The sequence below is a fragment of the Trachurus trachurus genome (assembly GCF_905171665.1).
Source record: "Trachurus trachurus genome assembly, chromosome: 17".
In the NCBI taxonomy this organism is placed as follows: domain Eukaryota; kingdom Metazoa; phylum Chordata; class Actinopteri; order Carangiformes; family Carangidae; genus Trachurus; species Trachurus trachurus.
The window spans coordinates 105,105-177,193 of NC_139900.1; the positions used below are offsets into that span (position 1 = coordinate 105,105).

Below are 72,089 nucleotides of genomic sequence, written 5' to 3' on the forward strand. Positions count from 1 at the left end.
GCTCCTTTAATAATAAAAAATAATAATAATACAAATAAATAGCCGACATAAATAAATAAATAAATAAATAGGATAAATAAATAAAGGTGTGTGTGCACATAATTATAACAGAACAACCTGCTAATTAACAGTGTATCAATATGCCCTCCCTGTGTGTGTGTTTGTGTGTGTGTCTATCTCTCCCCCTGTGTGTGTGTGTGTGTGTATGTGTGTGTGTGTGTGTGTGTGTCTCAGTGTGTGTGTGTGTGTGTGTGTGTGTGTGTGTGTGTGTGTGTCTCAGTGTGTGTGTGTGTGTCCCTGTCAGACAGAACAACATGGCGGCAGCAGCAGCAGCGGCAGCAGCTTCTGCTCCAGTCCGAGTCTGAGCTCCGGAGCTCCGGATCAGGCAGGATGAACCTCTGCGCCCAGTTCCTACGGTGAGGCGCTCGAACCGGGGGCCCTGGTGGTCATTTACCGGTCCAGCTGGGGGCCGGTGTTCACTGAGTCCGGCGGGAGAACAGTTTGGTCCGGCTGCTAACAGCTAACAGCTAGCAGCTAACAGCTAAAGCTAAGGGACCAGCCCTGTGTGTAGCGCTAGCGGCTAACAGCTAGCGGTTAGCCTCGCATATCAACAAACAATCGATGTGTGTGTGCGCGCCTCTTCACACACACAGACACACTCGTTTACCCTCGGTGTGTGTGTCTGGTCGGTGTCTGTGTGGACAAATGTCTCGGTTAATGTCGTTAAAGTTAAATAAAATGTGTGTTTTTACCGCCACATAGAGACAGTAGTTAGCGTTAGCCTGCTAGCCGCTAGCCTCTTCCTGCGTATATAACGTTAGCTTTAGCGTTAGCTTTAGCTTCAACGTTAACGGCGCGTTTACGGTTTAAAACGTGATGTTGAGTGAACGAGCAGCGGGTTGAGGCAGCGGGGTAGGCCGGGGAAGGAGCCTCGGAGGGCGGCTACAGCTGCTGGGAACTACCGCTGTCTGTCGGTGGAGGCTAACCTATGTTAGTGTGTGTTGTTGTGTGTTGGTGTTGGTGTGTGTAGCTGTCGGTGCAGGCTACACCACGGTGTGTTGTTGTGTTTGTGTTAGTGTGTGTAGCTATTATACCAGGTAGTACCACCACACCTGAGATGATGCGTTCAGGTGCAGCCGCAGCGTCATCACCGCGATGAGGAAGTGTGTGTGTGTGTGTAGCTTTAGTTTTAGTTTTTGTCATCAAAATCTTACATTAAATCTGTACCATCAGATTGTCATCTATATCAAATAACATGTGTAAGATAACTCCGATGTACAGCAGTTAGAAAATAAAATAAAATAAAATAAAAAGAATAAAATAAGAGGGTAAGACAAGTGAAAATGACAAAAAGACCCTGTTACGCTACATAAGACCCTTTATGTGTGTGTGTGTGTGTGTGTGTGTGTGTGTGCGCGTATGCTATTTTACAGATATGAAATTCCAAGATATTTTTAATTTGCTTTTTGAATGTTAGTTTGTGTGTGAGTTTAGTTATCGGCCGTGGTAAAGGAGCAGTTCCATGTTTTCATTGATCTGTATTCTATTGTGTGCTTCAGAAAGTTGGTGTTTGGTTTAGGAAGCGTGAAGCGGCCTTGTGTTGCCTCTCTGGTGGCGTATGTACTGTGTATGAATCATGATTGTGTTTTAACTGAGTGTATATATAGGATATAAAGGTGTTTTAAACTGTAATGTTTTCCATAGTGAGAGAAGTGATGCAGCATTGACTCTGTCCTACAGGAATGGTGTTGATGCTGTTACTGTATGGTACATGGTGTGTGTCTGTGTGTGTCTAACCTCTCTCTCTCTCTGTGTTTGTGTGTCTGAGCAGACAGGCAGAGGCCCTGAAGGCTGACATGACAGGTAGGTGTGACCCCCCGCTGTGTGTGTCTGTGTCTCTCTGTGTGTGTCTGTGTGTGTGTGTTACCTGTGTATCCAGTGGGATATGAGGAAACATCTGTCTTCAGGCTCCATCGTTGTGTTGAAGTCAGTTCTTCTCTACGAGACACTAGACACAGACAGAGTAAAGTTCATCAGGTGTCACGTTGCTGCTTCACCTTCTTCTAGCTCAGTCTGGGATGTGAGAACCGACTGTAAAGGACAATTCCGGGCAAATTCACCTCGGGGCCTGCAGCAGCTTCTTAATGTGTGTTCTTTGTATGGAGAACAACATGACATAAAATATAATGATGTAAAGAGTGTGATCATGATCTCCAGAACAAATGAGGATAAACATGTGATTTTCCCTGACTTGAAGCTGTCAGGTCAAGTTTTAAACACCTGTAGTCAGGTGAAATATCTTGGTCATGTGATCACAGACACACTGACTGATGACGAGGACATTCTGCGTCAGTCTCGCATGTTATATGTGCAAGCAAATGTGTTAAGACGGAAATGTGGCTGTTGCTCTGATGATGTGAAGCTGACTCTGTTTAAAGGTTATTGCACACAAACCGCTGTACACTGCACATCTGTGGTCAAAAAAAAAAAACGAGTTTTCGGAGACTACAAGTGGCATATAATGACTCCTGGAGAATCTTGTTAAAACGGCCCAGATGAACCAGCGCCACTGAAATGTTTGTGACTGCTCGAGTCAACACTCTCCAACCAGGGGTTTTCAAAGTGTCCCCGCGTCGCCACGGCAGCGATGAATGGGAGCGGATTGAAGTTCTGCTGCTTAGGCTGTTTCCATCCCTCAAAGCCACAGGCAGCGTCAGATGGAGACTCAAACATGCAGCCAGAAGTTTATTTACTTCAACAAGCCGACATGTTTGTAAAACTAGATCTAATTCAAAGTCTGGCGGAGTCGAGACCCAAGTTGACGCTCGGTGGGTCTCGTTCATGAAACGTGAGCAGCACGGATTTGTGTGTAAACCCTGAGCAGCGCAAATTTACGTGGATTTCTGCATTCATCAATCTTTTAGTAGTGCTGATTTTTTCGTAGCTACTCACAAAATCTACACCTGCTCCGGACTGTGTGTAGCGCTTGTGTAAATGTAGGAATGCAAATAAATACTGCTTGTCACTGCTGTAAATTACAATTTTAATCTGTGTTACTCTCTCATGTTCAAAATACGCCGACGCCTTTGAAACACGTAGTTTAAACATGACAAACAATTAGAAATATTTGGAGAGATCGGACACGCACGAACACGTCAAGGCTCCATCTCCATCAAACCAGAAAAACTTTTATTCCGTAAATTTGAATTGAATCTGCAGTAAAGTTTTAGTAGCATGAGATTTTATGTGCAAATCTACACACAGATTTACTAACGTTTCATGAGTGAGACTCGGTGTGTTCAGGTGCAGTGGGAAGCTCCCGTTGTGTCAGAAACACAGGAAGATCAACTCTGGACTTGAAGCTTGAAGTAAATAAACTTCTGGGTGCGTCGATGTTTTGTTGATTTGTCGACTAAAAGTCTCTAGTGCTGATTCTCTCCGTGTGAGGAGGAGAAACGCTGCTGTTTCTACACTGACTTCACAGCAGCTGCCACAACAACAACAACAACAACATTTCAAAGGAGGTTAAATCGAAAGCAACTGGACTTAGTTATAATAACTAAGTCCAGTTGCTTTCGATTTAACCTCCTTTGAAATACTATGACCTGGACAAATGAGAATATGCACCGACCACACCAACAACAACAACAGTTTTAAAGCTGCTGCTGTTGTTGTTGTGTCTCTCAGTACACACATAATAACAGGTGCAGGTATTGATCTGTGTTGCCGCGGCAACAGATGCTGCAGGACTGAGTGACCCTGGATCAGGTGGACGGTGTCGGTTTAGTAGAGGACACACACACACACACACACACACACACACACACACACACACACTGGGTGAAGGCATTAACAGTAGATATTAAGTAGATGAATGAAAAGCTGCAACACGTTAGAGTTGAGTTTATTTAGTTTTATTTAGTTATTTTATTTTATTTCTACTGCTTCTTGTTCTGTGTGATTTATTCTTCTGTTTTACTGCAGATTAAAACATTTTATATGAGATGAACGACTTCATTCATGATGATGATGATGAGCATCAGTTGTCGACGTTTAAAAGAGAAAGCTGAAGAACAGCTGGTCAAACAGGCTGAATGATTTATACATTTACATCCACTTTTATCTAAAGTCTGAGACGTTTGTCATCAGCTCTGATCCAAGAACAAACCAACTGTTTACAACGTGTTGTCGTCCAATAACTTGTTATAAAGTCGCTTACTGATGCTGCTGATGATGATGTGCGTAGCCGTGGCAACAGATGCTGCAGGGCTGATGTGCGTAGCCGTGGCAACAGATGCTGCAGGGCAGAGTTCACCCTGAAGAGACAAACAGCAGCAGCCCAGATGTTTTTAGACCAGAACCAACAACAGCATCATCAGCATCACAGATAATAACAACACACAATATTAAACATTAGTTATTAAACATTAGTTGTTAAACACTAGTTATTAAACACTCGTTATTAAACATTAGTTGTTAAACATTAGTTATTAAACACTCGTTATTAAACACTAGTTATTAAACATTAGTTGTTAAACTTTAGTTGTTAAACATTAGTTATTAAACTTTAGTTGTTAAACATTAGTTATTAAACATTAGTTGTTAAACTTTAGTTGTTAAACATTAGTTATTAAACAATAGTTATTAAACATTAGTTATTAAACTTTAGTTGTTAAACATTAGTTATTAAACATTAGTTGTTAAACTTTAGTTGTTAAACATTAGTTATTAAACATTAGTTATTAAACATTAGTTATTAAACATTAGTTATTAAACATTAGTTGTTAAACATTAGTTCAGCTTTAAATACTGAATTGACTGTTCATTGGTCACTGTGGATCGACCCCCTCATCCAACAACTTTGCAGGATTTGGTTTCTCTGAGTGTTTTATTCTAAAATCTGCAGTTTTTTAAATCTAATTACTCAGAAAACAGTCAGCCAATCAGAAAAAAGGCTCGGAGCTTCCTCTCTTCTGATTGGCTGACACTGGCCTGTTGTTACTAGAGCTCCATAGAGAAGCTAAAGGAGAGAAGATGGAGAACTAACACTGAAATCAAATCTTCTTATAATGTCAAATATTGGACGTCTGTGGATTCAGAAGCTTTTTAAACTGAATCTTCTGTTTGAGCTAAACTCAAACTGTTTGTGTTTTTACATCTTCCTGCTGGTTTCTTGTTGTTTACAGCGGTGTCTGCTAGGCTAATGCCCCTTCTGCTCCCTGGTTGTTTTGGTGCTTTCTGGTGGCGTCAGAGCTGCTCTAGCTTTAGCCAATCAGTGCCGGGTAGTGATGGCCAGATGAAGCCTCATGAAGCATTCGAAGCTTTCCATCAAATTGGTTCACTCAAGGGCACAAAGCTTCTTGGGGCTTCAGTTGCTCTACTAGGCCATCTACTGGGCAAAAAGAACTAAACAGGAAAAAAAATATTACAATGATATAGTGGTCTGTAGTGTAGCTATATATATATTTAGTTAAATATATATTAAAAAAAGGAAGAAAAAAAAAACAATCGATCACGGACTTCATGATCGATTTTCCATGGCAACGAACGAAGCTTCGAAGCTTCGATTTTTTTGGGTCGGCCCTAGTATAGATCCAGATGTTTTCTCTGTGTGTGTGTGTATAGATCCAGATGTTTTCTCTGTGTCTATAGACTCTACTCTAGGAGCAGCCGAGGTGTAGACTATAGCTCCAGATGTTTTCTCTCTCTCTGTGTGTGTATAGATCCAGATGTTTTCTCTGTGTCTATAGACTCTACTCTAGGAGCAGCCGAGGTGTAGACTATAGATCCAGATGTTTTCTCTCTGTGTGTGTGTATAGACTCTACATTAGGAGCAGCCGAGGTGTAGACTGTAGATCCAGATGTTTTCTCTCTCTGTGTGTGTGTATAGATCCAGATGTTTTCTCTGTGTGTGTGTGTATAGATCCAGATGTTTTCTCTGTGTCTATAGACTCTACTCTAGGAGCAGCGGAGGTGTAGACTGTAGATCCAGATGTTTTCTCTGTGTGTGTCTATAGACTCTACTCTAGGAGCAGCGGAGGTGTGGACTATAGATCCAGATGTTTTCTCTGTGTATAGATCCAGATGTTTTCTCTCTCTCTGTGTAGACTCTACTCTAGGAGCAGCGGAGGTGTGGACGTCTCGTCAGGCGCTGCAAGACGTTTACCAGAAGATGTTGGTCACCGACCTGGAGTACGCTCTGGACAAGAAGGTGGAGCAAGACCTGTAAGGACACACGCCTCTACACACACATCTACACACCTCACACACACACACACACACACACACACACACATCTACACACATCTACACACACATCACTCTAGGGCTGTCACTTTTTATTCGACATTTGAATATCCGTTTGAACGTGGGGTGAAGAGTTCATATTGGAGCGGTACTGAGCTGCTCAGCAGAGATTCTCTATCTACCCTCTCTGGCTGCAGTGGCTGCAGAGCGCCGTGGAACGTCACCGGACGTGGAGGCGCTGAGAAGCAGAGCCATTTTCCTTTCTGCGCCCATATTAACCCTCTCTCTGTGTTCGGGTCGAACCATGCGTTAGGGTTAACTGTCTCTCTCTGTCTCTAGGTGGAACCATGCGTTCAAGAACCAGATCACGACGCTGCAGAGCCAGGCCAAGAACCGAGCCAACCCCAACCGCAGCGAGGTGCAGGCCAACCTGTCGCTGTTCCTCGAGGCCGCCAGCGGCTTCTACACACAGGTGAGAAACAGCTGCTACTCTATCTACACTACTACACTATCTACACTACATCACTACTTTTAGCTGGCCACTAGGGGTCACCCTTTTCCACATAGGCAGTTATTGGGGTACCATTCTTCTTCTACTCCAGGTGAATGTTACTTCCGGTGTTATTCGGATGCCACCTCGCTGTGTATGAATGTATGCCTGCTCGTGTGTTGCAGATAAATGTCTGTTTGCTCTATAAAGTTTGCATGATCCTTTTTCTTTGTGTGTACAAGTTACCACATATTTTTGGCGACGAGGTGAACCGGTTTGTGGCCGTGTCGACGGGAACGCCTCCGTTTTGTTTTGTTATTAGCATAGCTAGGCTAAAGTGTGCTAGCTAGCGTGCTAGGCGGCTGTCTGCAAGCGGCAAGACCGAGGACGGACAGCGCCGGACGGAGGAGACACGGCAGGACGAGAGGCTCCAGCGGCCGCTGCGGTGGAACCGTCGGCGGAGCAGCGCGAGGAGGGGCAAGAGGCGCCGGTGGATCGGAGTTCAAGCTCGGATGGCTACGTACGGGACTGTCGGTGAATTTGTGGAGGGAAACGAGGACTGGACGGAGTACGAAGAGAGGTTGGGACACTTTTTCTCTGCTAATGAGATACGGATGAGGCTAAACAGCGCTCTATTCTCCTGAGTGCGTGTGGAGCAAAGACTTATAAGCTGATAAGGAACTTGGCCACGCCGAGGAAACCAGGGGAAATCCCGTATGATGAACTGGTCGCACTCGTGGGAAACCACCACAATCCCAAACCCTCTGTGATAGTCCAGAGGTTCAAGTTCCATAGCCATTTCAGGAAGCAAGGTCAGTCTGTATCCACCATTGTTGCTGAGTTACGACAGCTGTCAGAGCATTGTGACTTTGGGACAGTGTTGGATGATATGCTCAGGGACAGACTGGTGTGCGGTATCAATAATGATGCCATTCAGCGCCGCCTGCTGGGGGAAACCCCACCACTGACGTTCAAGAAGGCTCTGGAGATTTCCCATGGTATGGAGATGGCTGCTAATAATGCTAAAGATATCCAAAAAGGAAATGGAGCAGCACAGATAGCAGCAGTGCACCAAGTCAAGAAAGACACTGGTAAGCAGGCAAAGCGTGTGGAATGTTTCCGGTGTGGTGGGGCACACTATGCTAATGACTGTAAATTTAAAGATGCTGTCTGCCATACATGTAACAAAAAAGGACATTTGGCTAAAAAGTGTAGAGGGTCAAAAGGGAGGGGGAAGCCGGGGCTGGGGGAAATGAATCAGTCTCAGGCAGCCACACACCACCTTGACGAAGAGGCTGAATGCTCCTATAACATGTTTGGGGTGGGAACGGACGATGAACCACCTGAGCCCTATTATGCTACCGTCACTGTCAGAGGGAAGGACATTAAGTTTGAGATTGATTCAGGGGCTACTGCATCCGTCATCAGTGAGGACACCTACAGACGGACGTGGGGGTCTAACCTGCCTCCCCTCAGTCCATCAAAGCTCAAACTCAGGACTTATACAGGCCAGCCCATTCCTCATTTGGGGGTGCTGTATGTGGACATTTCAGCAGGCGGTCAGAAGGCAAACGCCAGGCTGGTGGTTGCTAAGGGCAGCGGCCCCAGTCTGTTGGGCCGTGACTGGCTTCGCAAAATCCGTCTGAACTGGCATGAGATGAGATAAAATATGCATGTACAACAGAGGACATTCTGCAGCGGTACAAGGAAGTGTTCAGGGAGGAGCTGGGAACACTTAAAGGGGTTACAGTAAAGCTCTAGTGAACCCTGAGGCTGCGCCTAGATTTTTCAAACCCAGGTCAGTCCCCTACGCCATGAAAGGCAAAGTTGAAGAAGAGCTAGAACGTTTTCAGAAGCTGGGCATAATAGAGCCTATTCAGTTTTCAAGGTGGGCAGCACCCATTGTGCCAGTTCTGAAAGGGGACAAAACTGCACGGATATGCAGGGACTATAAACTCACCGTTAATCAAGTCTCTAAGCTGGAGGAGTACCCGTTGCCACGCATAGAGGACTAGTTAGCAACCCTATCAGGGGGTAAGCTTTTCACAAAGTTGGACATGAGCCAGGCTTATCAGCAGTTGTCGCTTGACGAGGAGTCAAAGGAGTATGTCACCATCAACACGCACAAGGGACTGTTAAAATACAATCGCCTGGTGTTTGGAGTGGCGTCCAGCCCTGCCATTTTCCAACGAACAATGGACACACTGCTGCAGGGGATTCCGCATGTAGCGGTGTACCTGGATGATATTTTGATCACAGGGGCCACAGAGGCGGAGCATCTGGCTAACCTGGAGCAGGTGTTGAGGATGCTCTCGGAAGCAGGACTGCGGTTAAAGCGCAGCAAGTGTGTGTTCCTGGCATCAAGCGTGACCTACCTGGGGCACAGGATCACAGCTGAGGGACTCCGCCCAGTGGAGGATAAGGTGAGAGCTATTAAAGAGGCTCCAAGTCCTAAGTGTGTCGCTGAACTCAGATCATTTTTGGGCTTAGTAAATTATTATGGGAAGTTTCTACCCGACCTGTCAAGAGTCTTAGCCCCACTGTACAAGCTTCTTCATAATGACACTAAGTGGCAGTGGTGTAAGGAGCAGGAGGAGGCTTTTAAGGAAGTGAAAGAACTCCTCCACTCAACAACACTCCTGGTTCACTATGGCTGTCTTTACACTGCACGGTTCAAGTGGCCCAATTCCGATTTTTTACTCTCAAGTGGCTCAGATCGGATCTGTAACATGAATGTGTAAACGGGACAAATGCGCATGGAATCGGATATTGTCAGATCAGATTCAGGCCCCCGTTATATGTGGAAATAAATCAGATACAAATCGGATCTCTGCCAATGCGTCTGCAGTCTAAACAGACAGATCAGATCTTTCCTGGCAATGCGTGTCATACGTCATCAATGATAATATTAATTCACGTGCTCACGCGTCTCGCTGAACCTCTGTAGCCCGTGATTGACACGTGGGGCTGACCTGGACTACCGTGGCCAGCTGTGGTCAGCTGTGGTCACTGTCACAGGCGTTACATTGTTTCATTTTTGTGGTGTCCGCGCGTCTGTTTTTTTCCCCCCTCACTAGTTCTTGTTTTCATATAGGCCTACAGTAACATTCATTTCGATGCAGATCGATACGAGGGCAAGCGAGGGAGTGTGAAAAAAGAGAGCGCGCGAGATAAACACCAGATTTCAGGTTTTCCCACCGGCAAAAACTGAACCGAGCTGATCAATCAAGAGAGGAAAAGGGTAGTTGACAAACTAAGGTGAAACAGTATTTTTTTTTACAAAGTACAAATTATTAATGACATTAAATGAAATTCTAATGTTCAAAGTATGAATTTTCTTGAACTGTTAGTGTTCAGCAGATATTTTTTATTTTTTCCACTTTTTCATAAGCTTTTTTCACATGCCCGGACATAAATTGTCCTGCGGTGTGACATCACATTACAGTAAAATTTACAAAAATAATAATAATATTTTCAAATATAGATTACTTTAATTGAAAGTTTAAGGATCCCTTTCTGCAAACTATCATTGATAATCTACACAGGTAACTTATTCATAGCTGTTTTTCAGTTCCATCTTTAATTGTAGCCTTTTGTATTGCTCACACTGGTGAAACTTTCTTACAAAATGTTAATATTATGATAAAAATGCTCTTTTTTCTTACAGTTAAATTATGCATTGTTTAAAAACAAACACATGTGGATTGGATTAACGAAATCTTCATAAAAGCCTTTTAATTTTATTTTAAGTGGTGTCACACCGCATGACATGATGTCACACCACAGGACAAGATGAGACACTATACAATTATTAGTAGAAATTTATTAGGTGCTACTAGAACAATTACATTCATTTATGTAAATCATCTGACAAAATACAAAAATATAGTTTCAATCTTGGCTCTAACTATATGAATTTTAACACAAAACTTAATATTTGTGAACAAGACACGTTAACATTTTGGAGACATCACATCAGATTCGTAACTAAACAAGACACACTGTAATTAATGACAATTATTTTAACTCATAAAGTCTAGGATAGTCAAGACTAAGAATTTTAACAACATTTTAAGCACATTTTCAAAACAACTTATAATTTGAACAGGTTGGACACATTTACTTTCTCCTTCTTTCCCTAAGTAGCTCCACACGCCTGACCTCATCCTGGTTCAGCCTTTCACAGTACCTCCTGTCCTTCTCTGCTCATTCCTAAAACAACAAAAAACAGTTCAAAACTATTCTCAGTGACCAATTACTTTTCATACACAACAAACAATGATAAAACAGGGGAACAAAGGGACCGCAGATAAAAATTAGCTCAAAGCTAATTCAATGCATTAAATGGCAAAATGTATGCTAAATATTGTACATGGTACCTTAACAAAATACCATATAATAATAAAATGTTACAAAACAGCCTACATTTTAAAAATAACAGGCTTTTAACTCATAACACAGTTGACTAAAGTGTGTCACACCGCAGGACAATACCGTCACACCACAGGACATTTACACAATTGTGGCCATTTTGAATCGTTACTATACATTGCTGAGTGTTAGCATCTTGCTAGCTGAATAAATATAGTGTTTCTAACCTTATTAGGTGATTTTTGAAAATAAATGTCTTAATTTTCTCAAAGTAGAGCTGTCACACCGCAGGACTAACAAAAGTGGACACGTTAATCATTTGACACAAAGTATGAAATTTGTTAAATTAATGAGAGATTAACACTCACCTTTTAATCCTCAAATGACAGTGCAATATCTGAGGCACTTCCTGGTTCCTCTTGACAAAAGAACACCTATAGTTGTCTATAAAAAATGCCTGTTTAAAAACCCTGATCTTTCATGTCACACCGCAGGACAGCATTTTCATTACAAAAATGAACTTACTGTGATTATTAATATAGGAGTCTTGTGCATTTAAAACCTTTCTATTAGTCAAGTAAATATGTATAAATTAATGCCAAAGGTGTTAATGAACAATTATTTTGATGATTGTATTTATTTTATACATGTTAATTTTTTCATATCTAATTTATTACGGTCACACCGCAGGACTTTTTCCATGGTTATCGTAAAATAAAGACAAGATAAAACATATCCTTAATCAAAAAGGAAAACAGTTACATTAAACATCCTATTGTGCATTATTGACATGAATTATGTGGAGGAAGAATACATTTTAATGGTTATTTTTACTTGATTACGGAAAAATCATGCGTCATGTCAACTACCCAAAAACAAACAATGTAGCCTACACAAATGTGTCCAAGAGGCTTTGTCCCGTCCTCACTACGTGAGCGACGGAGGATCGAACGGTGGCACAACGTTACTGTTACTGTCAGCTGCTCATCTCACAGCAGCTCCGCTCCACGCAGCCACACTGACTTTATTTTGTAACGTTCACTTTGTAAGTGACGTGTTGGATATAAACTCTGAACACCAGACTCACCTTTGTTTAAAAATATTATGGAATCATAACGTGACAATCTCCTGTAGCCTATTAAAAAAGAAAAAATCACTAGTTTATTTCCAGCGGGTTGTTTCATGCAAGCAGCAGGTGTAAATGCAAATTATCAGATATGGGTCACTTCTGGTAGAACATGTAAATGGACAGTCAAAAAAATCGGATATAGGCAACGAATCGGAATTGGGCATCAAGGCCTGCAGTGTAAAGACAGCCTATGACCCTGATAAAGAGATAATCCTTTCATATGACGCCTCACCCTACGGGGTCGGGGCCGTCCTGTCACATGTGATGGAGGACGGATCAGAGAAACCGGTTGGTTTTGCTTCACGTACCCTGACAGCAGCGGAGAAGGGCTATTCGCAGCTAGACAAAGAAGGTCTGGCCATCATTTTTGCTGTTAAACGCTTTCATCAGTATCTCTATGGCCGTGCTTTCAAAATCCACACAGACCATAAACCACTGATGAGTCTGTTCAGCGAGACCAGATGCATCCCGCCGCTAGCTTCAGCCAGGATACAGCGCTGGGCGCTCACACTGTCAGCCTACCAGTATTCAATAGTGTTCAGAGCAGGTAAAGATAATGCCAACGCTGATGCCCTGAGCCGGCTGCCTTTGCCTGAAACACCTGTCACTACCTATGTGCCTCCAGAGACTGTGTTTTCGATAGAGAGGCTCGCAGAGACACCGATAAGAGCGTCCCAGATCAGACAGTGGACAGAGAGGGACCCTGCCCTGTCACGAGTCAAACTTTTCCTTTTACAAGGCTGGCCCACTGTGGTGGAAGGAGAGGAGCTGAGGCCGTATGCTAAACGCAAAACAGAGCTGAGTCTGCAGGATGGGTGCATCTTCTGGGGGGCAAGGGTCGTTGTGCCCCCATCAGGCCGTACACAGATTGTTGAAGAATTACATGAGACTCATCCATGTGTATCTCGGATGAAAAGCCTGGCAAGATCCTATGTTTGGTGGCCAAGACTGGATCAGGATCTGGAGAACAAGGTGAAAACATGCACGCAGTGTCAGACCAATCAGAACATGCCTCCACCTGCTCCTTTGCACCCATGGGAGTGGCCTGACCGCCCGTGGTCAAGGTTACATTTGGACTTTGCTGGGCCGTTTAAGGGACAAATGTTTCTCATAATGGTGGATGCACATTCTAAATGGATTGAGGCCCACATCATGAGCAATATCACAGCGCCCACAACCATTGACAAGCTCCGGCAAGTGTTTGCTGTCCATGGGTTGCCGGACACACTGGTCACTGATAATGGCCCGACATTCACAAGTGAGCTGTTCAGTGAATTCATGCACCAGAATGGCATACAACATGTTCGGACAGCTCCTTTTCACCCAGCCTCGAATGGCTTGGCGGAGAGGGCTGTGCAGACCGTGAAGGAGGGCTTGAAGAGGATGGCAGGAGATTCACTCAGCACTCAGCTTTCACGGTTCCTGTTCAAGTATCGCCTCACACCACAGACCACAACGGGACGCACGCCAGCGGAGCTGCTGATGGGGCGTCGGCCTAAGGCAAGACTGGACCTGCTGCGTCCAGACATGAAAGTTAAAGTGGTGGAGAAGCAGGAAAAACAGAAAGAAAGACATGATCGACGTGCACGAGACAGACAGTTACAACCAAATGACTGTGTTTATGCAAGAAACTTCAGCAGTAGCATCAACCAGCAGTGGCTACCTGGGGTTATTCTCAAATGGAGATGGTCGTACATTCCGCAGACATCAAGTCCATGTGCGCCTGCGGCATGACTCAGGGACTGAGACAGAGATGTCCATGGATTATCCAGTGGGACCACTGGCTGTGGAAGTGGGTCTTCCAGAGAGAGAGACCCAAGGAGATGTTGCTGTGGCCCTCAGAGGGACAGGACACTGTAATACTGAGGCCCAGACAACAGGCAGTCCCCTCGCACCAGTCACACCTGAAGCACCCACAGCAGTGGTGCCTTCTGGGTCCCCAGAGGTGATGCGGAGGTCGCAGCGTGTGAGAAAACCTCCTGAGAGACTTGCTCTGTGATGGAGCATGTTAAGTTTGAATGTTATATTGCCTGTTAACTTTGTTATATTTACAGGTGTTGAGTATGGTGGAAATAGCACTTTAAGTCACGGTTATGATGTTTTCCATGTTATGTACTTAAAGGGGGAAATTAGAACTTAAAGGGACAACGAGGAGTTTCTATTCGGTTATAAAAAAGTCTCACGTTAATGTGGATGAATCTCCGCTACCCACACTTGTTAATGGGCCCATTTTCGATAAATATATCGCTCTGTCTCTATCGTTATTTTGTTATTATTAGTGGTGGCGGAAGTGCTGGTCGAGCCGACCAGCATTTCCTTCGTTGCGAATCATGAGAATAACGCAGCCGCATCGCCGTTTATGGTCGGAACTACGGTGGTATGTGAACCTCTTTGAACCTCTGACTTTAATTATTGATGAATGAAAACATGAGTCCGTCTTGCGCCCGGTCAAAGAAATGTACGGTGCGCGCGGAGGCTCATAAATGTAGTGTGAAAACGCTTCGCTTTTCCAAAACTCCTCGTTGTCCCTTTAAGGAGGGAGAAGTGTTGTGAACAAACTAAAATGAGTTAGCTGGCCACTAGGGGTCACCCTTTTCCACATAGGCAGTAATTGGGGTACTATTCTTCTTCTACTCCAGGTCAATGTTACTTCCGGTGTTATTCGGATGCCACCTCGCTGTGTATGAATGCATGCCTGCTCGTGTGTTGCAGATAAAGTCCGTTTGCTCTATAAAGTTTGCGTGATCCTTTTTCTTTGTGTGTACAAGTTACCACAACTACACTATTAGCTATCACTCAGGCCGCCAGTAGCTTCTACACACAGGTCAGAAACATCTTCTACTCTATCATCACTACTACACTATCTACACCACTACACTATCTACACTACATCACTATCTACACTACATCACTACACTATCTACACTATCAGCTATCACTCAGGCCGCCAGCGGCTTCTACACACAGGTAAGAAACATCTTCTACTCTATCATCACTACACTATCAGCTATCACTCAGGCCGCCAGCGGCTTCTACACACAGGTAAGAAACATCTTCTACTCTATCATCACTACTACACTATCTACACTACATCACTATCTACACTACACTATCTACACTACATCACTACACTATCTACACTACACTATCTACACTACATCACTATCTACACTACATCACTATCTACACTACATCACTACACTATCTACACTACACTATCTACACTATCAGCTATCACTCAGGCCGTCAGCGGCTTTTACACACAGGTCAGAAACATCTTCTACTCTATCATCACTACTACACTATCTACACTACTACACTATCTACACTACATCACTATCTACACTACACTATCTACACTACATCACTACACTATCAGCTATCTCTCAGGCCGCCAGCGGCTTCTACACACAGGTCAGAAACATCTTCTACACTATCTACACTACACTATCATCACTACACTATCAGCTATCACTCAGGCCGCCAGTGGCTTCTACACACAGGTAGAGACAGCTGCTACACACCTTCTACATACCTTCTACACACCCTCTACACACCTTCTACACACCTTCTACACGCCCTCTACACACCTTCTACACGCCTTCTACACACCTTCTACAGGCCCTCTACACACCTTCTACACGCCCTCTACACACCCTCTACACGCCCTCTACACACCCTCTACACACCTTCTACTTGCCCTCTACACACCCTCTACACACCTTCTACACACCCTCTACACACCTTCTACACGCCTTCTACACACCCTCTACACACCTTCTACAGGCCCTCTACACACCCTCTACACACCTTCTACACGCCCTGGGTCTCATTCATGAAACGTGAGCAGCACGGATTTGAGTGTAAACCCTGAGCAGCGCAAATTTACGTGGATTTCCGCATTCATCAATCTTTTAGTAGTGCTGATTTTTTCGTGGCTACTCACAAAATCTACACCTGCTCCGGACTGTGTGTAGCGCTTGTGTACATTTAGGAATGCAAATAAATACTGCTTGTCACTGTTGAAAATTACAATTTTAATCCGTATTACTCTCTCTCATGTTCAAAATACGCCAACGCCTTTGAAACACGTAATTTTAACATGACAAACAATTAGAAATATTTGGAGAGAGAGACGTTTTAGGGATCGGACACGCACAAACACGTCAAGGCTCCATTTTATGATGATAATAATCTGATATAAAACCGGAAAAAACTTTTTTGTGTTGCTACACGCTCGGTGGGCGCACACTCAACCCTGCGCAGCAGCGCTTCGGCACCGGTTTGGATGGAGCTGTGACAGACGGCTGGTTCATCTCTAACAATATAACCTGCCTATATAACTTCATGTGTTGATACAACCACGCTCCTCTACAGCTGAGGCTGTGAAGAGCCTCCTCCCCCCGTCGCTGCTGTAGCTCTGTAGTTGTTGTTTTTTTTTTTTTCATGTTTCATATCGAACTATTCTGGCTTTACTTCTTAAACGGTTCTTTAATCGACCAAGGATAGGCCCACTTAATTCACTAAATCTGTTTCTTCCCTCCACGCCTTTGACCTGTCCCAGTCACACCACTACTAACATAACAGAAGAGAATTAAATATTTTTTCTGGACTCCACTTCACCCAAAATGACTTTGATCCGTGATCTCTCTTTTTTTCTCTCTCTCCCTCTTTCCTCGTTTGCGTCATGGCCGCAGGTGTACAGGAGGCACCTACCTCCTAATATGGTGGTCAGGATCTCCTTATATGGCTATTCATGTATGGAGATCTATGCTAATTGCTGATCACCGGGGGCGTGTTGTTAGTTTACGATGGGTTGGCATTCATGATCTTACACACGTGTTTACGATCAAATCTGAGTTTCCCGCACCGTTCATGAATCCGGAGTAGAGTTTTAGTAGAGTGACCTTTTATGTGCAAATCAACACACAGATTTACTCACGTTTCATGAATGAGACACGCCCTCTACACGCCTTCTACACACCTTCTACACGCCTTCTACACGCCTTCTACACGCCCTGTACACGCCCTCTACACACCTTCTACACGCCCTCTACACACCCTCTACACACCTTCTACATGCCCTCTACACACCTTCTACATGCCCTCTACACACCTTCTACACGCACTCTACACACCTTCTACATGCCCTCTACACACCTTCTACACGCACTCTACACACCTTCTACATGCCCTCTACACACCTTCTACATGCCCTCTACACACCTTCTACATGCCCTCTACACACCTTCTACACACCTTCTACATGCCCTCTACACACCTTCTACATGCCCTCTACACACCCTCTACACACCTTCTACACACCCTCTACACACCTTCTACACGCCTTCTACACACCCTCTACACACCTTCTACAGGCCCTCTACACACCTTCTACACGCCTTCTACACACCTTCTACACACCCTCTACACACCTTCTACACGCCTTCTACACACCTTCTACACACCCTCTACACACCTTCTACACGCCCTGTACACGCCCTCTACACGCACTCTACACACCTTCTACATGCCCTCTACACGCACTCTACACACCTTCTACACGCCCTCTACACGCCTTCTACACACCTTCTACACGCCTTCTACACACCTTCTACACGCCCTGTACACGCCCTCTACACACCCTCTACACACCTTCTACACACCCTCTACACACCTTCTACACGCCTTCTACACACCCTCTACACACCTTCTACACGCCTTCTACACACCTTCTACACGCCTTCTACACACCCTCTACACACCTTCTACACACCTTCTACACGCCTTCTACACACCCTCTACACACCTTCTACACACCTTCTACACACCTTCTACACGCCTTCTACACACCTTCTACACACCCTCTACACACCTTCTACACGCCTTCTACACACCTTCTACACGCCTTCTACACACCTTCTACACGCCTTCTACACACCTTCTACACGCCCTGTACACGCCTTCTACACACCTTCTACACACCTTCTACACGCCCTCTACACACCTTCTACACACCTTCTACACGCCCTGTACACACCTTCTACACACCTTCTACACGCCCTGTACACACCTTCTACACACCTTCTACACGCCTTCTACACACCTTCTACACGCCCTGTACACGCCTTCTACACACCTTCTACTACACACCTTCTACACGCCCTGTACACACCTTCTACACACCTTCTACACGCCCTGTACACACCTTCTACACACCTTCTACACACCTTCTACACACCTTCTACACGCCCTCTACACGCCTTCTACACACCTTCTACTACACACCTTCTACACACCCTCTACACGCCTTCTACACACCTTCTACATACCTTCTACACCTTCTACACACCTTCTACACGCCCTGTACACACCTTCTACACACCTTCTACACGCCCTGTACACACCTTCTACACACCTTCTACACGCCCTCTACACACCTTCTACACACCTTCTACACGCCCTGTACACACCTTCTACACACCTTCTACACGCCCTGTACACACCTTCTACACGCCTTCTACACACCTTCTACACGCCTTCTACACACCTTCTACACGCCCTGTACACACCTTCTACACTCCCTCTACACGCCTTCTACACACCTTCTACTACACACCTTCTACACACCCTCTACACGCCTTCTACACACCTTCTACATACCTTCTACACACCTTCTACACCTTCTACACCTCCTCTACACACCTTCTACACCTCCTCTACACACCTTCTACACCTTCTACACACCTTCTACATACCTTCTACACGCCTTCTACACACCTTCAACACGCCTTCTACACACCCTCTACACACCTTCTACACGCCTTCTACACACCCTCTACATGCCTTCTACACACCTTCTACACACCTTCTACACACCTTCTACACGCCCTCTACACACCCTCTACACACCTTCTACACACCTTCTACACCTTCTACACGCCTTCTACACACCTTCTACACCTTCTACACGCCTTCTACACCTTCTACACGCCTTCTACACACCTTCTACACGCCCTCTACACACCTTCTACACACCTTCTACACGCCTTCTACACACCTTCTACACACCTTCTACACGCCTTCTACACACCTTCTACACACCTTCTACACCTTCTACACCTTCTACACACCTTCTACACCTTCTACACGCCTTCTACACACCTTCTACACCCTCTACACACCTTCTACACGCCCTCTACACACCTTCTACACACCTTCTACACACCTTCTACACCTTCTACACGCCTTCTACACACCTTCTACACGCCTTCTACACACCTTCTACACGCCTTCTACACACCTTCTACACACCTTCTACACCTTCTACACGCCTTCTACACACCTTCTACACGCCTTCTACACACCTTCTACACACCTTCTACACCTTCTACACACCTTCTACACACCTTCTACACCCTCTACACACCTTCTACACGCCCTCTACACACCTTCTACACGCCTTCTACACACCTTCTACACACCTTCTACACACCTTCTACACACCTTCTACACCTTCTACACACCTTCTACACCTTCTACACGCCTTCTACAAGCCTTCTACACACCTCTACACGCTTATCACTACACTATCTACACTACACAATCTACCCTAGACTATCATCTATCACGCAGGTAGAACAGAGTCTTCTACATGCCGGTGAGAGCAGCTGCTTTCAGACGTCTTCGGGCCCATTCACATGAAGCGCTTTGAAAAACGCGTGCAAAACGCCAGCTGGAGTGTTTTGCACGCGTTTTTCAAAGCGCTTATGAGCTGTGCACCGTGTTCAACGTGGACCTTTGTCCTGTTGGTCTAGATGTGAACTCTAACTCTAACTCTGTGTCTCTGCAGCTGCTTCAGGAGCTGTGCACCGTGTTCAACGTGGACCTTCGTCCTGTCGGTTTAGATGTGAACTCTAACTCTAACTCTCTGTCTCTGCAGCTGCTGCAGGAGCTGTGCACCGTGTTCAACGTGGACCTTCGTCCTGTCGGTTTAGATGTGAACTCTAACTCTAACTCTCTGTCTCTGCAGCTGCTGCAGGAGCTGTGCACCGTGTTCAACGTGGACCTTCGTCCTGTCGGTCTAGATGTGAACTCTAACTCTAACTCTTAACTCTAACTCTGTCCTCTGTGCAGCTGCTGCAGGAGCTGTGCACCGTGTTCAACGTGGACCTCCCCTGTCGGGTGAAGTCGTCTCAGCTCGGCATCATCAGCAACCAGCAGAGCAGCAGCGGCGCCATCGTCACGCCGCAGCCCAGCTCCTGCTCCTACATCTGCCAGCACTGCCTCGTGCACCTCGGGGACATTGGTGAGGACGCCTTCTCCTTAGATAGACGGTTTATAGACTTCCTGTCTGATAAGAAACAACCAATCAGCTGTTGGTCCTAGAGCCGTTCACGACTTCTCCTTAGCTAGATGGTTCATGTTTAGACTTCCTGTCTGATAGGAAACGGACAGAAACAACCAATCAGCTGTCTGTCTGTCCCCGGTGACATCACCATGTCTGTTCTCTGTGTTTCAGCGCGGTACCGTAACCAGACCAGCCAGGCCGAGTCCTACTACAGACACGCCGCCCAGCTCGTCCCCTCCAACGGTGAGTCGTCACGGCAACGTCATGATGCAACAACTCATTTCACAACAGAGTCAATGTGTCAAAACTGTAGGATTCATTTATTTACCAGGTGGTGAAATAGTTTCCCCACGTTTCCCTGACCTAAAATCAAATACAGTCAAATACAATCACATTACTAACGATACACACAAAATACTTGAAGTATCTATTAATATTAGACCAATTATTGATCCTCCAGGGGAAAAGTTTAAAATATTTAAGTCATTAATCGTCATCTAAACCAAATGACAGAAGTTTTTAACTATGTAACATCTGTCATCTTCATGCTGAAACTGAAACTAAAAACAAATTGACCTCACGCTGTAAAACCATTTCCATCAGAAGAGTATATACATATATATAACATAACGTTAAGTGAACGATGTTTAACTTGTCACGTTGCACTGAAAGACGTGTAATAAAATAAAACACAATTAATTACAAATGACACGGTAACATTTAACTTCCTACCAGTTCAGTGTAACTTTAGGTAAATTGACACTAAGGTAATTGAACCCAGTTACTGTGCATTTAGCTTTACTCTGTGCACGCAGCCTGGTTGAGTCCTGTAGAGCTGCTACTTTACCTTTAGGAGCCTTTAGCATTAATGAGCCGTAGTTGTTGTGTTATGGTTGTGTTGCTGTGTTGTTGTGTGTCTTCAGGTCAGCCCTACAACCAGCTGGCCATCCTGGCGTCCTCTAAAGGCGACCACCTCACCACCGTCTTCTACTACTGCCGCAGCATCGCCGTCAAGTTCCCCTTCCCCGCCGCCTCCACCAACCTGCAGAAGGCGCTGTCCAAGGCTCTGGAGAGGTAACCCTAACCCTTCTGTCGTCATGACAACGCCTCACTGAGCTCTGCCCTCAGCCGCCTGACGTGTCCCTCTCTGTCTTCTCTGTGTCTTCTTCTCTGTGCAGCCGCGAGGAGCTGAAGGCCAAGTGGAGCGTGTCAGACTTCATCAAGGCCTTCATCAAGTTCCACGGCCACGTCTACCTGAGCAAGAGTCTGGACAAGCTGGAGGCTCTGAGGGACAAGCTGGAGGACCACTTCCAGGTACCGCGCTGCCGCACACGTCTCCACGGCAACCACCGTCATTCTCATACCATAATAACCACCGTCCAGAGCTACAGCTGTTCTCATTCTAGATAGATAGATAGACATACTTAATTGACAACATACAGAATGTTTTAAAAACAGTAAAACATACGTTGTTAGAGCTATGGCTGTTCCCATTCTCATACCAATCGGGGGGGGGGGGGTTGACGGCGGCGACGACACAGCAGAACGATCCTGTGTAGGAGTTGTCCATGGTTACTTAAACGAAAGTCTCTTGAATAGGCTATCAAACGAAGACAAATACGGACTGTGGAAGTTTGAATACGGTGGTTAGATACAGAAGTTATCATGACGTGAACCGTAGCCTATGTTCCGGTGAAAAAAAAAAAAAAAGGAAGAAAAAAAGATGTTGATTCGTAGGGGTGGGCAAAAATATCGATATGGCAATATATAATTTTTTTTTTCATATAATAAATCATGTTTCAGACGTAAATCCAGTACGACTTCCGCACCTCTGCTCCGCGAGGTGTCACTGTGCTGCTGCCTCAGACAGTGTGTTGTTCATGCAGATATGTTGTTGTAACTTGAACTTGTATAAAATGGCATGGATAATGTGAATTACATTGTTTTGACTCAGTTTGTCATAAATTATCACTATCATCTGATGTACACAACTCGGATTTTAAGATGCATAATGCCTTTTACATTTTCAGTGAACTATGTAGAATATCGTAGAATATCGCAAAATTTGGATACCGCAATATCATATCGTATCGTGACTCAAGTATCGTGATGCGTATCGTATCGTGAAGTCCTTGGCAATGCCCACCCCTATTGATTCGGTATTGCTTTTTTATTTCTGATGACACACTGGTGTTGCTATCAGGAGGGAAAGATGGTGTTGGTCTGTGGTGCTGTGGTTACACTGTCTGACCATGTGTGTGTGTGTGTGTGTAGAGGCTGGTGCTGCAGAGAGCCTTCAGCTCCCAGCAGCTGGTCCACATCACCGTCATCAACCTGTTTGAGCTGCATCACCTCAGAGAGCTGACGGCCGACGGAGCAGAGCAGAGCTACAGCGGAGAGCAGCAGCTCGGCTGGTCTCAGCTGTTAGGACTCTACAGTAAGATACTACACAACTACACAACTACACACACACAGACACACACCTCTACACACACACAGACACACCTCTACACACCTCTACACACACAGACACACACAGCATCACCTCAGAGAGCCGACGGAGCAGAGCAGAGCTACAGCGGAGAGCAGCAGCTCGGCTGGTCGCAGCTGTTAGGACTCTACAGTAAGATACACACACTACACACACACAGACACACAACTACACACACCTCTACACACAGACACACACACAAACAAACAAACACACACACTCAGGCTGTTCAGGCCTGTGTCGTCCCTCTCTCTGATTGGCCGCGGTGACTTCCTGTCCCTCTCTCTGATTGGCCGCGGTGACTTCCTGTCCCTCTCTCTGATTGGCCGCGGTGACTTCCTGTCCCTCTCTCTGATTGGCCGCTGTGACTTCCTGTCCTCTCTCTGATTGGCCGCTGTGTGACTTCCTGTCCTCTCTCTGATTGGCCGCTGTGTGACTTCCTGTCCCTCTCTCTGATTGGCCGCTGTGACTTCCTGTCCCTCTCTCTGATTGGCCGCTGTGTGACTTCCTGTCCCTCTCTCTGATTGGCCGCTGTGACTTCCTGTCCCTCTCTCTGATTGGCCGCTGTGTGACTTCCTGTCCCTCTCTCTGATTGGCCGCTGTGACTTCCTGTCTCCTCAGTGTCGTTCCTGGGCGCCATGTGCGGCCGCGTGCTGCTGAGCCGTCGCCGGGGGGAGGAGCTTGTGGGGGCGTGTCCTCTTCCCGCCATCAAGGTGTCTCTGGATTGGCTGAAGCTGCGGCCCAGCGTCTTCCAGGAAGCCGCCGTCGACCAGCGCCAGCAGTGAGTCTGACTCCTTAAAAAAAGTTGTTTTTTTAAATGGGGGGAAAAAAAGTTACACAATTTCTAGGAAAAAATGGTAAAATTTCTCAAAATAAGTTTTAAAAATTCCCCCCAAAAAATCCTGAAAAATGTTTTTTTTTTTTTTTTATGGAAAAGTGCTCCAAAAAAGTTACAAAATTTATAAAATTTCTCAAAAAAGTAAAAGAAAAAAAAAAATTCTGAAAAAAGTTTTTTTAAAAATCTAGAAAATATGGAACATTTCAAGAAAAAAAAAAGAAATCCTAGAAATAGTGGTGAAATTTAAAAAAAAAAAGTCCTCGGACCCAGTTTGAAACCAGTGTTTTACATCGTGTCCTATGTTTTAATGGAGGTGTTTGTTTACACCTCGCGGCCGTTAGCCACCGTTAGCCGCCGTGAGTGACTTCCTGTCTGACTGTGACTCGTCTCTCTCTCTCTCTCTGTCTCAGCGTCTGGCCGTGGTTCGTCTCCGTCCTCAACAGCTTCCAGCCGCGAGACGACGACGCCTCACGCTGCTCAGGTAGGACAGACGCCTCACGCTGCTCAGGTAGGACGCTCTGTCACCGCCGTGTGGCTACGGGTAGGAAGAGCCTCGCATCACCAGGCTCTTCAGAGAGGAGAAGAACCTGGTGACTGTTAAAGGGCAGCTTCGGTTTTTTTCAACCTGGGCCCTGTTTTCATATGTTTTTCTGTGTATGTGAGTGATGGATAATACTTTTATTGAGGTGGCTGCAGTATTGAGCCGGGCAGGCAGCCTGCAGCCCATAATACTCTTCAACCGGGCAGGCAGCCTGCAGCCCAGCTAACACTCTACCACGGGGCAAGTGCCTCCCGTCAAAGTTCGCCCTATAAACAGGCATTTGTTTCCTCCACAGCCACGCCGCTGCCCGAGGAGTTTGAGCTGCAGGGCTTCCTGGCGCTGCGTCCTGCTCTCAGGTACGAGTCTCTACGACCGTCCATCTTCTGTCCCCGTGTCCCCGTGTCCCCGTGTCCCCGTGTCCCCGTGTCCCCGTGTCCCCGTGTCCTCGTGTCCCTAACCCTCTCTCCTCCTGTTGCAGGTCTCTGGACTTCACCAAAGGACACCAGGGGATCCTGGTGGACAGGGACGGACTGCCCGTCCTCGCACGCCACCAGAGACTCGTCAGTCTGGGGAAGTGGCTGGCCGACACCCAGCCGGGGTGAGTACGACAGTTAGAGGACAGATAGACAGTTAGAGGACAGACAGACAGACAGTTAGAGGACAGATAGACAGTTAGAGGACAGATAGACAGTTAGAGGACAGATAGACAGACAGTTAGAGGACAGATAGACAGTTAGAGGACAGAGAGACAGACAGTTAGAGGACAGATAGACAGTTAGAGGACAGATAGACAGTTAGAGGACAGAGAGACAGACAGGTAGAGGACAGACAGGTAGAGGACAGACAGGTAGAGGACAGACAGGTAGAGGACAGACAGGTAGAGGACAGATAGACAGTTAGAGGACAGAGAGACAGACAGTTAGAGGACAGACAGGTAGAGGACAGATAGACAGTTAGAGGACAGAGAGACAGACAGTTAGAGGACAGACAGGTAGAGGACAGATAGACAGTTAGAGGACAGAGAGACAGACAGGTAGAGGACAGATAGACAGTTAGAGGACAGAGAGACAGACAGTTAGAGGACAGACAGGTAGAGGACAGATAGACAGTTAGAGGACAGAGAGACAGACAGTTAGAGGACAGACAGTTAGAGGACAGACAGGTAGAGGACAGACAGGTAGAGGACAGAGAGACAGACAGTTAGAGGACAGAGAGACAGACAGTTAGAGGACAGACAGGTAGAGGACAGAGAGACAGACAGTTAGAGGACAGACAGTTAGAGGACAGAGAGACAGACAGTTAGAGGACAGACAGTTAGAGGACAGACAGGTAGAGGACAGACAGGTAGAGGACAGAGAGACAGACAGTTAGAGGACAGAGAGACAGACAGTTAGAGGACAGACAGGTAGAGGACAGACAGTTAGAGGACAGAGAGACAGACAGTTAGAGGACAGACAGGTAGAGGACAGACAGTTAGAGGACAGACAGGTAGAGGACAGATAGCACGGCACCAGAGACTCGTCAGTCTGGGGAAGTGGCTGGCCGACACCCAGCCGGGGTGAGTACGACAGTTATGGCGCATTTCCACTACCTCGGCTCGGATCAGCTCGGCTCGGCTCGGCTCGGTTGTGTTTCCATTACAACTCAGTATCACTTGGTGCCTCTTCGACGTGGGCGGGGTCGTCATAATACGGCTGCGCGAAACCGAAACCCTTTGGTTCCGTGTGGAGCCGTCGAGCTCCCTCTGAATCCTTTCTTCGGCAACCAGAGTCAGGAAGGTCTGGACCTCCTCCACCGACCAAGGAGAGGATTTCTCCTGAGAAGCCTCTGGTGTTCCAAGTCAAACAGCTACAAACTGAAGCAGTAGAAAGTGGTGTCTTGTCTTGAGTCTTGTTTTTATTTACATTCTAGTCGGTTGTCGCACGGTTATGACGCTTCCAGTGACGACAATCAGTGGAGGGCAGTCGGCTGACGTCACGTTTTAGTAACGCTTCGGCTCGCTTGGAACCAGGGCTGAGGTGATACCAGAAGTACCTGGTTGCAGGTACTGCGTGCTAGTGGAAACACGCAAATAGCGCGCCGAACCGAGCCGAACCGAGCCGAAGCGCACTAGTGGAAACACGCAAATAGCGCGCCGAACCGAGCCGAAGCGCACTAGTGGAAACGCGCCATTAGAGGACAGACAGACACCAGAGACTCGTCAGTCTGGGGAAGTGGCTGGCCGACACCCAGCCGGGGTGAGTAGGACAGACAGGTAGAGGACAGACAGACAGGTAGAGGACAGAGAGACAGTTAGAGGACAGAGAGACAGATAGAGGACAGATAGATGTAGAATGTGTCTTATAGAAGAGAAACATTTCAGCACCGCCAACTCGGACTGGCATCATCAGAACAGACATCCTGTGGTTTTCAGCCTCCTTTCATATTTATATTTTCCCATTTTCCCATATTTAATATTTTCACATTATCTAAGTTTACATTAGTTTGTGGAGTCTAAATTGAAATCACAAGAGAGTGATTTCCTGGTCCTTTATTTTGAAAAACCCTTTTCCAGGTTGATTCGGTGCAGCGCGAGCGAGGACGGGCTGCTCCTCTTCCTCACCGACATCGCTGAGCGCGCCGTAGAGGAGCCGCCGCAGCAGGAGAAGGAGGCGCCGGTGCTGCAGGAGTCGTCCAACGGCGCCGAGCAGCAGACGCCCGGCGGCGGCGACGGTAACGGGAACTCGAACTCGGGCCTCAAGTCGGTGCTGTCGGCCGGGAAGACGCAGCAGAGCTCCTGGCCCGACAGCGGCGGCAGCGACCGGCCCGTCGTCACCTTCAAGGTAGGGATGTAGGGATGGGCATTTGAAGACATCTTTTTGATCCATCTTCGGGAAAATTAACCATCAATTATCGATTAATTGTTAATATTAATATTACAGGGTTCTTACGGATCCTTAAAAAGTCTTAAAAGGCATTGAATTCATTAATCTAAAAACAAGGCCTTAATTGGCATTAAAATGTCTTAAATCAATTTTTCAAACGTCTTTAAAATGTTAACACATGGTAAGTGGTATTTTATGATTATAATTAGTCTCAAATCTCAAAATAATTGGTAACATTCCGACATAGAGAAGTAAGTGGCGGCCGTCAACGCTAAATTTCTTACCGCCACCAGCTCCCGAGTCAGTGTTTTTTTTTTTTCAGACTTTTTATGCATTTATTTTGAAAGGACAGCTGGAAAGAGACACAATCCAATGTTCATGTAGCAGTCACTTTACCTTGGAAGTGGGTAAAATTGTCCCTAACCCTATGTAATTGATGTGGTGTTTTTTTTTGTTTTGTTTTCTGCATTTCTGTTTAATTATGAAGTCGGTCTTAAATTTCATTTCAAGTGGCTTTAAAAAAGTCTTTAAAAGTCTTAAATTTAACTTGGCTTAAGCTGTAGGAACCCTGTTAACGATCAATAACGGATCATCGATTAATCATGCCCATCCCATCATACTTCAAGGAGAACATCAAACCCCGCGAGCAGAGCCGCGAGCAGAGCCGCGAGCCCGCCAGGGGCCACCACCAGAAGGACGGCGGCGGTAAAGAGCGCAGCAAGGACTCGGCCAAAGGGAACGGGGCTGCTGGGAAAGGAGAGCTGAAGAGAGACGGCAAGAGGAAGAGCGAGATGAAGAAAACCACTCACGAGAAAACGACTGACGCTGGAAAACAGGTACGGACACAAGAGATGGTGATGATGATGATGATGATTAGAGCTGCAACAATTAAACAATAATCGATTAATAAATTAATCATCAACTATTCTGATAATCTAATAATCAGTTTGAGTCCAGATTCCAACCGAGGGATCCCTCCTCTGTTGCTCACCCTGAGCTTTCTCCTGGTTTTCCCTGTTAAAAGGGTTTTCCATGGAGTTTTTCCTCAGTGGAAGTGAGGGTCTAAGGACAGAGGATGTTGTTATGATGGGATGGGATTTACTGTTTTTAAAAACGGGCTATAATAAAATTCCCTTGCCTTGCCTTTTGTACCTGTCTGAAAAATCCAAATAAAAATATTTGAAATTAAATAATCAACAAATGAATCGATAATGAAAGTAATCGTTAGTTGCAGCCGTAGTGATGCTGCTGACCAGGTGTGACTCTTCCTCCTCCTCCTCCTCTTCCTCCTCCAGGTGAAGGCCCAGACGGAGCTGAGGAAGACTCCGGTGTCTGAGATGAAGAAGACACCACCAGTCACTCAGACTCAAACCACCTGCTCCTCCCAGTTCATCCCCATCCACCACCCGGGAGCCTTCCCCCCGCTGCCCAGCAGACCTGGTAACCACACACACACACACACACACACAGAGACACACACACACTCACTCATGACGACAGCCTCCCACCACCAGGTGGCGCTGCAGCCTGGACTTGTTGTCATAGAGCGCTGTAAAAGAGAGTAAGGACAGCATTGGTCCAATGGCAGCGCCTCCTGGTGGAGGAATATGGGTTTTACAAAAGAACTGACATCTCTGCATTGTTGGTGAATGAGCAGTGTGTTGTTTTCAATAATTTAAGGACATTTATAGATCACCCACGTTAATAGCATCATTGAGGATCCTTTACAGATAAACATTAACACATAGGAGAGTAAAAAAAAACAGTTGTCTACATGAATGTTTCTTTTTTTTTTTTATTTATCTACGTACATGAACAAAGAACATGAGATCGTCATGGGTGGTACAGTTATAAACAAAATATTCTATTACACATACATACATACACATACATCATATTCAAATGTCACACTATTCAAGGTGCATATTCAATCCATTTTTCCCAGCGTTCCATACACTTCTCCAACTGAAGTCTTAAAACAAAAGTAAGTCTCTCCATACAGTAAATTTCGTGAATGATCCCGAGCCACTGGATCAGTGTTGGAGGATCTGGTTGCAACCACTTTCTGGTTATGGCTTTCCTACCACTTGCCAGAAGAATCTTCAACAAGTACCTGTCCTTATGCAAGACTGTTTTTGGAGTTTTACCGAGATATAAAATAACAAAAGAAAAATCTAAATCCACCCCTATTATTTTATTTATCTCGGTTGACACCTCCTTCCAAAATAACTGGATTTTCGGACAGGCCCAAAAAACATGAAAATGGTTAGCCATAGGGGTTCCACATTGTCTCCAACAAAAGCCTCGGCTCTGTGTGCCTGTTCGTAGTGCTGTTAATTTAGGAGTTATGAAAAATCTCACTACATTCTTCCAGCCGAACTCTCTTAAAGATCTCGAATTTGCAGTGGTCGCTTGTGTCTCACATATTTCTATCCAGGTCTCTTCTGATATTTGTGTTTCTGACTCCTTCTCCCATTTTTGTTTAATGTATAACGTAGAGTGATTCTTAGAAGCTTGTATACTTCCGTATATTCTTGAGACCAACTTTTTATTATCTTTCTTTTTATATGCCTCATGAAATATAGAAATTAAATTGTATTCCTTCTCCTCCTTGATTTGTAATTTTTTATTATAATAGTCTCTGACTTGCAGGTATCTATGAAAGTCCTGCTTCTCCAGTCCAAATGTGGCTGAAATTGACTCATAACTCTGAAATTTACTGTTTGAGATGAGGGAACAAAAGGACGTGATCCCTCTCCTAACCCACTGTTTAAAGCCCCCGTCCAATCTAGCAGGTTCAAATTCTGGATCATATGCTATCCAATTCAAGACTCTAACCTGTTTCTCTATTTGTAACTTCCTCAAAACCTTAAACCATAGTTTCAGAGTGAATACAGTCCATTGATTCAAGCTGTTATAATATTTTTCTGCTTGGTTTTTGTTTCCTATTATAGATTGTATTGGAATTTTTAACTGTGTAGTTTCCAAGCATTTCCATTTAGATTCATAATTTGGAGAGCACCAGTATACTAAGGGTTTCAACTGTGCAGCATAATAATAATCCTGTAAACATGGTAAAGCTCTCCCTCCCTTCTCTTTTTTTAGCTGCAGAGTCTTGAACTGAACCCTAGGTCTTCTACTGTTCCAAATGAACCTTGAGATCCAGGCATTCCACTCATCAAATTGTTTTTGGGGTACCTCTAGAGGCAGAGACTGGAAGAGATAAAGAAGCCGTGGCAACACGTTCATTTTAATGATTTCTATTCTATTACTCATATCCAGTGGGAGGAGGGTCCATCTAGAAATATCAGATTTTATCTCTTTATTAATGGGGCCGTAGTTATTTTCAAAAAGTTTTGACATATCTTTAGTAAGGTTTATTCCTAAATATTTTATTTTGGACGAGTCCCATTTAAAATTGTATTTCCCTTTAATATCTGGGTGGGGAATATAGTTAAATGTGAGGGTTTGGGTTTTTTGGATATTAAGCTTATACCCAGAGTATAAATTATATTTTTTTAGCAGGGACATCAATTTAGGGATGCTCGAATCTGGGCTTGTAATAAAAAGCAAAACATCATCCGCGAACATACAAATCTTATGTTCTTCTCCTCTAATCATAGTCCCCTTTATCCCAGAGTCCTCTCTAATTGCTTGAGCGAGGGGCTCAATAAATAATGCGAATAGGGTCGGACTCAGGGGACAGCCTTGGCGTGTCCCTCTTTCCAAATGAATAGTTTGCGACAGGTGTCCATTCACCCTGATCCTGGCCGTTGGAGTAAAGTATAGCGCTCTAATACATTTAATAAAACCATCTTTGAAGCCAAATCTTGCAAGTACCCTGTATAAATATTCCCAACCCACCGAGTCAAATGCCTTTTCAGCATCTAGGCTGACTAACATTGCACTGATATTTTCTGATGTAATAAGACTCACCACCTGTAGTGTTCTCCTTAAATTATCCTGTGTCTGTCTGTTTAATACAAAGCCTGTTTGGTCCAAATCAACCAGCTCAGGGACAATGGACTCCAGTCTCCTAGATAGGATTGAAGCAAATAATTTATAGTCTACATTTAAGACTGATATTGGTCTGTATGAGCTGCATTCATTTTTATCTTTTCCTTCTTTCAGGATGATAGAGATAACTGCTTCCTTCCATGATTGGGGGGCTTCTCCTGTTCTCAGTGTATGGTTGAAACAATTAAGCAGAACAGGTGTTATCTGTTGTTTAAATGTTTTATACCACTCAGACGGATAGCCGTCCGAACCTGGAGCCTTATTAGCTTTCAATCTCGAAATGGCTTTGTTCAGTTCTTCTGCTGTTATCTCAGCCATAATTTCTTTATTTTGTTGTTCTCCTATAGATGGTAAATCTAGTGAACTTAGAAAAGTATCTATTGTTGTAATATCTACCATGGCCGGTTGGTTATATAGTTCTTTATAATATAGTTCGAAAGCATGTTCTATGTCCTCTGATTCATTGCAAACCTTTTGTGTCTTGGGGTTTCTAATCTTATAAATCATATTTTTCCCACGTTGTTTTCGAATCCTCCAAGAAAGTAGTTTCATTGCCCTATGCCCTGTCTCATAATACTTTTGTTTGGTAAATTTAAGTTGTTTTTCAATTTCTTCATCATATATGCCATTTATATCCTGTTTAATTTTGTTTATTTTAATTAATATTTGTGGATCTCTTTGTTCCATGTGTCTAGTTTCTAATGACTTCATTTCCGCTTGTAGTTCCACAAGTCTTCTCTGTTTTTCCTTTTTACGAAAAGCTGTGAGGGCAATAATTTTGCCTCTAACAACTGCCTTTGCTGCGTCCCATAAAGTATTTGGAGACACCTCCCCATTATCATTATTTTGTAAATATGTTTCAAATTCCTGTTGAATCTGTTTCTGCACCGTTTTGTCATTTAAAATGCTCGTATTGAGTCTCCAAAGTGTATTTTTCCGTTGCTTAGTTAGGTGTAGGGTTAGGTACACCCCTGAGTGATCAGATACATCTCTAATCCCTATTTTACAATCCCTGACTCTGTGCCAGTCTGATTTATACATAAACAAATAATCAATTCGTGAATATACAGAGTGACACGGGGAATAATATGTGAATTGTTTTTCTCCTGGATGAGACTCTCTCCACACGTCAATCAGACCCAGCTCTGTAAGCATCCTCTGGACTAGAACGGCATTAGGACTTTTCTTTTGGCGCTGATTAGATGTATCTAATTTTGGTTGCAGTTGGACATTAAGATCACCACCACAAATTAGAATTCCTTGTGTTTCCAAAACTATCAATTCAAATAATTTTTTGAAAAACATTTTTTTGCTCCCTGGGGGGGCATACACATTAAGTAGAGTTACTTCTTCATTGTCTAATTTACCCTTTACTAAAACAAATCTCCCTTCCTTGTCTTTCACTTCTGAAATAAATTCAAAATTTACTGCATTAGGGATCAGTAGTCTACATGAATGTTTCAATCTACATTTTGTAATAAACAAATCATAAGTATAATTTGATATGACCAAGACACCTAAAAACAAAAACACGGCCGTTTTCATCAATTTACCAGCAAGTGGGCAACACACATACATTGGAGTGAATGGGTTTTCTGGGCGCTTTTGCAATACCCATATCCTGCCACTAGGGGCGCAAAACCCTTAAACCCTTAAACCCTTAAACCCCTTAAACCCTTAAACCCTTAAACCCTTACCACGGGAGTCAATGGTGGTGTTGTTACTCTCTTTTACAGTGCTCTAGATGTCATGTGAGCCTGAGTTTAACCTCTGTCTCCTGATTGGTTCCTGCAGGCTTCCCGCCCTCGGCCTACGTGATTCCTCCTCCCGTGGCATTCCCGGGGCTCCAGGTGAACCCGGGCTTCACCTTCTCCGCCGGCGTGTCGGTGCCGGGTGCTTTCCTGCAGCCGGCTGTGCACTCGCCGGCCGCCACGCAGGTCACGGCCGGGAAGCAGTCGCACATTCCCTACAGCCAGCAGCGGCCGTCGGGCCCCGGGCCGGGGGGGCCGCCGGGCCCCATGAGCCAGACGGCGCCGGGCCAGGCGGCGTCCCAGCAGGCCTTGCAGCAGTCGGTGCAGCTGCAGGTGCAGGCCATGAGCCAGCAGCAGCAGCAGTCGCCCACCAAGCCGCCGGGGGGGCTGGGCAAGAGCCCGCCGCACCCGGGGCTGCAGCAGGTCAGTGTGTGTGTGTCTGTGTGTGTGTGTGTGTGTGTGTCTGTGTGTGTGTGTGTGTCTGTGTGTGTGTGTGTGTGTGTGTGAGGCCTCAGTGTGCTGAACTCGGCCCTCTAGTGCAGTGGTTCTTAAAGGTGCCTGTAAGAATGTGGCCAAAAACAGTTACTGCAGTCAAATTCAAAACACAGCGATCTGGTTTTTCCTCCCAGCCGTAGCAGCAGCTCAGTGGACCAGACTGAGGCTGAAATGCCACTGAAGCTGCCGTGACTGGGAGAGAGCGCTAGGTGGCGCAACATGCCAACACGTAAATTCAAAACATAAACATGATTTGCAGTCTGCAAAAAAAGATTTTTAATGTGAATACTCTGGCTGTACTATTGTTGTTGGTGAGTTCATCATGTTATATGAACATTATTCCTGAGTCTCTGTGACATATTAGGAGGATTTTACGGCCAGTTGCTTTAGATTTCTTACTGTACCTTTAACGTGGCTCCGGGGGGGGGGGGGGTTCAAGGGGCTCCACAACCATCCATCCGTTATCCACCGCTTTATCCGGTCCGGGTTGCAGGGGCAGCAGTTGGAGCAGGGATCCCCAGACTTCCCTCTCCCCAGACACTTCCTCCAGCTCTTCCGAGAGGATCCAAAGGCGTTCCCAGGCCAGCAGAGTGTCTTCCTCTGGGCCTCCTCCCGATGGGACATGAACACCTCTACTCCGAGCTCCTCCCGGGTGACAGAGCTCCTCCCCCTCTCTCTAAGGGAGCGCCCCGCAGCTCATTTCGGCCGCTTGTATCCGGGATCCAGTTCTTTCAGTCATGACCCAGAGTTCATGACCATAGGTGAGGGTGGGAATGTAGACTGACCGGTAAATCGAGAGCTTTGCCTTTCGGCTCAGCTCCTTCTTCACCACGACGGACCGATACAATGACCGCATTACTGCGGCCGCCGCACCGATCCGCCTGTCGATCTCGCGCTCCGTTCTTCCCTCACTCGTGAACAAGACCCCAAGATACTGAAACTCCTCCACCTGAGGCAGGAACTCTCCCCCGACCTGGAGGGTGCAAACCACCTTCTTCTGGTCGAGAACCACGGCCTCGGACTTAGAGGTGCTGATTCTCATCCCAGCTGCTTTACACTCGGCTGCAAACCGCCCCAGTGCATGCTGAAGGTCCTGGCTCGAGGGAGCCAACAAGACCACATCATCTGCAAAAAGCAGAGATGAAATCAAGTGGCTCCCGAACCGTACCCCCTCCGGCACTTGGCTGCACCTAGAAATTCTGTCCATAAAAATAATGAACAGAACCGGTGACAAAGGGCAGCCCTGCCGGAGTCCAACACGCACCGGGAACAGGTCTGACTTACTGCCGGTGTAGGTACCAGATTGGCTCGGGGTCCTGCACTTGCAGATGACGTCGCGCATGTCACAAATCGTGATTGGTTGAAGCTCGGAAAGTTGGAGGAAACCATGGAAACACAAAATGTTCGGCAAAACTGGCTCGTGGTTGGAGTGGCCATGGCCATGGCGTCCCATCAGCTGCCTCGGGAGTCCCCCGAGCTAGCCAGGCTCGGTAGGACTCCTTCTTCAGCTTGACGGCATCCCTTACTTCTGGTGTCCACCACCGGGTTCGGGGATTGCCGCCGCGACAGGTGCCGGAGACCTTACGGCCACAGCTCCGGACGGCTGCGTCAACAATGGAAGTGGAGAACATGGTCCATTCAGACTCAATGTCTCCGGCCTCCCTCGGAATCCGGTCAAAGCTCTCCCGGAGGTGGGAGTTGAAGACTTCCCTGACAGGAGATTCTGCCAGACGTTCCCAGCAGACCCTCACGATACGCTTGGGTCTTCCAGGTCTGACCAGCTTCCTCCCCTGCCAGCGGATCCAACTCACCACCAGGTGGTGATCAGTTGACAGCTCAGCCCCTCTCTTCACCCGAGTGTCCAAGACATACGGCCGGAGATCAGATGACACGACTACAAAGTCGATCATTGACCTCCGTCCTAGGGTGTCCTGGTGCCACGTGCACTGATGGACACCCTTATGCTCGAACATGGTGTTCGTTATGGACAGACTCTGGCTAGGACAGAAGTCCAATAACAAAACATCACTCGGGTTCAGATCGGGGAGGCCGTTCCTCCCAATCACACATCTCCAGGTAACACTGTCGCTGCCCACGTGAGCGTTGAAGTCCCCCAACAGAACGATGGAGTCCCCAGTTGGGGCACTTTCCAGCACCCCTCCCAGGGCCTCCAGGAAGGCCGGGTACTCTGCACTGCCGTTCGGCCCGTAGGCCGAGACAACAGACCTGTCCCCGACCCGAAGGCGCAGGGAAGCGACCCACTCCAACACATGGAGCTGAGCTGGAGGAGAACTCCAACACATGGAGCTGGAGGAGAACTCCAACACATGGAGCTGAGCTGGAGGAGAACTCCAACACATGGCGGCTGAGCTGGGGAGCTATGAGCAAGCCCACACCAGCACGCCGCCTCTCACCGTGGGCGACTCCAGAGTGGAAGAGAGTCCAGTCTCTCTCCAGGAGTTGGTTCCAGAGACCAGACTGTGTGTGGAGGTGAGCCCGACTATCTCTAGCCGGTACCGCTCAACCTCCCGCACGAGCACAGGCTCTTTCCCCCCCAGCGAGGTGACATCCCATGTCCCTAAAGCCAGAGTCGTTGTCCGGGGATTGGGTCGCCGAGGCCCCCGCCCACGGCTGCCACCCAGAGCACAACGCATCGGGTACTCTGCACTGCTGCTCCACAACTCTTTCTTGAAATTTTACCACTTTTTTTACTTTTTCCCGGCCGTGTAGAAGCTTTTTTAATATCGCTGGGTTTTAAAAATGCTGCTTATTTGAGGGCGTTTCCTTGGCGTCACGTCCCACCTGGGAGTTTTTTGGGGCCGATCTGAGAACCTACCGCGAGACAGGGACTCGTTTGGCCCGTTAACGTTCCTAGAGACGGTTCTTTGCTTCCGACAAACGGATGACAGACTGATGACGCCGTTGTCCCGTGTGTCTCGGCAGTTCATGCAGGTGGAGCAGCCGGGCCAGATGTGGAGCCAGGCGCAGGCGGCGCTGCAGAAGATGAGTCCGCTGCAGCAGCAGATGTCGCTGAAGCAGCAGCAGCAGCAGCAGCAGACCTTCTACATGGCGCCTCAGGAGCCTCTGAAGCTGTACGAGCACCAGCTGCAGCCGCAGCCTCAGCTCCCGCTGGACAAGAAGATCAAGTTCCCCGACCCCGTCAAGCTGCAGGACTTCTACTGGGAGTCGTACCGCATGGGCGAGGGGCTGGCCGTCATGGCCGACCGCCTCAAGAGGCCGCCGCCGAGCGCCATGTGCTCCGAGCAGGAGAACGCCGGGCCCCGCGGGCCCCCCTTCGAGGTGAGGCCCTGTCTGTCTATCTATCTGTCTGTCTGTCTGTCTGTCTGGGAGGGGGGAGGAGAGGGGGAGGAGGAGCTGGTCCTGTCCTGCTGCTTTCTGTCTCTGTGCTGCTTCCTCTTAGCCTCGTAAACCAGCCTCTCCCGGAAATGCATTTCATTTCATTTCTCAGAGAGTCTGGCCTCATCCCCCCTGTAAGTGTTTGAATGAATTGCATTTCTGGGAGCGGCTGGTTTACGAGGCTAGCTTCCTCTCGCTGCTCTTCCTGCTCAGTCTGACCTCTTTTCCACCAAACTGGTTCCAGTGCTGGTTCGGTGCTTAACTGGTTCAACTCTGGTTCCTCCAAAGAACCACTTTGCTTTTCCACTGATCAGGAGCCAAGTCAGAGCCACATCCCCATCAGGAGCTGCTCCTGTCTTTGCTGCTGCTACAGTTAGAAACGGACCAGAACATTAAAACCCAGTCCGACCTGCGGGTGTTGAACACCGGACCCGACGTGGAAGCACAGACTAGGCTTTTAATTAACGATAACTCTAAACCCGGCTGAAAAAAAAGAAGGAAAAAGCAGCCGTCTTCGCCATAATCGCCGCGACTGGCAACTAGCCTACGTTTTGACGGCGATATGTTTTGATATGAGCGTTAGCTGCTGTTAGCCACCGCCTGTAGCTTAGCTAGTTAGCTTCAACTGTGTTTACATCGATAAACAAACTTAATACGTAGCGATAACGTGTCTGTATAGCGCTGGTCTTGTTGTTGAACCAGTTTGGTGGAAAAGAGGTATTTGAGGCCTCTCCTCTGATTGGACAGGAGTTAGACTCTCCTCTGATTGGACAGGAGTTAGACTCTTCTGGTTGGACAGGAGTTAGACTCTCTTCTGATAGGACAGGAGTTAGACTCTCTTCTGGTTGGACGGGAGTTAGACTCTCTTCTGATTGGACAGGAGTTAGACTCTCTTCTGATTGGACGGGAGTTAGACTCTCTTCTGATTGGACAGGAGTTAGACTCTCCTCTGATTGGACAGGAGTTAGACTCTCCTCTGATTGGACAGGAGTTAGACTCTCCTCTGATTGGACAGGAGTTAGACTCTATTCTGATTGGACAGGAGTTAGACTCTATTCTGATTGGACAGGAGTTAGACTCTATTCTGATTGGACAGGAGTTAGACTCTCCTCTGATTGGACAGGAGTTAGACTCTTCTGGTTGGACAGGAGTTAGACTCTCTTCTGATTGGACAGGAGTTAGCCTCTCCTCTGATTGGACAAGAGTTAGACTCTCTTCTGATTGGACAGGAGTTAGCCTCTCCTCTGATTGGACAGGAGTTAGACTCTCTTCTGATTGGACAGGAGTTAGACTCTCCTCTGATTGGACGGGAGTTAGACTCTCTTCTGTAGCATGAATGCAGCTCCTCATCAGTAGTTGTTTCTGTTTCTGCTTCTGCTTCTTTGTAGCTTCTTTCAGCAGAACTTTTCCTTCTTCACCTCCGTCTTACCGGCTTTGCCTTCTGTCTCTTCTCTTCTTTTTTTTACCCCCTTTCTCTTTCTCTTCCTGTTCTTCTTCCTCCTGTTCTTCTTCCTCCTTCCTCTTCCTCTCTCACTAGGACAACAAGAGCTCGCCTCTTCTGCCTCCCGACCTGTTAAAAACTCTAGCAGCAGACTTTGAGGAGGAGGAGGAGCTCGTCTTTACGAAGCCTCCTGACTTCTTCCAGGCCTTGGCCGGCCCTCTTAGCTCCGCCCCCGGACCAAACATATATGTATGTAGCCCCCCCCCCTCTTAGCTCCGCCCCCGGACCAAACATATATGTATGTAGCCCCCCCCCCTCTTAGCTCCGCCCCCGGACCAAACATATATGTATGTAGCCCCCCCCCCTCTTAGCTCCGCCCCCGGACCAAACATATATGTATGTAGCCCCCAACCCTCTTAGCTCCGCCCCCGGACCAAACATATATGTATGTAGCCCCCAACCCTCTTAGCTCCACCCCCGGACCAAACATATATGTATGTAGCCCCCCCCCTCTTAGCTCCGCCCCGGACCAAACATATATGTAGAGATAGATAGATAAGCTTTATTTCGGTGTCACTCCACAACACACAATAAAAATCCAGAGACAATATAAAAATACAATATTCATTACAAAATTATCCGTTCCCCCTTGACAAAATTAAAAGTGTTGGGGACCACTCAAAAAGAGAGTTGTGAGACGACACCAACTAATAAAATCATGAGTTAAAAAAACGCACATTATAGTACCATACAAACAAAAACAAAACAAAACAATTGTTTTATGAACTGGAACTCATGAGAGACAGTCTTCTATGTATGTAGCCCCCCCTAACCCTCTTAGCTCCGCCCCCGGACCAAACATATATGTATGTAGCCCCCCCCCCCCCCCCCCAACCCTCTTAGCTCCGCAACGCAAGACTTGCTATGCGACCAAAGAGCTCAGTGAGGACACATTGGAAATGCCAAAAAAAGAAGGAAAACTATACAAGAAGGTGCCAGTGTCAATGGTATCATCAAGAAGTACCAAAGATTTCAAGAAGTACCAACGATTTAACACAGTGAAAACCCTCAAAGGATGCGGTCAAAAGTCAGTAGTGTCAACTCAGCTAGTCAGAAAAATCAAGCAAGATGTTGAAAACAATCAAAGGACTATTACCAAGGCTCAGTTCCTTCAGGACAGCCCTGGTAGCAGTCCTTTTATAGTCCCAAGTGGTGTGACTATAAAAAGGCAAAGCCGGCAAGTTCATGGAACACGGTCCCTACTGCTTTGTCCATTTGCCACCAGGCAAAAGCCACATCTCTGTGCCCATACGTTTTTGTGCAGTGTTTGTTGTAGTGTCTGTCTTGATATAGTGACACCACCTGCACCCAGTTCATTCAGGACAGCCTTGGTAATAGTCCTTGGATTGTTTTCACCATCTCGTTTGATTTTTCTGACTAGCTGAGGTGACACTACTGACTTTTGACCGCATCCTTTGAGGGTTTTTGAGGGTTTTCACTGTGTTAAATCGCTGGTACTTCTTGAAATCTTTGGTATTTCTTGATGATACTTTGCACCATTGACACTGGCACCTTCTTGTATAGTTTTCCTTCCTTTTTTGGCATTTTCAGTGTGTACTCACTGAGCTCTCTGGTCTTTGCCATAGCAAGTCTTGCGTTGACATGAAAATGACTGAAATGTCACAAGCAAGTCAACTTTTATAGTCAGAAAACTGGTAAAAAAAACTCCCAGGCCCATTATGGCAATGGGCCAATTTGCCAAAATGTTGAACTATCCCTTTAAACGATTTAAAACTTAAGGTTTGAAGTGTGCCGCTATCTCTCTGTTCAGAGCAGACGTCTAAATTACAGAGTGGAGTATTGATCGGTGCCGTCAGTCTGATCCTGTATTGGTCCCTGTTCTGTCACAACTTCACCCTGTAGTGTTGAACTAGTCAAACTGACCACGCACACACACACACACACACGCACACACACACACACACACACACACACACACACACACACACTGATGTTGATGATGTAATGATGATGTCATCATTGTCTCCGTCTCTGCAGCTGCCCAATCAGAGCAGGATGGAGAGCGATCCTGTCAGCCAATCGTCTTCTCTGCTGCCGATGCCGGGCTTCCCCATGCAGGTCAGCACACACACACACACACACACACACACACACACACACACACACACACACACACACTCACACTCACACTCACACCTCAGTTGGCCCGGTGCATGATGGGACATGTAGGAGCTCTGGTGTTAGAAGTTGAAGCTGCTCAGATCAGTGACAGTGACTCGGTTCGTCCACCAGGAGGCAGCAGAGGATTCATTTAGTTTCAGTCTCTGCTTTGACTGGACTGAAGCAGCAGCTTCACCAGCTGATCAGAGTCATTGATCCGTATCGATCAGCTGGTCGATCAGAGTTATTGATTTTAGAAATTAGAGCACATCCCACAAAAGTTGTGTATTTAATAGTGAAGTACAACAGAAGAAGGAAAACATTCATGATAACATTGGGGGAAACAATGAATAAATAAAAGTAAAAACAAATAATAATGATAAATAAAAACAGTAACATAGAGAAATAAACACAAAATAGACAGAAATATATATTCATATAGTATTTCTAAGGTACAGAGAACTCTTCAGAGCTAAAATCTTTAGTATCATTTCATTGCTCTCCTTTTACTAAATCAACCTATTCCTTTTCTTTTCAGACATTCTGGTTCTGTTTGTTGTTCTTTACATTTCTGAAACATTATTTACAGTTGGTTTCCAGTTATTAAAGGAAGATTAAATGAGTTTTAGCCAGTTTCTCGTTATTTGTTTCAGAGCTCCTATTAATATAAGTATTAGTGAGCTCATGGTGTTGTTAATAAAATAATAGATTGTGATTCTGTCGTCTCCACCGTGATCGATCAGATCAGTGAAGCAGTTGATCAATCGGTTGTGACCTTCTGTCTCTGTGTGTGTGTGTGTGTGTGTGTGTGTGTGTGTGTGTGTGTGTGTGTGTGTGTGTGTGTGTGTGTGTGTGTGTGTCTGTGTGTTTGTGTGTCTGTGTGTGTGTGTGTGTGTGTGTGTGTGTGTGTGTGTGTGTGTGTGTGTGTGTGTGTGTGTGTGTGTGTGTGTGTGTGTGTGTGTCTGTGTGTGTGTGTGTGTGTGTGTGTCTGTGTGTGTGTGTCTGTGTGTGTGTTGTTCAGGAGTACAACCAGAACAGCATCTTCAGCCAGGCGTACGGGAAGACGCTGCCGCCGAGCTCCAAGGCCGACGGCCCCATGATGCACCAAGAGCCGTCGCTCTACTCGCTGTTCGAGGGCACGCCGTGGTCGCCCTCGCTGCCCGCCAGCTCAGGTATGACATCACCGTGACCTCACCGTGACCTCACTCCCAGGGTTATTATAGGCTGTGTCCGAAATCACCCCCTACTCACTATATAGTGACCACGCCATTTTGTAGTGGTGTCTGAATGTTTAGTGATTATTAATGTTCACTATATAGTGACTGAATCTATAATCTTTATTACCAAATAAATGCAGTAGCGACCGGTGTAGCTACCAAATAAATGCAGTAGTGACCGGTGCAGCTACCAAATAAATGAAGTAGTGACCGGTGTAGCTACCAAATAAATGCAAGTAGTGACCGGTGCAGCTACCAAATAAATGCAGTAGTGACCGGTGTAGCTACTAAATAAATGAAGTAGTGACCGGTGTAGCTACCAAATAAATGAAGTAGTGACCGGTGTAGCTACCAAATAAATGCAAGTAGCTACCAAATAAATGAAGTAGTGACCGGTGTAGCTACCAAATAAATGAAGTAGTGACCGGTGTAGCTACCAAATAAATGCAAGTAGCTACCAAATAAATGAAGTAGTGACCGGTGTAGCTTCCAAATAAATGAAGTAGTGACCGGTGTAGCTACCAAATAAATGCAGTAGCGACCGGTGTAGCTACCAAATAAATGCAAGTAGCGACCGGTGTAGCTACCAAATAAATGCAGTAGTGACCGGTGTAGCTACCAAATAAATGCAAGTAGTGACCGGTGTAGCTACCAAATAAATGCAGTAGTGACCGGTGTAGCTACCAAATAAATGCAGTAGTGACCGGTGTAGCTACCAAATAAATGCAGTAGTGACCGGTGTAGCTACCAAATAAATGCAGTAGTGACCGGTGTAGCAGAACGTTTTAATTACGCGACGTAATACGTCATTAACTGAGCGGCAGAGTAGTGTCCGAAAGTGTTTTTTTATTTGGCCAGTGAGTCACTATATTGAATTCACTATATAGTGAGTAGGGAGGAGGGAATGAGGGGGGGATTTCGGACACAACCATAGTTTTTATTTAGAGTTAGTCTTAGTTTGGTTTTTATTTTGAGGAATTGACTAGTGTTTATGTAGTTTATTTAGTTTTTATGTAGTTTTTATTTAGTTTTAGTGAGCTGTCATGACGTTATGTCTGATGCGCTGCGTTGTGATTGGCAGACCACTCCACGCCGGCCAGCCAATCCCCTCACTCCTCCAACCCCAGCAGTCTGCCCTCGTCCCCCCCCACCCACACCCACGCTGCCGCTGCCGCCGTGCCCTTCTCCAACTTCGGGCCCATCGGCACGCCGGACAGCCGGGACCGCCGCGTAATGGACCGCTGGAAGACCGACAAGACCGGTGAGGACACGAGGACACTCTTTTTTTATTTTTTTAACTATATGTTCTAATTAAAATCATAGCACAAAGACATTACATTTATTATTTCATTCCTCCATTACACTATGTACCATTTCCTGCCACATTTTAATCCAAATAGTAAGTAAGCAAACACCTTGTGTGAATTATTCAATGTACCTCTGGATGATAAACTAGAAAAAGATAGCATTTCCTGCAGAAAATGCGTGTGAATGCTGAAAGCAGCTGAACGCTGTTGCTGAAGCAATGCTGAATGAGCTGAATAAATTGTTGAATCAATGCTAAATTAGTTGACGAAACTGCTAAAGCAATGTTGAAAAGACTAATGCTAGAGTAGAGTAGAGTAGAGAGTAGAGGAATACTTTATTCATCCCTAGGAGGGAAAAAGCTGAAACATGTAACTTGTAGTGTGAGATGAATGCCTTTTTAAAGGTAAAAAGCAGTAGAAATGCTAAAGGGAGAAGAAAACATTGAAATCCTGCATGTTTAAATGTAATGGTTAAATAGTTGAATGGCCTTGTAAATCAGCACATACCAATGGTGGTTGTTGTTGTTGTTGTTGTTGTGGTGTAGGTGCGGTGAGCGGCTTCGGTCTGGACTACCTCCCGGCCGCCTCCTCCTCCTCCTCCTCCTCCGTCTCCGTTGACTCCAGCTGGCACCAGACGGGGCCGGCCGGCTCCTGGGCCAATCAGGAGTCTCCCATGGAGGAGTCGTCCTCCACCGTGCTGCTCGACAGCCTCAAGGTCCTTGAACGCACCACGCACTCAACACTCTGTTAGCACCACGCCCTCAACACTCTCTTCCTGTTTCACACTTTAATCTGTAGCAACCGGTGTAGCTACCAAATAAATGCAGTAGTGACCGGTGTAGCTACCAAATAAATGAAGTAGTGACCGGTGTAGCTACCAAATAAATGCAAGTAGCTACCAAATAAATGCAGTAGCGACCGGTGTAGCTACCAAATAAATGAAGTAGTGACCGGTGTAGCTACCAAATAAATGCAGTAGTGACCGGTGTAACTACCAAATAAATGCAAGTAGCTACCAAATAAATGCAGTAGTGACCGGTGTAGCTACCAAATAAATGCAAGTAGCTACCAAATAAATGCAGTAGTGACCGGTGTAGCTACCAAATAAATGAAGTAGTGACCGGTGTAGCTACCAAATAAATGAAGTAGTGACCGGTGTAGCTACCAAATAAATGCAGTAGTGACCGGTGTAGCTACCAAATAAATGCAAGTAGCTACCAAATAAATGCAGTAGCGACCGGTGTAGCTACCAAATAAATGAAGTAGTGACCGGTGTAGCTACCAAATAAATGCAGTAGTGACCGGTGTAACTACCAAATAAATGCAAGTAGCTACCAAATAAATGCAGTAGTGACCGGTGTAGCTACCAAATAAATGCAAGTAGCTACCAAATAAATGCAGTAGTGACCGGTGTAACTACCAAATAAATGCAAGTAGCTACCAAATAAATGCAGTAGCGACCGGTGTGGCTACCAAATAAATGCAAGTAGCTACCAAATAAATGAAGTAGTGACCGGTGTAGCTACCAAATAAATGCAAGTAGCTACCAAATAAATGCAGTAGCGACCGGTGTAGCTACCAAATAAATGAAGTAGTGACCGGTGTAGCTACCAAATAAATGAAGTAGTGACCGGTGTAGCTACCAAATAAATGAAGTAGTGACCGGTGTATCTACCAAATAAATGCAAGTAGCTACCAAATAAATGAAGTAGTGACCGGTGTAGCTACCAAATAAATGCAGTAGTGACCGGTGTAGCTACCAAATAAATGCAAGTAGCTACCAAATAAATGCAGTAGCGACCGGTGTAGCTACCAAATAAATGCAGTAGTGACCGGTGTAGCTACCAAATAAATGAAGTGGTGACCGGTGTAGCTACCAAATAAATGCAGTAGTGACCGGTGTAGCTACCAAATAAATGCAGTAGTGACCGGTGTAGCTACCAAATAAATGAAGTGGTGACCGGTGTAGCTACCAAATAAATGCAGTAGCGACCGGTGTAGCTACCAAATAAATGCAGTAGTGACCGGTGTAGCTACCAAATAAATGAAGTAGTGACCGGTGTAGCTACCAAATAAATGCAGTAGTGACCGGTGTAGCTACCAAATAAATGAAGTGGTGACCGGTGTAGCTACCAAATAAATGCAGTAGTGACCGGTGTAGCTACCAAATAAATGAAGTGGTGACCGGTGTAGCTACCAAATAAATGAAGTAGTGACCGGTGTAGCTACCAAATAAATGCAGTAGTGACCGGTGTAGCTACCAAATAAATGAAGTAGTGACCGGTGTAGCTACCAAATAAATGCAGTAGTGACCGGTGTAGCTACCAAATAAATGAAGTAGTGACCGGTGTAGCTACCAAATAAATGAAGTAGTGACCGGTGTAGCTACCAAATAAATGCAGTAGCGACCGGTGTGGCTACCAAATAAATGCAGTAGTGACCGGTGTAGCTACCAAATAAATGCAGTAGCGACCGGTGTGGCTACCAAATAAATGCAAGTAGCTACCAAATAAATGCAGTAGCGACCGGTGTAGCTACCAAATAAATGCAAGTAGCTACCAAATAAATGCAGTAGTGACCGGTGTAGCTACCAAATAAATGCAAGTAGCTACCAAATAAATGCAGTAGTGACCGGTGTGGCTACCAAATAAATGCAGTAGTGACCGGTGTAGCTACCAAATAAATGCAAGTAGCTACCAAATAAATGAAGTAGTGACCGGTGTGGCTACCAAATAAATGAAGTAGTGAGCGGTGTAGCTTTTTAATTACGCGACGTAATACGTCATTAACTGTGCGGCGGAGTAGTGTACTAAAGTGTTTTTTTATATACTATATTGTCACTATGTTGAATTCACTATATAGTGAGTAGGGAGGAGGGAATGAGGGGATGAGGGAATGAGGGAGGGGTTTAGGACACAACCTGAGTCTCTCTTTGGTTTGTGGACAAAACAAGACATTTGAGGACGATGTCGTCTGGTGGTTTGAGAAACACTGATTGTTGTTTTATTGACCAAACAACTAATTAACTCTTAACTAACTAAGAGCTGAACTGAGCTGTAGTTTGTCTCTAACTCCTCGTGTCTCTCCATCTCTCCAGTCGATCTGGTCCGGGTCCATGATGCAGCCCGGCCCGTCGGCGTTGGAGCAGCTGCTGCTGCAGCAGAAGCAGAAGCAGCAGCGCGGCCACGGCACCATGAACCCGCCTCACTGAACGACGCCGAGCCCAGCGGCGCTTTGTGTCCGGACGTCGAGGAGTTAAACCAGCGACCAGCAGCAGCGAGCGGCGGCGAGCAGCGACTAGCGAGCGGCGAGCAGCGGGAGTTTAAAACTAAACCACCGTGACGAAGGAGGAAGCAGAAGTTTAGTGACGAAGACGACGAAGCTCCGACTTGAAATGGAAAATTAAACCGGCGAAGGAATCGGATCGGTGGAGGTTCTGAGGCGGCGTCGCCACGACGACGACGACGAGGCTGAGACCCGAGCGGGCGCCGCCGCCGCCGCCGGGTTTCCTTCAACCCGCGGAAATCTGAACTTCACCGCCACCGCCGCCACATCTCCATGACGACGACTCCTCATCCGATCGGGAAGAAACTTCTTTCTTCCTTTTTCTCTGACTCAGAATAAAAAAACAAAAAAGATAAAGAAATAAAAGAAATGAAGGTGGAGGAGCGCGTGGCGGTCGGCTCAGGGCGGCAACGGGACAAAACCACAAACTTTATGGACTTTATGAACTCTCTCATTTTCACTACGGAGGAAGAGGAGGAGGAAGAGGAGGAAGAGGCTCTGCGTTCTGATTGGACGGTTCGGTTACAGCTATAAATATATAAATAAATATATTTTGCCGTAGTTGGACGTCGACGTCAACGTCTCTTTAGCCGCCGCGTCGCGTCGTTGAGAAGAGAACCGGGACTTGGACGTCTACACGCCTTTTTATTTCTGGGGCGTTGTGATGCCGGTGATCGTCACGGCAACAGGAAGGAGGAGGAAGGAGGAGCAGTGGGAGGGGGAGGGGCTGAGAACGCAGAGTTAGCGTTAGCGGTCGTAGCGTTAGCGTTAGCGGTCGTAGCGTTAGCGTTAGCGGTCGTAGCGTTTAGTTTTCTCGTTGCTTCATATTAACAAAAAAAAACAAAAAAAACCTAAAAAAACACACAACAACGATGTATTTTGTGATTTGTTCGTAGCGGTTTTTAGCTCGGCGACACTTCGTACGTTACGTTAGTTACGTCTTCGCTTCCTTCCTGCTTCTTCTTGAGTATTTCTTCTTCTCTCCTCTCTTCCCTCCGGCCGCGAGCGACTTCCTGTTCTTTAACTTCAACAACTAGAAGAAGAAGAAAAGAAAAGAAAAGAAAAAAACTAAAACCAACTGAAGGTTTGAACTTTGACCTGCATTTAACTGTTTTTCCTTCTGTTCATGTTCACGGCCTTTTAACCGGTTTGAGGCAGCTGGCGGCTCCTCGGTGCCACACACACACACACATACACACACACACACACACAGACCGGTGTGTTGCTATGCCGACGGACCGGAGCTCTGGACCGAAGCAGCTTCTTCTCGTCGTCGTTAACGAGGAGTTTCACCGTCTCGGGAGAAACTGGGACTGAGGGAAAGTTTGGCACTTCAATAAAACTGTTGATTTACTTCATTATTATTATAATTATAACTAATATTAATATTATGGTCTGGCTGGTGAAGGTCCGGAGGTTCCCGCCGGTTCCTCGGCTGCGGTCGAGACGAGCGTTTTTATTTCCGTGTGGTTGGTTTCGACCTCGTTGAGAGCGTTCACGTTCCGGCTGTTGGAGCCAATCAGAGAGCAGCAGCAGCGGTCTGAGCGACGGCTGCTGGCCAATGGGGACGCAGCGCTGTAAAGTAACTTCCTGTCTCTCCCCCTGTCGTTAAAAAAAAAAATCAGTGAAAGCCTGTTTTTATTTTCCCGCTGAGGGTCGTTTTATTAAAACAGACTTCATAGAGACGTGACGTCTTTTTTCTGTGTGATTGTGCTTTTCATGTTGCATTTACAAAATGTATTTGAAAGATAATAAAGATAAGATATTAAACTGAATGTGAGGATGAAGTTGGCCAGAAGCCCGAGGAGAGCGGAGAAGCTGGACCGGTCTGGTGGCCTTTGTTCTGTTTTGTTTTTTAAATGACTTAATTTTATTTTTTGAGTAAGAACTAAATAAATGGAGTCAGACGGGCGATGACATTCCACCGAGTTGTTCTGGAGCGTCGGTCCCAGCGTTTCTGAGCGTTTCCCGTGGCGACGGAGGAGCTGGTTCAGGTCTGAGCTCTTCAGGCGTTTAAGTGTTTCTGTCTGTGGACTTTGAGAACCGGTGGAATCAGCCTTTAAATAAACGTAAACCTTGTTCTCCCTCAATGACTCGTCTGTTTTCACTTCTTCCTGTCTTTTATTTTGAAGGGTTGGTCGGTGTCGGCCAATCAGAGGAGAGGAGGCTCTCAGTCTCTCCTCTGATTGGCTCACCGACCTCATCATGGTCACTTTAAATCCCCAAACATTCATTTAGACTGTGATGAATTGATTAGATTTTGTTGGTTGTTAATTCATCAATATAAGTTAAAACCCATTAAATAAACTGTTTACAAATATGTTTATTGATAATTCACAAATAAAAGGTTGCAGGTGTTTCAGATGATGAGAATAACATTTAACCTTTTTCAACTTGCATTTAATAAATCCATTATATTCACAGTTCAACTTCAACAACTCCTTTAAAGGTCCAGTGTGTAAAAAATAAAAAAGAGAATAGAGTAGAAATGAGCCACACCAAGTAAGTAGAGGACTTTTTTGTGACATGTGACTATGTTTTGGTGAATACAAACAAAGTGTAATGCCCTTTCCAGTGAATTACAAAGTTGAGCTCCTTCTGCTCTGCTGTTAAAAATGTGTACTGTGGTGAATGGCAGAGAAACAGCACCCAGGCTGCATTTAAAAAATATTTGAAATTATTCTCTAAGTCTCTTTGCGTTTTTGACCAGATTTTTAGCCAGAAGACAAGTTTGGCTACAAACTGTGGGCAAAATCATGAGTATAGAGTGTCATTTGTAGCTTTCGTGGCAGTTTAAGAAGAAAATTTCCAGTCGCTTTTTTGGCTCTCCTCCACTCTAACGATGATGTCACCACTCTGACCAAACGCCATACACACTCATTGAAAAGTGTGAAATTCGTCAGAAATGCACATGTCATTTTAAAGGATTTATCTCAAACATGGCACAAGCTATGAAAAAGTTGTACACAGGTTGAATACATTAGAAGTTTGTCTACAGCTCAGAATTTGAATGAAATCTGTAGGTAAAAGTATGTGGAAGCAAATGAGGTTCAAAGTAGGAACAGTAGTTTCAGAGTTTGAAGACTGTTCCAAATTCGAAACCACCAGTCACAGTTCCAAATTATAGCTGCTGCACAGCGATGGGTCGGGTCTGGGCTATTTTTTGGCAAATTCTGATCAACAAACAGGAGAATAGGAAGACAGGACAGCTGACCTTATAATGTTCACTTTGCACCAGTTGAGGATTGAACCCACAACTTCTAGAACCAAACACCATTGTCTATCACACTGAGCTAATTGACAAGTGGCAGTTCAATAGTGGCTTCACAAATTGAGTAAGTTATTCACTGTTGGGCAGATTTGAAACCACTGTAAAAATAATTTTAAAAAAATGTTGTGGTCTTTTGTTTCACAAAGACCATCTGGTATTTTGATGTGTCTGCCTTCATCAACTCTTGCTAACATTTCCATGTTTCTCACATTCTGTAACATAAACTATAAACTGTTTTCTTGTCTGTAACAACATCTCTGTCCTGGGTGAGGGATCCCTCCTCTGTTGCCCACCCTGAGCTTTCTCCTGGTTTTCCCTGTTAAAGGGTTTTCCATGGAGTTTCTCCTCAGTGGATGTGAGGGTCTAAGGACAGAGGATGTTGTTATGATGGGATGTAAAGCCCTCGGCTAAACTGAGTGCTAAACATAAATGGCTTCAGTAACCACTCGTGAGTTACTTGTAGAATTCTTCTGAGCTTTACTGGTGTATCATAATTTACAGATTATGACCTTCTCAAGCGCAACAGGTGAGGAAAACAGCAGACTTCACACAGGACTCTGCTACACTCTGCTGATACAAACTCCCTTCCTGCTCCCGCTTTACGCCACTAGATGGCAGTGTGTGTCAACAAACTCAAAATCCACTTCTCTTAAAGGGACAGTTACCAGCTCAAAACAAGAGCAAAATAGCTGGAATGTGTCACAAAATAAACCTCAAGTACAGAATGACTAACAAAACAAGACTGAGAGACAGAATAGATGGGATGTAAAGCCCTTTGAGACAAACTGGTGGTAAAAACGGGCTATACAAATATAATTGCCTTGCCTTGTTGGGTCTTAAACCCACATCCTCCAACACCAAGAACCAGCTCCTAACTCAATGAGCTAATTGTCTGGAAGTGCAATCAGGTGTGTGTCGTCTCTAATAGACTCAGGGGGCCCTATTTTGCTGGCGCAACTCACGGGGGCGCAGCGAAGCGAGCCCTGACGCAGCTGGCGCAGTGGCATTTTCGTCCAGTGCAACAAGGTGCGCAGCGGATTCGGTAAATTGGCAGACTGCTGTGCGCTGAGATGGGAGTGGTCGCGCAGCAGGGGGAGGTGTAGACAGATTCGCCGTGGCGCAGTGACAATTTGTTACAGATAGACCGCGCGGAGAGTGCGCCGAAAGCTCGCCAGCTCCAACCTGGTCTAGTCTCAGCGCAAGGCGAAGCGCAGCCAGCGGACTGGTATTTTGACTGCCCAGCGCGCAGTGCGCCCACGTCACCAAGACCTCACAGGCAGATTTCCACACTTCCAGGCACATTTAAATGCAATTAACAACAATAATAATAATAATAATCATCACAATAACCCCTATTTATTGTATCTGAATCAGCACATACACCTATATCTATATAGATTGTCCCGTCACACTGATGGCAGATCAAAGGCTTGCGTAATGGAAACTCAGCCTGACTGAATTAACACAGATGAAACCAGGGAGGGACTGAGACAGCCGTGGATGTCCCAAGAGCAGGTGTTGACACTACACACTGTGCCGTTGCAGATGATCAGCTATTTATTTATTTATTTACTTATTGATTTATTAGGGGCCAGCGCCGCATCGTCACGCGACCATAACAAATACAACTGAAATGCCTCCGTTACGCACAGCTGTTTGTTTATGCTGTGATCTGTGCACACGTGTTTAAATATAGGTTAGATAGATAGATAGACCTGCTCCCTCCTCCTCCCTCCTCCCTCCCAGACTACTTTTGCATCATCAGCCCGTGAGGTCTGTTCGCGCGACCGGACACTGCCAGCTTGGACCGGACGAGAACATCAGTTTCCTCCCGTCTCACTTGCTCTGACAGATTGAGAGCTGTTGCCCAGTAAAAAAAACAAAAAAAACACACACATACCCCTTTTCCATTAATAAAGACACTCATATTTAGTAACCTATATTTAAACAGGTGTGCACAGATCACAACAAACAGCTGTGCGAACGGAGATCACGGAGCGTCTCTCTTTTTCTTTTTTCTTTAGAATTTACCTGAGATGGAGTTGTGAATATCTGCTCACTATGATGCCAGGCTGCTTGTGGTTTATTTGTTTTCAGTTTTATTTGTTATGGTCGCGTGACGATGCGGCTCAATAAATCAATAAGTAAATACATAAATATAGCAGATAATCGTGTAGTGTCAACACAGCAGTAATCCATCCTCATCTTTCATCTGTGCAGCCTTTGATGTGTCATAAGTGTGACGGGACAATCGATAATAGATGTACTGTCTATGCTGTAATCTGTAGGTGCTGATTCAAATCTTCTCTTCCACGGTGAAATCAAACGTCCGCCTTGCGCGCGCGGCGGATTTAAAGGCGAGGAGAGGAGCTCATTTGATTGGTGAAGATCTGACTCGGCTGTGTCAAACCCACTCCACGCCTTCTCTCCTCCCTCTATGCCATTTGCGCCGGTGGGAGGGAAGTAGGCGGGATGCGCTCCGCTGCGTCTCGAAGCAAAATCGCAATCTGCTCCTGGCCACTCCCCGTTGGCGAAGCGAAGGCGAGGCGCAGGGCAGATGCGCCTCGCCTGCACCTAGTCTACCAAAGTAGAGCCCAGGGAGTCACGACTGGGCAGCTGTTGTCAAGGCAGATTCCAAAAATGGTCAAAATGTCAGAAATTCTGTTATCTAAACAAAAATCTGATAACACATAAATTGCATCTTGGAGTTGAGTAAATCTGACATGGGGTCGGACATTTCTGTAAAGTTTGCTTAGTTTTCACCCATGGGAAGTATGACTTCCTTGGAAGAAGAGAGAAGAAGATGACACTGGACCTTCGCCCACAGTCCGGTCCAAGCTATTTGTCTTTTTGTATTTAGAGGCTTCCTGTGATGTCACCATCAGGACGATTGTCTTGTGTTTCATGTTGAGGACATCTGTCATTTTGATCTGTCATCATCAATATCACCTCTCAACCTCTCAATCAATCTCTGACACCAAGAACCAGCTCCTAACTCACTGAGCTAATAAACTGGTAGTGAGACCTGCTGTGTAGCTTCATTTATCCACTCAGGTGAGTCAGTGCCCGGGCAGCTGTTGTGATGAAATGGTCAAAATGTCAGAAATTCAGTTATCTAAACAAAAATCTGATAAAACATAAGTTGCATCCTGACAGCATGGAAATGTTGGTGATTTGTTTTTAACTCTAACTCTTGCTTCATAAGAGAAAATCTGATGTTTAAAAATGCCAAATTGACTCCAGTTGTTCCCATGAGAGCAGAATTCAAAATAATAAATATATATAAATAATACAATTCTGATATTTGCCAAACTTCATCAACCATGACTCCAAAATATTCTCAATTTTTTTCAGTAAGATTGAAAATGGATGGTATATGTTTACAGTCATACGTTTTCATGCACTGTAGGCTCAATTTTTAATAAACAAGTTTTGTGGAGGACAGTCTGAAGATGCTCTCTTCCAAGTTTGGTGACAATTGAGCAAAAATTGTGGGAGGAGATACATAATTTGTATTGAGTCTAAATGAACATGTCCTTGGAGTTGAGTGAATCTGGCATGGGGACTGGACCTTTGTGCAAAGTTTGGTGAGTTTTCGCCCATGGGAAGTATGACTTCCTCAGAAGAAGAAGAAAGAAGAAGAATTCCTAGAGAATAGGAATAACGTTCCTTTTTTTCAGTTCAGTTGTCATTTGACAAATCCATTATTTTCATAGTTCAGCTTCTTTAAAAATGTTTTTATAATAGGTATTAAAATCCAGTTATTTGCCACATAAAACGTTCATTGGCCTATTTAGATGAGACATTATTTACATCTGTCTCAGCAGTTGTAGAATCTAAACTTTAGTTTTCTTTTATATATATATATATATATATATATATATATATATATATATATATATATATATATATATATATATATATATATATATATATATATATATGTTTATTCAAATTTTCAAGAAATAAGACAGAACATACATAACAAAAACAAACACACAAATGTAACATACATTTGGCTCAGATACCAGCTCAGATTCAAATTTGTACAGGCGAGAGATTCTGTAGTCATCCCATAAAATAAGCTAAGGACGAAAGATAAGGTATACACTGCCCTGATTAAATGGTATGTCATCTGCCACGCGGATCATTTTCAGTTATGATACAAACCCTCTTGCAAAAATGGTAGAGATATTCAAACCAAGGTATGACAAAAAGTGTTCCCATGTTATACTAAAAACATCATCTTTGCTGTGCAGTTTATATGTCAGATAGTCTGAAGCAACATATTCTACTACCACCCTTTGCCATTGAACCTTAGATGGAGCTTTATCAATTATCCAGTTTAAAAGAATAAATTTTCTAGCACAAAAAGCAAGTGTCTGATAAAGTGTTCCTTTAAATTTTAAACTTTAGTTTTCTGATCATTAATATGAAGATTGTTGTGAGATTGTTGTTGTTCAGCAGCTCGACGAAGCTTCGCGGCTTCGTGTCTGTTTCTGTTCAACACAGGTTCAAAGAGAATCTCGTCTTTATTTAACCCTTCAGGTCACGTGACCTCCATCCGCTCCAGAGTTTAGACCTCTTTTATGCAATAGCGTTCAGCTGCTTTCAGCATTCACAAGATTTCCTGCTTGAAATGCTATCTTTTTCTACTTATTACTTCATAATGTATTAACTAACTTTGAGTAGTAAACATTAATTAACTGCTTACTAATAGGCTACATTAATTAATGTGTTTCCTAATCCTAAGTAATACATAATAATGATTGTTAATAGATCTGTAAACAGTTAATTAATGCTTAATAATGTACTAACTAACGTTAATTAAGGGACCCTTATTGTAAAGTGTTACCAAATAAGGAAATGAAATAAAAAGTTGTCACGTGTGTCAGATGGCGAGAATAACGTTCCCTTTTTTTCAATTTAATTGTCATTTAATAAATCCATTATTTTCATAGTTCAGCTTCTTTAAAATGTTTTTATAACAGGTATTAAAATCCAGTTATTTGCCAGATAAAACGTTCATTGGTTATTATTTTAAGGCCCATTTAGATGAGACATTATTTACATCTGTCTCTGTAGCAGTTGTAGAATCTAAACTTTAGTTTTCTGATCATTAATATGAAGATTGTTATGAGATTGTTGTTGTTCAGCAGCTCGACGAAGCTTCACGGCTTCGTGTCTGTTTCTGCTGATCGACTTCATTCAAATCAACACAGGTTCAAAGAGAATCTCGTCTTTATTTAACCCTTCAGGTCACGTGACCTCTTTTATTTACAGTCTATGGTTCAGACTGATGTTCAGCCCATCAGATAAGCCCCCCCCCCCCCCTCCCCCCTCTCCCTCCTCTTCAAAGAAGCCGCAGAGGTTGATGGGTAAAAGACCTCAAAGCCACATTCAGCTGCTGCTCAGCGTCTCCATAGACAAACAGTTCAACAGTTTTTGTACGACTGTTTTTCACCGTGTGGATACGGGGCACAGTGACTGAAAGCTGCCTGACGCCCGTACAAAAACCTCCCAGCCCTCGCTACGTACTAAAATACCACAAAACTAGCTACACACTAAAAACAGTTGGGTTAAAAAATAACCCAATTGTAACCCAACTGCTGGTTCAAATAGAGACGAACCCCTTTTTTGGGTTAATTTTAACCCAACGGGTTGGGTTAATCTTTTTGACCCAATTTTAGTTTGAATATTCAACCCAAGAGTTGGGTTATGCTAACTACAATGTTGGGTTATTTTTAACCTAACTATTGGGTCGTGTATAAAGCACTTGCTCGACCCAATAGTTGGGTTAAAAATAACCCAATGTTGTAGTGCGCGGACAGCATTTTTCAAATGAACCGGCCGGTTAAGTCACAGAATTACCCAACCCTTAACCCAACAAATGGTTTACTCACTGAAAAACAACCCAATTACTTGCACAACCCAGGAATTGGGTTAAATTCATAGCCCTATAACACTGAAAATGGGTTACACTCTGGAAAAACAACTTTATTTTAATTTAACTCAACACCAATAACTCAGAAATTGGGTTACAGAGGTAACCCAACATCTTTTAGTGTGTACTACTACTACAAAATGTACTCTTTCTGGGGCTGGTGTTTTGGATATAATGTCCGAGGTTATGAGGTTTGTGATAAAGCCAGAACCCTTACTCATTATCCTCGGGGTGTATGAAACCTTTAAAAAATTAAACAAAGCACAACAATGTTTTATTTCATATGGTCTTATAATAGCGGAAAAAAAATATTCTTACATTACAACAACAACACACCAACATCTAAGATGTGGTTAGAGGAATGAACTAATACACTCCACCTGGAAAGAATAAGAGAAAGACAGGAGGCCAGCAGGAATCTGTTCACACCTTCAAAAATTCATAGAAATGATGAACAGATGAAAATGTTTTGCTGCCACTGCTTCATCCTCATCCACTGTGGATTTAAATCTGGGGTCTAAAATGGTTTCCTCCTCCAGGAATCTCTGGATATCGGCTTCCTTGAATTTCAAAAAGGAGGAAAATATGACATCATTACTATCCTTAAGTATTTATAACTGTAATTTTATTTATGAAAAATAAATTATAATTTCTAATGCACTTTTCATCAACAAGATCTCAAAGTGCTACAAAGTTAAAAATGTAAAACAAAAAAGCAAGCTAAAGGAAATAAAAACATGCTCAATAAAAACAATAAGACAGGGTTAAAATCAATTTGTAATTAACATTCATAGGCCTTTCTGAATAAAAAGGTTTTCAGGCCTGTTTTAATGTTAATGTTAACGTTCATTGGATGATATCAAAATAAGAGCAAAAAAGGGGGGAGGGTCCTGACAGAGGCAGTGCTGCAAAATCAGCAAGACACCACCAGATCCATTAATGAAGTTAAGGATCAGCTGACCAACATTGCAAATATGTTACTGCAAATAAATGAGTCACTGAAACAGATTGCTGCATGCGGGTCACAAATGTTAAATAAATACATTTTAAAATATTGAATGATGTTGACATTATTTGTCCCACGTACACTTTCGATCTGAAATGTCTCACTTTCAAAGATCAGCTAACAGGCAGACTTACCTAAAATCTCTGTATGATTCTCTCTCTTGTTTGAATAGCAGCGGCATGGGGGGGTGGGAAAAGCTCTGCGTTGGGCATGGGCTTGTCTGCTCGGGGGGGTCCCTGCAGAGGGACGCCTTGTCTGATTGTTGCATTCTGCCCTGCCCCTCCCAGTGTGTGTGTGTGTCTCTCTCTCCCCCTCACTCTCTCCCTCTCAGGCAGTGCTCCAGGGATTGGCGACAGGTGTGCAGGGGACACAGCTGCAACACATCACCTCATCACTCACCGGCTCAAAAACCCTGGTCTCCTCACTCATCGCTGCCATAACTTTACAGTCTTCTCTGCGGTAACAGTCAGGCCTCAGCTATTGTTCTCGTGCGCTCTTCAGAGTTTCTGTTCTCATTTTTGACCCCTGTTTTCCTTTGCCTCCAGTTCCTCTGCCCCTGCCTCCTTGTCGCCATCCCTGGACCTGCCCTCCTCCCTGGACTCCCCCTCCCTCTTCGGCTTCCCCCCAGGATTCCCTCCCCGCACCCCTGGACTCGCACCCCTCCCTGGATCTCCCCGGATCTCCCCTCCTCCCATCGTCCCCCCTTCTGTTTGGTCACAATAAATCTGTTTAACGGCATTGTTGCTTGTCTGCCCTTGGTCCTTTCCTTCGCCGTAGGAATTCGTGAAGTGACCGCAGCTGTGAGGGCTGCAATATTGTCAGCAATGCGCTGGCGGTGGGCGGACAGTCTTTTCTTTGCTTCTCTCTGTAACAATGGTAGTGACAGTGTTGACATTATTGCATTACAGATTATGCTGTATTAATATGCCATATTGCAGATTAAAACCCACTTTCAAATCGGCCCACTTCTTGCGGATTTCCGTCTCCGTCCTCGCCGTGGCACTTGCCTCGTTCACCGCTCTCGTCACCTCCTGCCACTCGTTTGTCTTCCTCTTGTTGGTGAGGCCGGGGCTGTGGCTGATTAGATGATATTGTTGCCGGACGAGAAATTGTGGTCCAACATGTGTTCATCTGTTGTGATTTTCTATGTGTTCTTAGTTACATGTTATTGTTCCTAAATACACGACAAGACGAAGTGATCATACAGAGTTAGTTCAAATACCTGCCGAAGAGGACTTTTTTCCTCGCCTGCACCTCACCAACAAGGACATGGATCTCACTCTCCGTGAAATTTTGCTTCTTCGCACGTTTGTCTGCCATGGTTCGTCTTCCACTGACGTCACTCCACAAATCCACAGCGCGCACATGGCTAATTTATATTGCAGGGTGCTGATTTGCATTGACCATATATGGTGGGCCTGGGCGTTTAGAGGGCGGGGTTGGAGGCGCGGTCACATCCGCAAGTTACTTGGGTCCGGTGTGATTTATCAATGGAAAATTGCGGACACCTGTGCGTACGCACAGTTTGATTGATCTGAAAATGGTGTAGATATTTTGGGTGTACGCCAGTTTCTTTGGGTGTACGCCATTTTCTTTTTTTCGCCATACGCAAAAAAATAGTAGCAGTTTTACACCCTCTTTGATAAATGAGGCCCCAGGACAGGGTTTCTTGATGGAGTTGTGCTAGAATGGATTAGGAACACAACGAAACCAAAATATAGTAGCTACAGTGTGATAAAGTGCTACAGTGCTCAATAAAACACTGTCAGGGATGGATGGATGAAATGCGGCTGCAGCGATGTAGGTGCATGTCCATGGATGCATTTATGGGTGAGTAGCAGGATTTTGTAATTGATCCGAGATGAAACAGGGAGCCAGTGCAGTGATTTAAGGATGGGGGTGATGTGCTCGTGTTTACGGCTCTCATCAGGACCCTGGCAGTTCTCGCTGTTCTGGATCTACTGCAGCTTCTGGATGGTTTTACCAGGTGTCCCGATGAAGAGCCCGTTACAGTAGTCCAGCCTTGAAGAAATGAATGAATGAATGAATGAATGAATGTTTATTTCGATCACAGCATCAAAATTTCAACAAAACAAATTCAAGGTAGTAACAAATACTATATAGCTGGTTGAAAAGGGTTGCGACTGAAGCAAAGCTTATAGCTGCCGCACCCTCGTTTCTCATTTCATTATAAAAAACCATAAGCAGTCTGATCAGAATGACGCATATACATACACCCCACACACATACATACATATACCTACACAGTACGTCCCCCACCGACCATCCTATATCCACAAACCTTCACAACTCAAAAACAAAACAGGTTGACATTTCCTAGGTTACATTACACAACCCAGATCAATCCTCAACTACAAACATACGCTAAAAAACAGTCCGATTCAAACAAACAAGGAAACTTCATGTTTGTTGCAAAAAAAAGCATGGACCAGTTGTTCTGCTGCTGGGAGGGATAGAGTGGGACGGAGTTTTGAAATATTGCGGAGATGGTGGAATGAGGTTTTGCACAGGTGTTTTATATGGCCGTTGAAGGTCAGGTGGGGGTCAAACCGAACTACTTTGTTGCTGAGGAGGAGAGAGGAATGATCTGTCCGTCAAAGGTAAGTTGGGATATGGGTGAGGAGTGAACCTGATGTGGGGTACCATTGAGGAGTGCTTCCGTTTTATTGCTGTTCAGCTGAAGGGAGTTGCTATTCGTCCATGCCTTAAGCCGGTGCATATTCTCATTTGTCCAGGTCATAGTATCTCTGCCGCTTGGGTCTGGGAGGAGGCAGCAGAGATGTCAGATTCAGATTCAGATTCATAATTTATTGTCCCTGAGGGGAAATTCATTTTCACAGTTCTGTTCCAGACAAAAACACCAACACATGTGCAACACCAGAAAAATAATACATACATATATATATACAATATAAACAAAAAACCATGACGTCTACCGCCTGCTGTTCAGAGCTGTAATGGCCGAGGGGACGAAGCTTTTGCAGAAGCGCGTTGTTCTGCAGGACAGTTGTCTGAACCTACGACCAGAGGGGAGGAGGGTGAAGTATGAGTGTAGTGGGTGGGGGGGTGTAGTGGGTGGGGGGGTCATGGGCTGTGTGCAGTGATTTGCGGATGGTGGCAGTATTAATTAATGAGGGCTGGCAGACTTGGAGTTGGAAGGCCAATTATTTTTGAGCAAGTGTGAGTGACTCTGAGAAATTTGTTTTTGTTATTGAGGGGCAGCATGCTGAAATAGCAGATTGCACAGTACAGGAGAATGGATTCAATGATGCTGCGGTACAGAAGAAGCAGAAGGGGTGGTTTGATGGACAATGATCTGAGTCATTGAGACCACCTTGTAGTCAGACACCCCAAAATCGAAGACCTTGAGATTCTTGATGGAGGCTGAGTTGGTGATGGCCAGATCCCAGGTGTGGCCTTCGTTGTGGGTGGGAGCCTCGACATGTTGCTGCAGACCAAGACAGTCCAGCAGGCTTAGAAACTCTGCTGCTGCAGACCAAGACAGTCCAGCAGGCTTAGAAACTCTGCTGCCAGAGGACAGGAAGGGTTGTCAACGTGAATGTTGATGCCACCAATAATTACAACATGATTTGACATGGTGCAGAGTGATGTGAGGAGGAGGATCATGTATTTCAGGGAGAAATTAAGAGTTTGGTTTTGGGGGACGGTAGATTAAAAGCACCGTTCAGACCGGCAGACTTCATTCAGCAGAAGGTGATCACCAGGTTTGTGCCATGTTTCAACTAAACACATTAAATCAAGACTTTTTTTTCTAAAATATGATTGCGTATGAGTAGGGATTTCTTGTTAAGGGATTGCGTGTTTAGCAATCCCATAGTGACGGGAGACTATGGGATTCACTGGTGGTGAGTGTCTCTGTAAACTCCGCAGCACAGTGTGATCCACTCCAGATTTCCCATGTCACCTAGTGCTGCTTTCACTACAAGTCAAATCATCAATTGTACCTGGTAGCGTTTGGAAAGATCTTTCCAAATGTTCCCCTTGATGCTCCTTGTGAAGGCAGAGTGGTCTTCCTGCACGGTGTATAGTGTTGCTGTAGCTTTTGCAGGATGGGCAAAATCTCACCACAGGTCGGACTGTTGTCACTGGAGACGGCTGGTGTGGAGGTGTAGTGCTTTCGCATGAGCAGCACAAACTCCTCTGCTTTTCTTAAGTCCTTGTTGCCCATTTTGGCCAGTCTGCAATATAAACAACACAAAAACACAAAAGATATATGTTGCATAAACAAACAAAAACAAAACCTGAGTATCCAAGTTTAAAATAAAATAAGCCACATTATCATTATTTTTGCCATGTGGGACCTCTTCATCCATCCAATCACAGAGTGAATTCTTGCTGCCCAGTTGGAAATTGCAGTGCAGTTGTACAGCTTCAGGGTACTATGGGCAAAACAGCTACATCCATGTTTGCCGCGTTATCAACTGTGGCTGCCACAACCTTCTCTCTGACACCATACTACAAGATCTCATCAATCTGTCCCTGTCTGTGCTTGGTACACTGCTTTGGTGTTTTTCTTGCGCCTGGCCATTCCGGACATAATGCAGCGTCACTGTGAGGTTATGATCTGGACTAAAACTTGTCCATCCATCTGCCTTCGACACATGTTTCAGCTCAGAGGTCAGATTTCCCTTTTCAACAGCAAACCAAGCAGGGACCAAGTGGTTAGTAAAACTGTCTCTGTTTGGGGCTTTGTACTTTGGGTTGAGAATCTTTGTCATCTCCCTAGAAAATATATAATGAGAATGACTGAGTGAAACATCTTTAACATTCTCTGACTTAGCATACAATTGAACACATTCACCTACCGAATTCCGGGGCAAATGGGTGCAAGCCTTTGACAACAAACTTTGTCACTGCTCGGTGACATTCATCTACCCTCGCCTGGGTCATTTTAGCTAGAGGTAAAGCCATTAAAAATGTTGTTATGGTATTCACCTGTAACCATCATTATATTGATGTTTGAAAGCATTTTCCAGTGTAGACTCTTTACGACTAAATGCAGTTCTTTTGCATGTGTGGGGTACCTGTTCGAATGAGGGGTACTGCCAGCCTCTGAGCCAGTCAGCCCCTTGTCACGGTCATCTTCTAAATCAAATGCATGAGATGAAGGCATTCATTTAATGTTAACTGTTAGTAATAGCAGGTTTTACAACGAGGCAAAGGGTGCTAACATGATAGGCAGTGTGGTTACCTGCAGTATTAACGGCAGAGGAGGACATGCTAACGTTGCTGCTGCTGGGTTGAGAATCACTCCGGAGCGGATCGAAAACGAGACATTCATTCAAAGTTATCGCATGCTGTGTGCGCAAATGTTTCTGCATATTGGTAGTAGTTCCTCCCGTTGATGAAATATCCACTTGTTGCCCTGTTGTCATCCTTTCTCGTGAAGTGTAACCACACTTTTGAGCGTTTGTACCGCTTGGGTGCCATGTTTACTGCCGGCTGCACTGGGCTGGACGTCGCCACACTCGTTGCGTATCTTGCGTAAGCTACGCAACGTGTGTGGTGACGTCATTCGCCGCCCACTGGAATCGATAAGGGAACCAACCGTTTGCAAAACTGGCAAACGATTCCAAGGAATCAAAACACTGGGAACCGGTTCTCAACAAGAAACGGTTTTCGATACCCGTCCGTACTGTCATCTGGGGGGCCGAGGGGGGTCCAACGCAGAAGTTTGGTTGAAATCGGGCCATTGGAGAAAATGACCGCTAGCCCAATTAAAATGTATGTCGTCATGGCGTTAAGCCGCCCAACGACTCTCTAAACAGATGGAGCGCTGTGATTGGTCAACACAAACGGTGTTGGACACTCAAAAAGTTCCTATGGCTCGTTTCTAGACCCACCTACGGAGCAAAGAGATTAATGCTGCTAGGGGGCAGAGAGATTTATAGGCTAGATGACCGAGGCAATTTTCAAACGGAGATCTTGATCTCAACGGGTCTTTTTACCTGGTTAAATAAAGGCTAAATAAAGGCTAAATAAAGCCCCGCAGGTGTCGATTAAGTTTTTTTTAACCAAAAATCAAATTTCTCCAAATTCAGATATGTCATCTGGGGGGCCGAGGGGAGTCCACTGTAGAAGTTTGGTAGACATCGGGCCGGTGGTTTGGAGAAAATGACCGAGGCCATTTTTGAACATTTTTAGCCCCCTCAGGTGTTGAAAACGTTTTTTTGGGGGGGTCAGCATTCAGCATTCTCAGGCCGGTGTACACATGGATCCACTGAAAACGTCTCTAAAAGCTGCAGAACAACCACCAGGCGCCGTAACGCTGCCACACACATGGCAAAGATTCAGCTGCAGTGTCCTTTGTAATGTTATTGTAATGCTCTTTTTATGTGTTTTAACAAAAAGGCTGTAAATCGCCTTCAAACCGTGCAGAACGCAGCTGCAAGGCTCATAACTGGATCTAAGAAAAGGGATCATATCACCCCAATTTTATATTCCTTACATTGGTTACCAGTTAATTTTAGAGTGAAATGATGATGTTCATCATTTCACTGAAGATCTAAACTAAACTGGGGCGGTGCGTGGTGCAGTGGTTAAGGCGGCCGCCCCATGTAGAGGATACAGTCCTCAACGCAGGCGTCCCGGTTCGAATCCCGCGTCGGGCAGACCTTTCCTGCATGTCATTCCCCCTCTCTCTGCCTCCCCCTTTCCTGTCTATCTCACTATGTGCTGTCAAATAAAAGCAAAAACTCCAAAAAATATACTTAAAAAAAAAAGATCTAAACTAAACTAAAGTTTTCTGATTTTCCCGCTCTGAGACCCGTTTCCAGAAAATCCCGAATCCCAATAAACCTGGTAGAAAAAGTTACTGGTGACTGACACAAACTTTCTGGATTCAGATTTCTGGAATTGAGTTTATCATTTTAATGGGAAACACTTGACACTTTAATCAGAGCAGAAGGTTTGTGTCATCAACACAAGGTCCAGTGACATGACGATGGGAGAAAAATGGAGTAGAGTTTCATGTGGTAACAGACACAGAAACAGATTTTAATAAAAAAACAAAACAAACAGGATGAATCAGAGGCAGTTTCAGTTTCAGAGGCTGCAGCAGTTTCAGTTCCTCCTGCAGATGTGACAGGTTTTTGTACGAGCATTTTTCACGGTGTTGGGGTGGACTACACAGTGACTGAGACTGTACAGAGAGCCGCACAAAAACCTCCAGTCTGCTCTGCAGGGTCTCTCTACGCTGTGGAAACATCCAGAACCGAGCCAGAACACCGACCCGGTGAGGCGGACCGCTGAGTGTGGAGCTGCTGCTCTCCGGCCCCAAAACTCTCTCTGTTCTGGACTTTTCTGGACTTTCCCCCTGCTTCACGCCTCTGCTCCGCTGCAGCACCGGCTGCTCAAACCTTCATTATTCCTGCTCTGGACACACACTAACACACCTCAGACTGTGTGTGTGTGTGTGTGTGTTCTCCTCAGCAGCCCAGTGGCCGTGGCCGTGGATTTGTGACGTTTCCAGCTGCTGTGAGGACGATGGACAGCTGAGAGGTTTTTGTACGAGGCTGTAACGCTGTGGGGTTAATGTTCGGAGAGGCCATCAAACTCACCGTGACTCCTGCAGGTAAGAACTCTCTCTGACCTTTGTCTGAAAACTGTGACAGATAGACGACTGTGTTGGTCCGGATCGGTTTAGTCTGGGACTCAGGTCTGGATGTTTTAAAGCTAAAAGTTGAGGATGAATGAGTGGTGATGAGACGGCGAGCTGCCGTGAAGCAGAGCTGCAGAGCTGCAGTCCTGTGTGTTAGCGCTGTAGTAGGGTTATAAGGGTTATAAGGGTTATAACGGCTGATAATGAAGAAAACCAGGAAAAAATAAATAAACAGTTAATTTTCTGTACAGGTCAGTGTGTTGTTGATGAAAAAGAGGGAAAAAATGAGACAATTAGACGTGAAGTTAAAAAGCATCAAGGACTGAAAAAACAGACTCAGTGCAGTGAATACAACTCACTCTCTAAAGTGTAAGACTAAAACTGTTTAATTTTGTGTATGTAAAATTTATATTATTATTTATATATATTTTTTAATGTGCCATTGTTCTGGTAAGAAATGCAAATTCAGATTCATAATGTTCAATTCGATAATTGTATTGTTTTTGCTATTGAACTTTAATGAAAGTGAAAAAATTCTGAAAATATTAAAAGTTGGATATTTGAAATACATAATGAGAAAAAAGCTTAAAATGTTTTAACAGTTGACTGAAGGCAGAACAAAGAAGTTAAGTGGTTTTAAGCTCGGCTTTTAAATCCACGACTAATGGCTTGATGTTAATGTTTGAGTCATTTTTAATGTAATTAAAATATTGATAATTATTACTAATACAAGAAATTTATTGAAAAGAATATTTTTTCCAAGTGTTTATGCATCTTGGAGTGAAACTAAAATGTTTTAGGTCTTAAGTTCTGTTGCAGAGTTTGTGTGAGGAGATGAATAAATGTTATTTACGTGGAGAACAAAGATATAAAGTTAATGTGTGGGAGAGAATTTAATCAAATGTTCAATAAAGATATTTGAAAGTAAATGAGTGATGTCATCTGCATAAAGATGGATTTCATAGAGAAAACTCAAAATCATATGTTTGGTAAAAATAAATAATTGAGATAAAATATATCTTTATGTTTGACATGTAGCCTGCAGCGCGTCTTCTCTTCTAAACCTGAACTACATGAACTCATTGGATTCAACTAATTGATTTACATTAATAAAAACTAGATAAAATAAAACCTGCTGAAATATGTGCAATAACCTGCTGTTAAACTGGACATAGCCAATGTTCATTAGAAATGTAGATATATTCAGTCCTCTAATTATCAGACAGACCTCGTAAAGTTTGAATGAACTTAATTGATTTTAAATGTTGATCACAGTAAAAGAAAAAAGAAAAAATGAATCAGCTTTAGTTTGAAACTTTCATCTTAAACATCCCATTTTAAATTATCCTTGAATTTAAAACTCTTTTAAAAGTGTGAAATGTTCCTGTTGATCCATAATAATAAATATCAAAAAGATTATTGGGACATTTATACAAAAATATTGATGAATTATTATGGAACAGTTAAAACGGCTCAGATTCACTGTTTTAATGATTTTACATCTTCACAGATCAGAAGGAGCTGTTAGTTTATTTATTTAGTTAGTTAGGCAAGGCATCTTTATGTACAGTATATAGCGCATTTCATACCAAGGCAACTCAATGTGCTTTACATAAAGACAAAACTTTTTTTTTTTTTTAAAGAACAGCATAAAAACAAAAAACACAGTTAAAAGCAGGAGCAAAGAAGAATAAAAAAAAAGTAAAAGAAAAGAAAATAGATAAAGTTTAAAGTTATTAAAAAGAGCTCAGCTATAAGCATGTGAAAAGATAAATGTTTTTAACCTGGATTTAAAAGTGCTGACAGTTGGGGCTGATCTCAGTAGTTAGTTAGTTTCATTTGTCTAACTATTTGTTTCTTTTATTTAGCTAGTTTGTTATCAGAGGTGTAAAATAATCAACATGAATGTCCAGTTTGCTGCGTTAACTGTTGTAAGAGCTCTGATTGGTCGCTGCTGCAGTTAGAACCAGTCTGACGTCCTCATGTATTGATTGAATCAGTATGATTATTGATTACTGAGACTTAGTGGATTATAAAATAGCATTGATAATGTACAAAGTGTATAACAACTTGTTACCTTGTAAAATTGTGAACATGTTTAAAAAGAGAGAATGTAGATATGAGCTCCGAGGGAAACGTATGATGGAAAAAACAAAGTCCAGGACTAAAATAAAAGATGAATGTATTTCTGTAAGGGGTGTAAATATATGGAATGCACTTGATGAGGATTTGAAGATGTGCCAGTCAATTTATGAATTCAAACGTTTGTTTAAGAATAAGGTATTTGAAAAATATGAGAGATGTGGTTGATGTAGCTGACACTTTTATGGAATTATGTTTTGGGATTTTGTGCAAAACGATGTGATTTCTGTTTGATGTTTTGAATGATGTGATCTGATGAAGTTGATCATGTAAGTAGGTGAAAATAAGCGATAGCTTCAGCCTATTCCTTTTCGGTTTGGCTAGAATAGATTTTAAAGTTCTGCTACTGGTTTACAAATCACTGAATGGTTCAGGTCCAGAATACATGAATGACATGTTAGTAGAGTATAAACCCAGTAGAGCTCTGAGATCTACTGACTCAGGTCAGATAGTGGAGCTCAGAGTTCAGACCAGACATGGTGAAGCAGCATTTAGCTGTTATGCTGCTCACAAGTGGAACAAACTACCAGCAGAACTGAGATCAGCCCCAACTGTAAGCACTTTTAAATCCAGGTTTAAACACATTTCTCTTTTCACGTGCTTATAGCTGAGAACTTAAAACTTTATCTATTTTCTTTTATTTTACTTTTATATGCTCTTGCTTTTAACTCTGTTTTTAGTGTTTTGTTTGTTTTTATTCTGTCTTATGCTTCTTTTTTTAATGTTTTGTCTTTATGTAAAGCACATTGAGTTGCCTTGGTACGGAATGCGCTGCTATATAAATAAAGATGCCTTGCCTTGCCTTGGCTCTTTTCTAGTTGAACTGATGTTTTCTGTTGGACTTTTAACTTTGAATGACCTGACCGAAATAAACACATTTTCATTCATTCATCCAGATGCGAGCCCTGTGCAGCCGGACCTGTCGGTGCTGAGTCCTCTGCTGCCTGAGGGCTGGGTGGGCCGAGCCCCCGACACCGTGGGGCCGGACGTCTGCCTGGCGGCCGGGTTCAGACCCCCGGACGGCCAGCTGCTGCTCAACACGGTCAACAGCAGCAGCGTGGAGCTCAACGCCTCGCACGCCGTCATCTCACCGCAGCAGAAGACCTACTTCTACGCCGGCTTCAGCGATGACACCATGCTGTCCTGCTCGCTGCACGGAGCGGTCTCCAACGACGACAACAGTACACAACCCTTTATTTATCTTTATCTGTGTTTATTTAGTCGGGACAGTGCTTATTCATGGACAGTGAGTGCCAGAGGTAGGAGAAAGTCCCTATGTTGCAAGTCCAAGTAGAGTCTCAAGTCTTTGCCCTCAAGTCCCAAGGCAAGTCCAAGTCCTAAGATTTTAGTTTTGAGTCTGGAACAAATTGATTATAATTAATGATAAGTAAAGATCATGACCAAAGATCAAGTTCACGTCACATTCTGCGGAGACGGTCACTCAGGATTGTCGTGTTCCCGCACACACAAGCCGACTTTTGATCATTGTCGGGGCCAACAATGGTAAATATTGAACATGTTTAATATTTACGATAGTCAGCGCCGACCGTTTTACGAGCCGATTGTCGGGAGAATTTAAATCTTAAAACACCACACACTACGGGACAATCTCATAAGATAATCTCAAGAGCCTTGGGCGATTTTTGTCTTTGGTTGGAAGGGGGTAGGCATTAGTGTGTTGGCATTAATTCTACAGCCAAGACTGATAACAGGAGTGGGCTCTACTTATATAGAATGTCCCTGGTTGGCTGCTACAGTTTAACATTGATGTGACACTTTCTTAAATATTTTAATAGTTGTGCTGCATGTGACTTGACTTGAATTTCAAGTCAAGAGGGTTAAAGTCCAAGTAGAGTCTCAAGTCTTTGGCATCAAGTCCAAGTAGAGTCTCAAGTCTTTGGCATCAAGTCCAAGTAGAGTCTCAAGTCTTTGGCATCAAGTCCAAGTAGAGTCTCAAGTCTTTGGCATCAAGTCCAAGTAGAGTCTCAAGTCTTTGGCATCAAGTCCCAAGCGAGTCCAAGTCTTTTTTTGATTTGATCAAGCAAGTCTTAAGTCATCAAAATCGGGACTCGAGTCCAAGTCAAGTCTCGAGTCTCGAGTCCAAGTCCCCACCTCTGGGTGCATAAGTACTCACTGTAAATACACCGGATTTATAGCACATGTGCTACATTACATCCATAGTCCCCAAACAATACAACAATTAACATAAAAAGTCCATAAAGACAGAGGACTGACAAATAACAAAATTAAAACTACATTTACATAATTGCAGGAGGATTGGACATGATTTGTTGAATTATAAAAACATACAATTACACATTCTCAGACTATATATGGTTACTGAGCATGGTTACATGATTGCACCCTGACTGCATTATTGCACACGCACCGGCCACAGACACACAACTACACACACAAGAAAGACCGTCACATGATTATTGATCATCAATATCATTTAGTGACAATAGAAACTCTGATATTGATTTGTCTTTAGTAGATTTCTATACTAATCACTGTTTTCTTTGTGTTTCCAGTTGATCGCTGCGCTGACCTGCACCCAGGTGAGTCACGGGCTGATTGATCAGTGATCAGTGTGATTGATCTGTGATCGGTGTGATTGATCTGTGATCGGTGTGATTGATGGGATGTCTCTCTGTGTCTCTCTGTGCAGACGGAGCCAGGCTGAACTTCTACCTGCTGCTGATGAACTCAGTCAGAGTGGTGTTCATCAAGACTGTGGCCTTCAGCGCCATGGTTACCATCAAGGCCCTGCTCCTCTGACTCAGCATCAAGGTCACCATGGTTACCATCAAAGCCCTGCTCCTCTGACTCAGCACCAAGGTCACCATGGTTACCACCGGAGTCCTGCTCCTTTGACTCGTCCTCCGTCTTCACCCAGAGGGAGGAGCTACGGTGGCCTCTGAGGGACAGTTTGACTCTTGATGCATTTCTACAACTATCAATAAATGTTCTTTTACACAAAACATATCAGACACTGTAAATATGATCAATGAACTGACTTAAAACATTTCAGCTGAATGGTTCAACGGCTGAACGGCTGAACGGTTGAATGGTTGAACGGTTCAACAGTTGAACGGTTCAACAGTAGAACGGTTGAACGGCTGAACGGTTCAACAGTAACCGGACCGAACGGTAGAACAGTAGAACGGTTCAACGGTTCAACGGTTCAACGGCTGAACGGTTGAATGGTTGAACGGTTGAACAGCTGAACAGTAGAACGGGTGAACTGTTGAACGGTTCAACGGTTCAACGGTTGAGTGGTAGAACGGTTCAACGGTTCAACGGTTGAGTGGTAGAACGGTTCAACGGTTGAGTGGTAGAACGGTTCAACGGTTGAGTGGTAGAACGGTTCAACGGTTGAGTGGTAGAACGGTTCAACGGTTCAACGGTTCAACGGTTCAACGGTTCAACGGTTCAACGGTTCAACGGTTGAACCCGGTGAGGAGCAAACCGACGATGTCACCGTCTCCTCAGGAACCAATCACAGTGGAGTAAACCAGTCGCTATGTAAAATGACGTTAATTTGATAATTGAACCAAAACAGAGTCAGATAATATGTATGTATATATCCTATAATACGTTTTTGTTGTCATGGTAACCTTATTATGTCTGTCTTATTAATCATTTGCCATTAAAACGTCACCTGAGACAAATCCCTGGTTTCTCATTGGTCCAGCACAACGGGGGGCGGGGTCACGGATAAACTGATTATTGTAACCATGACAACGATTATAGCTATAAGTTATAGTACAAATTATAACTATTGATTATAGTATATCCACTTTTTATTATTGTAGTTCATAATTATCAATCATTTATAGATGACAGTATTGATTATAGTTATATATTATAGATGACAATATTGGTCATAGATATATATTATAGATGACAGTATTGATCATTATATCAATCAATCAATCAATTTGTTTATTTCGGGCATGTCAATTTAAATCATCATCATCACACTTCATCTTCAATACATCAATAATACAATACACATGGCCGAAAGGGAAAGCAGGAGAAGCAAAAGCTGATCTAGACAGTATTGATTATAGTTATATATTATAGATAACAGTATTGATAATAGTTATATATTATAGATAACAATATTGGTCATAGTTATATATTATAGATGACAGTATTGATCGTATATTATAGACAACAGTATTGATTATAGTTATATATTATAGATAACAGTATTGATCATAGTTATATATTGTAGACAACAGTCTTGATCATAGTTGTATAGATGACAGTATTGATTATAGTTCTATAGATGGCAGTATTGATCATAGTTCTATAGATGACAGTATTGATTATAGTTATATTTTATAGATGACAGTATTGATCATAGTATGACAGTATTGATATATTATAGTTGACAGTATTGATCATAGTTATATAGATGACAGTATTGATTATAATTATATTTTATAGATGACAGTATTGATTATATATTATAGACAACAGTATTGATTATAGTCATATAGATGACAGTATAGTGTATAGCAGCAGCAGCAGCAGCAGCAGCAGCAGCAGCAGCAGCAACGTTGTCGTTGTCGGTGTCGTTGTGGTTGCTTCCTCCTGCAGATGTGAGTGGTTTTTGTACGAGGCTGTAACACTGTGTTTGGGGTACGGGAGTACACAGTGACTGAGTCTGTACAGAGAGCCGCACAAAAACCTCCAGTCTGCTCTGAGGGGTCTCTCTACGCTGTGGAAACATCCAGAACCGAGCCAGAACACCGACCCGGTGAGGCGGACCGCTGAGTGTGGAGCTGCTGCTCTCCAGCTGGAAAACTCTCTCTGTTCTGGACTTTTCTGGACTTTCCCCCTGCTTCACGTCTCTGCTCTGCTGCAGCACCGGCTGCTCAAACCTTCATTATTCCTGCTCTGGACACACACTAACACACCTCAGACTGTGTGTGTGTGTGCTCTTCTCTCTCCTCAGCAGCCCAGAGGCCGTGGTCGTGGATTTGTGACGTTTCCAGCTGCTGTGAGGACGATGGACAGCTGAGAGGTTTTTGTACGAGGCTGTAACGCTGTGGGATTAACGTTTGGACAATCCATCAAAGTCACCGTGACTCCTACAGGTAAGAGAACTCTCTCCGTCTGAAAACTGGGACAGATAGACGACTGTGTTGGTCCGGATCGGTTTAGTCTGAGACTCAGGTCTGGATGTTTTAAAGCTAAAAGTTGAGGATGAATGAGTGGTGATGAGACGGCGAGCTGCCGTGAAGCAGAGCTGCAGTTTTCTCCTTTATTCACGCTCAGTCAGTGTAGATTTGAGAAAAGTCCTATTGTTAGGAAGTCTGCGACAGGACGTCGTCGTCCAGCTGAAGGTTTTAAAACATCTGGAATGAGGTTTAAAGGTATAAAGCTGGAGATGAATGGAGTACGATAAGCTGCTGCAGAACAGATTCTTACTGAGGTGTGTATGTCTGTGTGTGAGAGAGCCGATGTCTTGAAACAGCTGGAAATATTAAATCCATCATGTTGATTAGTATCCCAAAATACTGTAAAAAATGTAGGTCCCAAAACGACTTTCCTCCTGCACTGTAAAACTGACAATAACAGAAAATAATAATGAGCGATAAGTGATGATGTATTTAATTTGTCCAGTTGATGAAAAATATAAAAAAAATCCAAAGACAAAAGAAACAAACTGTAGAAACCAGAGGTTTAGTTAAAGTCT

The 72,089-nt window shown here is 44.5% G+C and overlaps 3 protein-coding genes across 4 annotated transcripts in view; all 3 read left to right on the forward strand.

The window, feature by feature from the left end:
* The first annotated feature begins 309 nt into the window (after window positions 1–309).
* smg7 (SMG7 nonsense mediated mRNA decay factor) lies at window positions 310–48,461 on the forward strand. Its single transcript, XM_083991678.1, has 23 exons — window positions 310–416; window positions 1,832–1,863; window positions 6,108–6,225; window positions 6,586–6,718; window positions 20,373–20,544; window positions 20,758–20,829; window positions 21,510–21,660; window positions 21,765–21,900; window positions 22,861–23,023; window positions 23,699–23,858; window positions 24,326–24,396; window positions 24,752–24,812; window positions 24,935–25,054; window positions 27,011–27,278; window positions 27,947–28,156; window positions 28,616–28,760; window positions 33,132–33,511; window positions 36,527–36,883; window positions 40,440–40,520; window positions 41,584–41,734; window positions 42,861–43,040; window positions 43,632–43,801; window positions 46,184–48,461. Exons 1-23 carry the CDS (start codon window positions 391–393, stop codon window positions 46,295–46,297), a joined length of 3,471 nt encoding a protein of 1,156 aa, XP_083847804.1. The 5' UTR covers window positions 310–390; the 3' UTR covers window positions 46,298–48,461.
* Window positions 48,462–63,770: 15,309 nt separating this feature from the next.
* Window positions 63,771–69,418, forward strand: trdc (T-cell receptor delta constant). The gene is made up of 4 exons (XM_083991208.1): window positions 63,771–64,207; window positions 67,273–67,557; window positions 68,911–68,937; window positions 69,048–69,418. The coding sequence occupies exons 1-4, from the start codon at window positions 64,168–64,170 to the stop codon at window positions 69,155–69,157; spliced, it is 462 nt and encodes a 153-aa protein (XP_083847334.1). The 5' UTR covers window positions 63,771–64,167; the 3' UTR covers window positions 69,158–69,418.
* Window positions 69,419–71,101: 1,683 nt separating this feature from the next.
* Window positions 71,102–72,089, forward strand: part of LOC311000169 (uncharacterized protein) — a 6,523-nt gene continuing 5,535 nt past the window's right edge. For both annotated transcript variants that reach the window (XM_083990807.1, XM_083990808.1), the window contains exon 1: window positions 71,102–71,487. The gene's annotated coding sequence lies outside the window, so the exon portion shown is untranslated. The remainder of the gene's footprint in view (window positions 71,488–72,089) is intronic.

Bases quoted from the DNA above. Each gene is read 5' to 3' on its own strand.
- smg7 (XM_083991678.1), top strand. From the start codon at position 391: ATGAACCTCTGCGCCCAGTTCCTACG. The intron at 417-1,831 runs GTGAGGCGCTCG...GTGTCTGAGCAG, and splicing joins CTCTGCGCCCAGTTCCTACG to ACAGGCAGAGGCCCTGAAGG. The intron at 27,279-27,946 runs GTAGGGATGTAG...TCATACTTCAAG, and splicing joins GGCCCGTCGTCACCTTCAAG to GAGAACATCAAACCCCGCGA.
- trdc (XM_083991208.1), top strand. From the start codon at position 64,168: ATGTTCGGAGAGGCCATCAAACTCACCGTGACTCCTGCAG. The intron at 64,208-67,272 runs GTAAGAACTCTC...TCATTCATCCAG, and splicing joins ACTCACCGTGACTCCTGCAG to ATGCGAGCCCTGTGCAGCCG. The intron at 68,938-69,047 runs GTGAGTCACGGG...CTCTCTGTGCAG, and splicing joins CTGCGCTGACCTGCACCCAG to ACGGAGCCAGGCTGAACTTC.